The sequence below is a fragment of the Balaenoptera ricei genome, chromosome 18 (genome assembly GCF_028023285.1).
Source record: "Balaenoptera ricei isolate mBalRic1 chromosome 18, mBalRic1.hap2, whole genome shotgun sequence".
NCBI lineage: Eukaryota > Metazoa > Chordata > Mammalia > Artiodactyla > Balaenopteridae > Balaenoptera > Balaenoptera ricei.
In genome coordinates, this window is record NC_082656.1 from 71,180,508 (window position 1) to 71,252,596 (window position 72,089).

The window sequence follows — 72,089 nt, forward strand, 5'->3', positions numbered from 1 at the left end:
ATGAACAAATGGTAAGTTGAAGCAAAACACCTCCTCTATATGAATAGCTGCAGGAAATACTCAAATCTGCCTGGCCTATCCACGTTTGGAGAGCTGGCACCCCGCCTCTATGCCTGGGCCTGTGAGATAAGCTGCATCCCAGGCCTCAAGTTGCATGACCTGGCTATTGCCTGGAGCTTTTGTGTTGCACTTTGTTATTAATGCAAAAAATAGCATGCATGAGAGACAATATTTCCATTACAGAAAGGACATGCTATATTCTCCAGGGAATATAGCTGCAACTTCTAACTAACCAACAGGCAGCAGGTCCAAGAGTTGCTGTCACAAGCTATATGCAGTTAGGCTCTGAACAGCGCTTGGGCCATAACATATAATTAATGCTGACAAATTGACAGCAGAATGCTGTTCATTTCCAATGTAAACCTAATTGAGGCTTAAGGGAACACATCCAAATGGAATAATCTTGTCTTTGTCAGGAGTCTTCGGGTTATAAGCAATAGAAACCCACTGATATTAACTTAAGGAAAAGGAAAATTTAGTATAACGTTGGAGTGGGAGAGGCATTTCACATGGCAATGGCAGGAAATGCGACTGGATTTCCTCATAAGCAGGAAACCTCTCAGAAACTGAGTGAGCTGTCACCTCTGGAACTAAGCAGGCCATCACTGCTTTTTCTCTAGCTCTTTTTATGAATCTGCTTCATTCTTTGGCTTTTCTCTGTAGATTGGCATTCTCCGCTGATTTATTTGTATATAGAGCCCAAAAAAAGGCCTCTTCAGTGTAGCTTTCCATCACTTCTTAGTTCAAGTGCCCAGCTACAGATACCAATCCTAAAGTCCCAGGAGGAAACAAATCTGACTGCCTCTGAGCTAGACATGGTGTGCCAACGAGCTACGAGCAGAGAACTCATATGCTGTAAACATGGGTCCTCAGGAGCCTGACTTGAGTGAATATTCCCAAAGAAATATATAAGTGGATACAAAATGGTCACTTGCATTTTTACTATATCTCTCTAGTACCAAGGAATCCTGTTTTTGATTTTTCCCAAATACATTTGGAAATAAGCTGGGCTTGTGGGCGCACAGAAACATCCTGGGATGCCACTTTAGCACATTCAACTGTGCCTCTGAAAACTTCTGTGCAGAAGATCAGATTGTGTAATTCATGAGAGTTATGGGGCCAAGGGCCCCAACCAAGGAACCCACTGTGCACTCACAATGAGGAAACTGGCATTCATTTTTCTCTACCCTGTCTGCTGTCATCTGGCTACTCTATTTTTGGGGGATCTTAGTTCCCCGACCAGGGACTGAACCCTCGCCCTCGGCGGTGAAAGCACAGAGTCCTAACCACTGGACTGCCAGGGAACTCCCCATCTGGCTATTCTAGTCTGAGCCCCTGCGGCATTTCTGTGCCCACCACCACCTCTAAGCTTTCGTATCCTGTCTACGCCAGACCTCAGGCTGGAAAGAAAGAGGGGGTCTTTAATAAAGGGATTAAAATCATAATAAATATTTCCTTAGGCAGCTTGTCCGAGTCCTACTATTCAGACGTCCTTGATCTCTAAGCAACAATAAAAGATCCTGAAATTTTAAGGGACGCAGACAAAACTATATCAAAGGCTGTTCAAGTTTTTATAAATTGTCCTAATATTATTTTAACTTTGATGACTCACATCTTTAAAACTCATTTGCCTTGCTGATTTGTTTTATAATTGCTTGTTTATTTGTTTACCTAATTAGAATTTTCTTATTGGTTATTTTTTATTAAAAAAGAATTTGATGTGATTCCTTTTAAGAATGACTTTACATGCAATGAGATAGAAAATGGGAGCTTTTCTGTATTTTCCACTACTCTGTCAGATCCAGAGTTTGTTTGTGTTTCAGTACTAGGATTTGGTTAGAAAATTAGCAAGTGATTACCTAAAGGATGTGACTCAGTTATGAGTCTTGTGAATTAAGCCTATGTTACTGCTTTTTGAAGAATTATATTGTTTAAGAATCCTTCCTGTTATGATTTTAGCTGGTTCAGAGTTTAAGTTCAAAATTTTAAAACACAATTGATTTTAAGTGCTATGACGTCTTTTAATAGAGAGGATAATATAATAATTCAATAATTTTGAACTTGATCATAATTTTAATACCACTTAATATTTCATATTTAATCCAATCCAATCAACATTTATTGAATATATACTATTGACCAGCCAAAGCAATATAAAGATTAGAAAGATAAGGAAAATAATTATAGCTTCTCCACCTTTATCTCCCCTGCCGCAAACATGCATGAGTCCACATACTAACTGAGAGGACAGATGGAGATAAAATAAATATAATACAAGAAAAATTACAGTACGTATCAAAAGAAAAGTATGGAGTGTTTGGGGAATATAGAAAGAGAGATTAATTCTAGTTTGAGGGACACATGGGGACGTGGAATTTAAACTAGGCTCTGGATTTGGGGTAGGTAACCTACTTATTCAATATCCTCAGTAGCGATTTGCAGGATCACCTCTTAAAGTGTGATTTTTACTTTAGAAAATGCAGAACTAATATTGTTACACTGATTTTCACCGTGAGGGCATGACAGAATCATCTAGAGAATTTTGTTCAACGTATATAGTATTCCCGGTAAGCACATGCCCGCCCCTCTGTCCCCCAGATTCTTAGTTGGGGAGACCTGGGTGGGACCTGAGCACACCTCCCCAACAGACACTCACACAGGAAGCAAGACAAAGTATGACTGCCATGATGAAAGTTATTACATAGATGTATTCCAATGTGAAATACAGTTTCTATAAATACTTTTTTGGACAAATAAGGTTAAGGTTTCTCGGAAAGATCTCATTTGACTCTTGGAATTAGAAGATGTATCACTATAGTTAATTTTTGTTTAAGGTTATCTTATATGAATTTATGAAATGTACTTCAGTGTTTTCCGAAACCAAGTGAAGTGGAAAAACGAAATAGGTAGATGACCTGAATGACTTAGTGTTCTCTATTTCTACTTTTGGAGAGCCAGAGTTTGAGGAATATTACTATATAAAGACCAGCTCCCATACACACATGACTCACCAAGCCACGGTTAAATGTCTTACTGAGCTTCAGCCCCAACCCTAGCCCATCAGTCACAGATCCAGATAGAAAATCCCCAGGCTTAAAACAGTCTACAGTCCTGATATCCAGACAGCATTGAGCCCTTTGAAACTTTGCGCCTTTAGCATAAAAATCTTAGTAACACATGCTATTGATTGGTCTCCTTTCGCAATTATTTTACGTGGATTTCTTTCTTTTGAGCACCATAATCATAACCTGACAACACCATAAATTGCCCACTGTAGCTCCTTTCAGTTTGTCAATGTGTAGTGCAAAACTGACAATTTCATTCCTAGAGCTAATTGTTGTTCATATAATCTAAGTATGTCAACAGATTAATATTTCTTAGATAATTTACATATATAAATATTTTCACTGGAAACATTAGTTTGTATGAGAAATAGTCAAAATCTTTATTTAAAAAAAGAAAACAAAAAACCCTATAAATGCCAGAGACCGGTCCCCAACAGAATGGAATCAAAGCAACCTGCATTATAGGATGGCTTAACTTTGTTCAACTACCCAGTATGCCAAGGAAAATGAAAAGGTTTAATACCCCTGAAATGTCTTCCTGAGATTCTCTCACTCAAATGTAGACTGGAATCAATTTTGCCATCCGTGCCATTGCACAGAGGTAGCAAGATTTCTTTTTCAACTAGTGCAGCCAATTGATGTGGTTAATTTTCACTGAGTGCTAATATTTTGTGAAGCTGTGTGAGAAGCATTAATTAGGGTAATAATAAAAAGAGGATATACTGTTCTGCAAAAAGCAGGAAGCTGAGTTTTGAGGCGATAACCCTGGAAAGCAGGATGAATAACTCTCCTTGACAAGATAACTGGCTGACTGCTGAGAGGAACAATTGGATGGACCTTCCACTGTGACTCTGATCTGTCTGCCCCAAGGTGCCCCAAACCATTGTTGAACACAATAGAGTGAGAAGCAGAAGAGAAATCGATGGAATCAGATGAAAGATGCAGCTCCAAAGTTTGGAAAATTCTCACATCCACTTGAAAAGAAGAGAGCATTTGAAGGAAATTTAAGAATCTAGTAATTGTTAAGGCTGGCATTGTTCATGTCATACCATGTGAAGAGATTAATCTTCTCATTAAAAAAAAAATAGCATATGATGCAAAATATCAATACAATGGATTCCCATGGCCTGCTTATGCTCACTCTGGGCACACATTCATGCCATGACTTATGCTATGACTTAACTTATTTTCTTCTATTTTATTCTCCCTGTTTTCTCTTCCTGCCAGGCAAGCATAGCTGAATGTCCTAAAGTTTATAGGATAATGGTGCGATTTAACTGCGTATCTGCCACTTACATTATAATTGGGAAAAAAAAAAAAAAAAGCTTTTACATCAAAAGACCAAAACCCTAAGTGCAGAATTTCAGGCAGCAGTCAGCTGATACAAGAGGTGATTTTTCAAATTCTTCCTGGCACTTCTACATTCAAACCCACAGATCGATGCCTACCTTGCCTGTTGTGGACTTTCTCTTTTTGAGCTGGAAGTTTCTTTGGGGGATAAGGTGAGCTTTAGAGAAATATTTATATCTCCCTCTCCTTGATATTGAGAAAATCTCCATTTTTTCCCCCTGTTTTCATCTTCTCTGTATGTTAAATACAGGATTTTCAGAAGCAAAGTTAGAGTTCAATTGTGCAGTTACAGGTATTTGCAAATGTTGTATGAGTTCCCGAGATGTTTTATGCAATGTGCTGAACGCTACTAACATTCAAATGAACAAAACACTGTCCCTGTCTCAGTCAGCAGAGGAGACACTGCAATAATGTGCTACTGCTGTTAAGACAGAAGTCTGCTCAGGGTTACACTCGGGGTCACAAGCGGTGAGTGGGAAATTCTATCTCCAGTATCCACGTCTATATGAACTGACTAATCTCTGACAAAAGAATATTTCACCTACTGTGTAAAAAGATAGAATATTGTAACCCCCAGCAAGAAACTAGCAGTTGCCCTTACTTCAAATGGAAAAAGTTACTTTGGAAAATTATGTCCTAACTCAGAGCCATCAGGTTAACTACACATCTGTCACAAGTGTGACAAGAATTGTGAAACTCACAAACTAAACATAAATCAGAAAAAAAAAAAAGATGTCAGAGAATAGACCATACATGGAAATGTATCCTAAATAATCCTGTACCTACACTTTTATAAGTCCCTTTTCAAAGCAAAGCCTAATCTTTAACATTATGGCTAGTTTATATATACATATGACGAGGAAGAAGTCACCTTTAATTCCCAGCACAGCACCTTGCACACAGGAGGTGGTCTTGAATGCTAATCTTAGAAACCAAACAGCATAATGCAAGTCAAGTCGTAAGAATTTGCTTTTTCTATAACACAGATATCTTCTTAACTCTCCTTTGACTTTTGGAATTTTTTAAATTCTATTTTGATCTTTATAAGTTTGTGGTAAAAAAGTAAAATTTGTTTATCTAAATTTCTTTCAGTTATTCAAGAGATATGTATTAAGCTTTGTACTAGGCACTGATCTAGGTACCGAGGATTACAATGAACAAGAGAGAAGAGCTTAGAGTCTGGTGGAGTAAACAGACAATAAACAAATAATCAAAATGGCAGTTTCAGGTAGTAATGATGAGCGTACAAAAATGAAAACAGGAATCTAAAAGCATGTTCTAGGGTTGGAGGTAACTCTAGGTTGTGTGGTTAGGAAAGGTCTTTCTAAAGAAGTGACATATGAGAAGAAACCTGGGAAATGAGAAGGAATCAGCCAAGTAAAAATCTGAAGGATCCCAAGCAAAGTCATTCTGAAAATCTGACCCAACCATACAGACCAGTATGTTCAGGCCAAGAATCTGAAAGTTCTCCTGGATTTCTTCTTCTCTCTATCACCCCAACATCCAAACCATCATCTATGCTTGTCAGCATCACCCACAAAACAATGTCTCAAATCTCTCCATTGCTCCCTTGAACAGTCCACCATCGTCTATCACCTGGAACTGTTCTGTCCAATATGGTAGCCGCTAGCCACATATGGCTATTGATCATTTGAAATGTGTCTAGTCTGAATGCTCTAAGTGTAAAATACACACTGGATTTCAAAGGCTTTGTATGAAAAAAAAGTAAAACACCTTACTAATAATTTCTATCTTAATTATATATTTAAATTATAATATTTTAAATAGATTGGGTTAAGTAAAATACATTGTAAACATTAATTTTACCTGGTTATTTTGACTTATCTACTTCTTCATTGTCTTCCCCCATTGGACTGTTGCACTCCATGGGAGAAAGACATTGAATCAACTTGATTCACTGCTGTATCTCCAGCATTTAGAACAGTGCCTATTTTATAGCTTGCACTTGATAGAGATCTGTTGAATGAATACTGCCTTATGGAACTTCTTCACCCTGGCACTTGAGTGTGGTGCTGAAGATGTCAGTTCTAAAGCTCATTTTTAGGACCCTGTTTAATGTTCCTCTTTACATGTGATATTACGGAAAGTCTCCTGACACTATTGCCTAGAAATCACTAATTATGACACTTTGGAATGGAAATCATATGGTTCCTCATTTAGGCATGTATAGATTTGACAAACACTTCACTTTTTTTATGCCTAGGGATTACTGCATCACATGCCACACAAACTAATAAACACAATTCTTATAGTTTACAGATAAGTTGAGTCTCACAGAGGTTGAGTAACTCACCCTGTAAAGTGGAGGAGCTCAGCATGTGAAAGCGGGTCTGTATGAAGTCAAAGGCCAGGGTTTTTTTTTGCATTCCTCTAAGTTGCATTCCAAAGTATAAGAGTATGAAATGAAATGAACGTGTATGTGCTAGAAGGTAAGATGGCATGAGATAGGTCAAGAGTCAGAGTCAGAAGCTCCGAGAAGATAAGAAAGGAAGTCACTGGAGAGAGCAGTACATATAATACTTTGTTTTTAGAAAACTTACTAGTGGGCTTCCCTGGTGGCGCAGTGGTTGAGAATCTGCCTGCCAATGCAGGGGACACGGGTTCGAGCCCTGGTCTGGGAAGATCCCACATGCCGCGGAGCAACTAGGCCCGTGAGCCACAACTACTGAGCCTGCGCGTCTGGAGCCTGTGCTCCGCAACAAGAGAGGCCGCGATAGTGAGAGGCCCACGCACCGCGATGAAGAGTGGCCCCCGCTTGCCGCAACTAGAGAAAGCCCTCGCACAGAAACTAAGACCCAACATAGCCAAAAATAAAAATAAATTAATTAATAAAAAGGCAGTAACAATAATACTGGTTAAGAATTCATATTTAAAAAAAAAAACTTACTAGAGATATTTGGATAAATTATATATCATCTCCTCCTCCCGGCCCCTCTTCCTTTGCCCACTCCCTCCACTTTCATTCACATTGGAACAGACGCGTTGAGAATGCCAAGTTTGGGGAGCGGCAGGTTTAATAATCACAGTGAGAGAGAAAAAAGTGTACCTCACAAACCTCTCTTGCTCCTTAACCACTGTGCAGGGCGTGACCCTCCTTTATATTTCATGCTATAAGTCTTCTTTGGGACTACCCGTTTGATTTCCACAACTTGCATGTAAGTTCTTTAAAGGCAAGGATATTGTTCTACGTCTTTTATTGTTCTGCTCCCAATGCTCCAACATTAAAGTATTAGAATCTCTAGAATTTGAGTCATTATATACAGTTTGTTTTTAACTCTGGCGTATAATATGGATTAATAATCTTTGATCCATGACACATTCTTATTATTGACTCATGCATGATCTACTTTTATTATTTCTTTAGTCATTTTAAATAATGAATTAAGTACCTGTGAACTTACCCCCCAAAATAAAAGCCCTAAGTGTTCTAAAAACTACCAGATTTTCCCCATTATCTCAACCCCTTGCCTCTCTCTACTCAATACATTCACCATTTTGCATGTGTTCATCATTTCCCTTTTTCTTGTTTTTACATAGTCTAACTGCATTTCTAAAAAGTATATTTTTAAAAATCTTAGTTGTTTAACATTGTTAAAAGGGCATCATGCTATGGGCAACCTTTGGGGCTTACTTTATTTTTAGTAAATAGTACAATGTCATCTATATTGTTGCATATTACTATCATTCATGTTTTGACCATCATATAAAATTCTCTACTGTGAACATACCATGATACATCAATTTACTCTCCAATTGATTGGCATCTAAGTTGTTTCCAGGATTTTATTTTGTTTTTTGTTTTTGTTATTATGAACAAAGCTGCTGAAAATTCTTGTACATGGCTATGGTTAAACACACGCAAGAGTTAATTTGGATATATAACTCGAGTTAGAATTGCTAGGTTATAGGGGATATGACAGTGGATTTTTCCATTTTTCCCTATGGTTATATTAGTTTTTGCTTTATATAATTTGATGCTATTTTATTAGTAAAATAATGGTAAAAATTCTTGGTGTATTGAATCTATTATCATCATATAGTAATTCTTCCCATGCCTAAGAATACTTTTGACTTAAAATGAGTTTAAATCTGATACTAATATCACTATACTGGCTTTCCTTTGCCTGTTTTAATAATTTGCCTGATAGGACTTCTAACATACTTTTCCTTCAATTTTTGTATGTCCTTATCCTTTAGGTGTACCTTCTGTAAACCACATGTAAATGGACCTTTTTTTTCCTTTTAACTGGTGAGTTTGGCTTTTTAATAATTATTGATATCTCAGGATCTATTTTGAATGTCTTATTTTTTCAATATTTGAAAATTCTATTATTTTTAATACTTTTTAATATTATTCTTCCTTTTTTCTTCTTGTGAATACACACACACATATACATATTACACATTATATATGTATAATTACATTTATATATATATATGTATATATAAAACATCCCCCTTAATAAGACAGGAACACCTTTGGCATGTTCTCAAACTTCTTGGTGTACCCCCATCAGGCTGATATTATCTAGACTTTTAATTCTGAAAATTTATGGATGTATTTTCTCTTAGACATTTCTTTCATCTTAGATATTTTTAAAGACAACTGATTTTACTAAAATATTTGATCATCTTTTCTCGTGCAATATCATCTAGATTTTTACCACCTTTTCCTCAAGAACTCATGCACTGTTTTCAGTGTGGATCTCTGTGCTGCAACCGTTGTGAGGTTTTCTACACCTGAGATTATCTGTCTCCTATTCTCATACCTGAATGGCCCTTTGGCTGAATATAAAACTTCAGTTTCTAAGTCCTTTCCCTTCAATATTTTGAAAATCTTATGTTATTGTTCTTCTTGCTTCTTATGCTATTATTGAAACGTTTAATGTTAATTTGATATTAATTTTTCATACTGTAAACTTTTAGAATTTTCTGTCTTGGATATCCCAAATTTCCCTATAACCTGTTGGTGTGGGTTTTCTATATCATTCTCCTTTGATACTGCATGGGCCCTTCCATCTGAAGTCTTTTATTTGTTCATTCATCCATTCATTCATTTATTGGAAATTTAACACTTTCCTTTCTCTAAAAAGTCATCCATTTATTTTTCCTTCTCTTTCTTTTCGGGATTATCTGTATACTGCCACTTCTACGTCTGCGCTCCATTATCCCTTTTCTACTTCTCTGCACTTCCCTTCTTCCTTTTGGGAGATGAACTCTGGTCTTCCAATGTACTCACGTGCTCCTTACTGTAAGTGTCTCTTCTGCTATCTTATCCTATCTCTCTTGTTCTTTATTTCAACTACGATATATTTCATTTGTAATATGGCCATTTGGTTCCTTTTTGTTTGTTTCTTTGTTTTCATACAGCTCACATTATCCCTTATCTTTTTTTAGTATGTTTATCAGGCTAATTTACAAATTTTGGTCCATTCTAATGTTTATGCTTCTGATGGAAACCATAATCTACTATTTTTTTTTTTTGTCTTTTGAAATAACTGTACTTCTCAAAATAATCTAATTTGCACATGCATTCATTTTCCTCTGGAAATGTGTTGAGGATAGGCCGAGGATGACCCACTGGCACTTAGGGGTTTTCTGGGATGCTAGACTAAAAACCAGGGCAGTCTTAGGTAGACAAGGAGGGTTCATCATTTTACTAGACCCCAGTCTGAGACAGGCCAAGTTGCTCAGGGGTGAGAGTAAATGAGCTCTGCAGTGAAGAACCCTAAACCCAAGAAAATCACAGCCAATCACTTCTTAGATCAAGAATCCACCTTCTGTTTCCCCAGAGAGAAGCAACCTCAGGAGGAGCAGTCCTCAGGTTGTAATTCATCAGCTGCCAGGGAAGTTAGAGAAGGTGTTGGTGGGCAACTGCCCTAAGTTGGTTAGGAGCCAAGGAGTTTCTTGGCTCCTCACAAGCACAGGGCTTCTGTGCAGCCCTGATTTTCTTATTGAGTCTACATGGCCCAGAGCTCAGAGTCACAATGCATGCAGGGGCAGGCACTGATTTTCCCAAGGCAGTGGTGAAGGAGAAGCACGAGCAGATTTACAAGAGTTCTTTCCCTACTTTATTCTCCCACAGCGTGGCTGGCTGCTTATTGCCCCAGGCCCACATCCCCACTACCCTCTTCTAGCCCCAGACAATTTAAAAACGACAAAAAACCCTCATTCCTGGGTTTTCCCATAGTCTTCTTCATTGCAGGGTGTTTCACCCTCCATATTACTCCAGCGATCTAGGAGGAAGGAGCAGTAAGGCTAGTTCAGCATCTTCGTATCACATATTAGTATAGTTGCTCCTAATTATTTTTAAATTTTTTATTAAACACAAAAAGCTTCTTGGATATGTGGGAAAGTGATTTGGAAATGGCAAAACATTTTTATTATTCATAATAATGTAACTAATGTAAAAAATTAGTTATATTATTATGAATATCAAGATATTCATATGCCTACTGTAGCTTAATTTTAAAATATTCTTATATTTGTACAGAAAATAGCATTAGAAAAATTACTACAATTATATTTAACCAAAAACTACGTAATGTCTGACAAACTTCTGATTTTTATTACAGGTTATTTATTGTTGCTATACTATTACATTTGGTACATCTATGTGTTTTTTTATTTCCAAAATGCATCACTACGCTATAATTTATTATTCCTTGCAGCTTCTTTATTGAAAAGATTTTTCTATGGCAAGGTACAAAAAGGCATTCTACAAAAAACATTTTAAGTTACATTATTTACCAAAAGACTATCTTTATATATTACTGGTCTGTTGAAATTTTTCTTTTCAATCAAATTCCATTCATTTCTACATAATGCATGTCAATAACAGCTACCATGAAAAAAATAACTATAAGCAAAAATTGCTTTCCTGTTTATCTTCATTTTTTGCTACTCCTCATTTTTCTTCCTGCTTCTATTTGTGAAAGTGTGAATCCCTCCTTCATGATGTCCTCAAGTCCATAATTACCCCTTATGACAATTTTTTCACGACACCCACATTATAAATTATTCATTATTTTGAATAATGCCTTAATTTCAAATGTACCTTTGTACTCTTCTACTTTTTCTTCTGTATTGTTTTTTCCTATATTATTTTCATACTTTTTATAATCTTGCTTTGAGACTTCTGGCTTCTGATTTTTTTCCCTGATAGTTGTCCCTAGAATGGCGTTGCTATAGGGAATTAAGGAATCAAGTGATTCTGTATTCCCCTTATTTCACTCTACCTCATTCCTGCTTTCTTCTTTTGCTCTTTCATCTTCTGCCCCACCTAGTCTATTCTTCGGCCACTTCCTTCAAAACATGGCTCCATGTTAATTTTCTCAGACAGCTTTCCCTGACCAAACCCACTCCAGGTTATTATGTTTCTCTTGACCTCTAGGAATTCATGTATAAATGATACATAATATTACCGTGTACTTGGAAAAGTGTTTGTTTCTGTAATTTTATTCAGTTATTTAGTTATATATTTTGTAATATTCTATTTTTTATATTTTATTTTATTACACACCCTTGTAATCCCTGATTTTTTCCTCCTTATTAGCATTAGTTATAGCTGTTATTACATAATGGAAATGTGTAATCAGTTGCTTAATGCCTGCCTCTTCTGTTTATAACGTCTGTACCTCCTCCTAGAATTCAAGCTCTTTTGGCTAATTGTCTATTGTTGTATCCCCAGGGCCTAGAATAATATACATAGTAAGGGCTCAATAAATATTACAATGTCTTGGAAATACCATGCAGCTCATTAGTAGAATGATAGTGCTCATAAATGCTTGCTGATCTTTTTAAACACCATTTTGTCTCAAATCCCTAACACTTTGTGTAACAGTTGAGATGTATTTGCCTGCAAGATGCAGAAAACCTAGCAGACTTAAACTAACAAACATAAAACAAAGGACACTAGCTGTTTACTTAACCATGGTCCAAAGGTGGGCATTTCCAGTATAGGTTTGACATTCCAATGTTGTCAACCAGGACTAGGTTCTTCCCTTCCTTCTTAACCATCCAAAGCTTGTTGGTTTTCAAACTCAGCCATAAGGTATCACAGCCCAAAGATGGTGGCCACATACTCATATTTCAATGTGCAAAGCAGGAAGCAAATGATGTCAAAAATGGGGTTATTAACTCATTCTTGTCAGAATCCCAGAAATTCCCCTGCCTAGCAGCCTTCTTCCCAGACCAATGGCAAGAACTGAGTCATGTGCCTACTTCTGAACTATGTACAGAACGGAAAGCGCTACCATCAATGATCAATCCTGATTCATCCCTTTTTTTTTCCCAAAAGTAAAGGGAAACTGCAGGGTATGCAAGCAACATTGTACCTGGTCTTCTATAGTCAATAAATTACACTAGAGCTATTTTCCTCAGGACTTTCAAGCTCTTAAGATTCTTCAGGGTTTTTCTTTCCCTCCACCTCCATATTTTAATCATTAAGCCTTTCCTTCATGGATTTTTTTTTTTTTCTGCTGAAAATTGCCTATTGAAAAATTTCTGTTCTTGGGGCTTCCCTAGTGGCACAGTGGTTAAGAATCCACCTGCCAATGCAGGGGACACGGGTTCAAGCCCTGGTCCAGGGAGATCCCACATGCCGCAGAGCAATTAAGCCCGTGCGCCACAACTACTGAGCCTGCACTCTAGAGCCCGTGAGCCACAACTACTGAGCCCACGTGCTCCAGCTACTTAAGTCCATGCTCCTAGAGCCCATGCTCAACAACAAGAGAAGCCCCCACCATGAGAAGCCCGCGCACCAGAATGAAGTGTAGGCCCCGCTCGCCACAACTAGAGAAAGCCCGCATGCAGCAACGAAGACCCAATGCAGCCAAAAATAAATAAATTAATTTTTTAAAAAAAGAAAAATTTCTTTTCTCTATCAAAAGGTTTTTTTCATTGATTTGCTTACACACTCAATTTCTGCATTCTAATTCTTTTTCTTTTCTAAAGTGCTGAGACATATCACATTTTCAAAAGAGACACATTTATTTTGCCCCTTCCTTTCCACTCTTCATATATACTTCTGTTTCTCAACTGTATTAGGAGCCTGAGAGGCCCGGAAAATGTTTGCTGCTCTCTTTATAATTACCAGTAGCATTTCATAGGTGCTTAATGTATTTGACTTGTCCTTCCCCTTTATGCTTAATCAGAGATATGTAGGCTTTTATAGGAAGCAAAAGGAATCAGGGTCTTATAGCCAAGAAAAGCACTGGTCATATTATGAATGCCGTCTACTAACTTGTTTACATTAAATTCCTTGCACACTTGCTTCTTGCTATTGTCAGAAAGTCCCAGAATACAGTGTATTTCCCACTTCATCCCACCTTTTCCAACATCTTTCACTGAAGCAAAGAAAGGAGCTGGGTTTCCATGGTAACACAAGTGTGACAGTTGAGGATATATGGGCATAGGTGAGATAATTCTCAGATTCAGAGGGGAGAGGAAAAATGAAGTTTTTCTCTTTTCTTTTTTCTTTTTTCCTCCCAGCAATGTACTTCTGAAGCTAAAGAGACCCTGAAGTGTCAGTGTACACTGTTAAGCTTTCACTATCATACAGATTTACAGCTCTTGGGGAAAATTCAATTTTATTTTATCTCATTTTTATTTTGTCTTTCCCACAAACAAATGAATGGAGACATTTTATTTCTAAAATCACTCTCAGAATAGATAGTTCATGCTAGCATAGCAATGAACACAATTAAGAGATCAGGAGATACACACCCAATTACCACCCAAATCTTCAAAATTCTCTGCACATCCCAACATCCTTTCTTTTAGCAGCTAATTCTTCTCTTTCACATAGAGCCTCAAATCAGGTCAGTACCAAGACAGAATAGGTAGGAAAATATGCTCCTACTTAACATGTTTTTTTTTTGAGTCTTATTGATTAAAAATCTACCTTTATGGCAGCATTGAGAATGAAAATTGAGGCCTGTCATTATGAGAAATATAAATGAGCTACACTACTCCAAGAGCTGCAGTCTCTACACTTCTCCTTATCAAGAAAGTTGGCACTGATGAAAGGTCAGGGAAAATAAACTGAGAAATGTCTTTAAAAACCTCTCCTCTCTCTATTATGCTAAGTGGAGTAACTGGGCACCGACTCACTATTTTTTTGTGACAACTTCTATCAGACGCACTCCAATCCAGAGCTTCTCAACTTTTCGGGACCTAAGAAATGAAAGCAGTTGCTTAGAGATACATTCTGGACCCACAATCCCAATGCAAATTTCTTAAAAAAAAAAAAAAAAAAAAAGTCACTGGACCTTTACTCCTTGCAAAGTGAATGGTTTTTTCAGTTCCACTGTAATACAAGGTACTACACAGGTTGTAATGATCCATACAAAGAGAGAAAGTTTGATGCTTCTTGGCTCTATTCAACCCCTAACAAACCTAGGGAGTTCTTATGACTACAATACAAAAGTTGGATCTTAAAAGAGACAGTATGTCTTTTCCGTGAAAGTGTAGCTGTTACTAAAGAAACCACAAAAAGCATGTAAGTTTTACAGTATATGAGACTTCTAAAAAGCTAGTTCAACACTGCATTCACCAACAAAATCCTCTTGAAACATGCCTGCCAAAAAAGCTCAGATATGAAGCTTCACTTCAAATCCATGTGAGCTCTTAATTTTAATTCACTTATTCACATTACTAGTTTAAAATGAGGTATCAGATGCTCTTTGGTTTCAATTCTCTTAAAACCTTCCTCTTGATTCTTAGTTCTTTTGCAATCTGCCTTCACTGTTGATTCTGGTGGCTCAAATATAACCCTCATATTTTGATAAGTAATCAAGAAATAATGATTGAGTTATATTTTACCACATATTTTGACAGGACACTTGCCCGCAATTATTTTAAGCAAAAACTTGGTGTGTTATACTATAGCAAGGTAATGCAAGGGTAAGTTATTCATTTTAAGATAATGGAGCGATAGGGCTGTACGACACTGCTAAATCTGAGTACATCTTTGTAGTAGTTTGATAATTGACAAAAAAAAAATATGATAAAAGAACATCTGTTTTATTGATGAACTCAGACCAAAATCCTCTCTACATGATGACCTTGTGTGGAAGAGGAAGGCTGAAGAGGTATGCCATGATCAAACCTTAGAACTATAGAAACCTGTTATTCCGAAGAAATGTGAGATAGTAATAGATGGGTGTAGACTAGTTGGAGGACATAGTTTAAGGAAGGTAAATCCAGTTACCAGTTATTGCAAAATATAATCCAGGAATATTTAGGGACATAACTTCTCCTAAATTTGATGTTATGGGTGGGAGAGAGTGTGTAATTAAGATCTAATGCCACAGACAGAACTGTAAGTTTCAAAACTGAGTTGTTAAAAACGTTTTAGGAGGCACGCATGGAGGACCCATGCAACTGCTGCTGTATGTCTAAGGACCCGAAATTTTCTCATCCTAAAAGAGTCCCTGTTTTGTCAGTTCACCCCACTTTTCAGCCCACATCCCTCAGCACTATTTCCGTGTCTATCATTTAGGCAAAATGCCACGGAGACGACGTTAAAAGTGAAATCCATCACTCTCGCCCGCAACACATCTTGTTCCTTTGCCCGAATAGGGTGCCGCAACCCACCCCTCAATCACTGACCCCTCCCAGACCTCACCAGCTCTGCCCCTGCCTCCATACTACCGGCCCTTGGTGGCAAGGAAACCGCAAATTCTGGTTGGCTCAGCGCAAGTCTGCGTCTTTCTTCAGCTCACCTATGATTGGTTGGCAGAGCACGCGCAGGGCAAACGCCCAGCCTGGCCCACAGTGGCAGATGGGATGGCTGAGCCTGCGACTAGAGTTTTTCCCCCATTGGCTGATGGGTCAGTGTCACGTGGCATGAAGCGGCTCTCTATTGGTCGAGAATGATACCACGGGGTCCAAAAGCACGGGCTGGTTGGCTGGAATGAATCCCAGCTTCCTACTAGGTGCCTCGGCTGGCTGTTGCTATGAGGTGTCCCCGGGCCTTCTGGCTGCTGCTGGGGGATCCGCTCTCCCGGTTTTCCAAGCGCACGTAGCTAGCTGACAGGGCGTGGGAAGAGCTCGACTTTTATCAGGCACTGAAGAAGGGCGGGGCTGGGGAAGGTGGGCGGGACCCCCAGCGACGTCACAGAACGTGGGCCCGGCTTCCGCGGTCTCTGGCCTTCGCTGCCTCGGGCAGTGGGCTGGATGGGGGTCTGTCACTTCTCTCTCAGTGTCCTGACGCTTAAAACAAAGCTGCATTTCGTTGTATTTATGCTCCTCCCTTAAACAAAGCTTCTTCTCATGTTTATGCAAGATAAAACCAAAGCTCTCAGGAATGCTGACAGACTGGGTGGTGCCCAGCAAGGCCCTCATGCCAAGGCCTCCTTTTGGACCTTGTCAGTGTCTTCTCCCCGCCTCAGGTTAAAGCCCGGAGATTGCCCTGGCCCCTCCAACAGCTTGTCTCCACCAAATTCTGAACGTGGCGTTCTCAGGTAGAAGCGGCTCCCGTCGCAGGAGGAAGAACTGCGCATGCTCAGTACGCAGGCCCCGGGGTTCAACGGGGCAGACGGGGTGGGGTGTTGTTGGGTAACCCAGGTGGCTGTTTATCTAAAGAAGGGCCCGAGGCTTCCGCGCCGCGCCGAGCTTCCTGGCAGCGCGCGCGCGCGGCCGGTCGCCTAGGCGACGGGGGGAGCAGGGGCGGGGCTGCGCCGCTGGGCTCCGCCCCGGGCCGCCGGGCCCCGCCCCCAGCAGCGCTGCGGCTCGGGCTCGGGCGCGCGCTTCGGCGCCGGGAAGAGCGGCGGCGGCGGCGGCGGCGGGCGGGGAGCTGGGCGTGGAGGCGCGAGGGGCGGGGCCGCCGGCACTGCGGGCCCGCGGTTCGGGTGGCTCCGTCGGCTCCTTGGCTCACACTCCTTGCTCGCCCTCAGTGCCTGCCGGCGCCCGCGGTGCCGCATTGCCGCCCGGCTCGGCCCATGCCCAGGGCTGCTGCTCCCTCCGCCGGCGCCCGGGGGGCCGCGGCGGCCGTGAGGTGGGGGCGGCCGCGGGAGGCGGCGGGATCGGCCGCCGGCGCAGGGTCCGGGCGCGCAGCGCGGCGGGCGTAGGTCTATGTCGCGGGCAGCGGCGGCGGCGGCGGCCGCGGAGGGACGATGCGCGAGTACAAAGTGGTGGTGCTGGGCTCGGGCGGGGTCGGCAAATCCGCCCTGACCGTGCAGTTCGTGACCGGCACCTTCATCGAGAAATACGACCCCACCATCGAGGACTTCTACCGCAAGGAGATCGAGGTGGACTCGTCGCCGTCGGTGCTGGAGATCCTGGACACGGCGGGCACCGAGCAGTTCGCGTCCATGCGGGACCTGTACATCAAGAACGGCCAGGGCTTCATCCTCGTCTACAGCCTCGTCAACCAGCAGAGCTTCCAAGACATCAAGCCCATGCGGGACCAGATCATCCGAGTGAAGCGGTGAGAGGGCCGGGGCCGCGGGCAGGGGGCTTCGCGGTGCGGCCGGCAGCCCCTGTCCCGGGGCCAGAACTCCCTCCCGCGCGCTCTGGGGTGGCCGTGGGCAGGAGGAGCTGTCTAGGGAGATGGCTCTGCGATCTTACGCTTTATGATTTTTTTTTTTTTTTCTTACCAGCATCCTCCTCCTTCTCATCTTGAATCTCAAATTTGCGTGCTTTGTTTCACAACTCAAATTTGGCATCCCGTGAACGCACAGCACAGCTCTTTGTCTCTTGGATATTACTAGTAGCGCTTGTGCAGAACCCCAAAGGAAACAAAGTTTAAAACTTGCAGGGGGGTGGGGGAGAGGGGCGCGTAGGTTTCTGCTGGGAAGAGGGCAGCTGTGCAGGTATAGTGGAGACATTTTCAGATTGAACAACAACAAAAAACCTACCTTTGCAGTATTTGACAGCAGAAATTGCCCACACGTACATGGTTAAAAATGTCAAGTCCAAAGGAAAGAGACCTTTCTCGTTTCATAAAAGATTGAATGGTGCCAGGGCGTTTTACAAAAATGAACTCTCCAATTAAGATGAAACTTTAAAGACAGATTATCAAATTATTTGAAGACATGGCTCAGTGGGATTGAGATAGTGTATAGGAGCGCAAGTATACCATTCACATTAAAGAATGCGACTTCACTTTTTGTTTTCTTTTTAGTCTAGCTGCCTTACTCCCCTCAAAAACAAAAAAAATAAAGAAAAGGGAGGGAAAAAGGCATTCCTGGAAATAATACAAGTTTCTTCAAAGGTGTGGCTCAGATATTAGCTAATTTAAAGTTAATGCAAATAAGCTCTTTCCTGATATGAACTCTTTTTTCTAAAGTGTGCATTTAGGAAATATGGCTGGTAGCATAAATGGCTTATGATGTTTGTTTTCTCTTAAGTTGACTGAGTATATTTTTTCCTATAATTTCAAGCATCAGAAGTGTAATATCTCAGTTCAGAGTTTTAGCAAATTTTTCTAATTACTGTTTACGTGTTACTGCTTTGTCTGATTCTTATTATTAGTTAATAATTGCTAATAATTTTGATTCAGTGTAATTTTGTTTTTCTTACCCAATTCTACCTATAACCCTAAATTTGTAGACATTTGCTGAAAACTAGTTGTAAGTGTACTGTAGACGTAGTCTCACTTTTAGTCAGTTTGAGTCTACTCACTTTGAGCAAATACCAAGTCACATATACTCAGGGATTGCTCAAAAATTCATTAGAAGAAGCATATTTTTAATGCCACATATGAGATCAAAGGGGAGGCCCTCTCCTGAAGCTCTCCCCACTTAATTCACTGAATATGCACTTTAATAGCTAAACTAAAATTTGGTATGTTACTTCTTCCATTAAATTTCAAACTAGAATAAAGTGGATATTTTTATAGCTTCTCATGGTGTTCTGAGATCTGTGAATCTGATAGCTTCTTACTTCTTCAGTCTCATTTTCTTGAAAGTTAATTGTTATAGTTAACATAGGAACACTTTTGGTGTTAAATTTACTAAGTATCTGATATTTAAGAGGCTACATTCAGGTGACTCAAATCTTTAATTCCCCCTTCATACTACTTAAAAAAAAACATACAAAACAGGGCAATCTAACACATTGTCACATGTCAATCTTAGGCCATATACATACATCAAATAATAAAGTAAATGCCCCAACTCCTCCACCCTTTATATTTAAACATATGCAGATAATACGTGCATTGACATGCCCAGGGTGAACTTCTTGACACAAGCCTAGGGGACAGAATATGGTAAAATGTCATTGGATAGTGTAGTCCATATGATTTTGTAGTTTCTTATGATTTAGTAGAGATTACTAATAATGAGTTAGTCTGAACGTAGTGTATTGGAACAATTTATTTGTTTGCACTGTGACCCAGGAAGAAAATAAAAGAGTAAAATTCTATTTGGCCAGATGTCATTTACTCACTAGTCTCAGTTCCTGATGTAAAAGTTGAAAAGACCAGCTGAAGTGTAGTTCATAAACTCTTTCACTGGAATTCATCCATTGTGTCCTTAAGAACCACTTGGGCCCTTCTGTGTCCTGATATTTTTTACTTCACCTTAATCTCATCATCTGGCCTCCCAGCCTATAGCATATTATAAACAACGTTGAAAGAAAGAAGGAATCTGTGTATACTAAGTATTTTACAATACAGTATATATTATGCACATATTATGCTAAAGCAGGCATTCAGTGTGTTGGTTCTTTAACTTTCCCACTTAAAGAGAATAAAATGTGATTTTCAAATAAGTGAATTTTCTACTCTTTGGGAATCAGTTTTTAAATTAATCAGTTGCTGTAGGAGGTATTCGTAGTTGTTCCCTCCCCTCTGCCAGTTACTGCTTTACATATTATATACAACAGTTGTTTAGGGATATTTAATATCACCATAATGCAGATGACATAAGTGAAGTGCAGAGAGGGTTGATATTTTGCCCAAAACTAGTCCTTGGTGGAGAGGAGATTTAAACCAAGATCTGCATGAATCCACGTACTCTTCTTTTCTTCTATACCACGCTGCCTTTGACCTTGATGTTTATTGGCAAATTCAGCAATCCAGCCTTTGGTCTAGGGTAGCGCTCTTCAATTCAAATATAGTTGCGAGCCATGTGTGTAATTTTGAAATGTCTACTAGCTGATTTCTTTTAAAAACTGTGAAACAGGTAAAATTAATTTTAATAATATATTTTATTTAACCTACTCTATCTAAAATAGTCATTTCAATGTGTAATCAGTATTCAAAAATTGAGATATTTTAATAGTTTTTCATACTAAATTTTCAAAATCTGGTGTTCAGTTTACACTTACTGCACATCTCAGTTCAGACTAGCTGTATTTCAGTTGCTCGACAGCCGCATGTGGCTCCAGGCTACCATATTGGACAGTGTAGGTCTAAGGTATATATATTTTTGGAAAATGCTTGCTTCTCTGAGCTCCATCTTCCTTGTCTGTGAATTAGAGTATAGCATGCACCTCTCAAGAGTCTTTATTAGGATAAAATGAGATAATATATTTTAAGGTGTCCAACACAATACCTTGAACACAAAAATTGCTTCAAAATCCCAGCTGTTCTTTAACTTTGTCACCCTGTCTGCTTAAAATTTTATCCTTGATATAAATGTAATTTGAGAGGAAATAAATTTGATTGCATTTTGAAAGTCATTACCTAGTATAGACAAGATGATACTAAAAAAGCAGTGGTGACTAAAACAATCCTTGGAAAAATTTTGTTGGTATTCTCTTAAAATATTTTCTCTTATTAAAGATCTTATGGGAAAGGGCAAGAGAATGAACATTTAACTTTAACTGTAGCACCAGTGCACGGCTGACAGTGAAATGGAGCTTTTCTCTGGATTGTTCCTGTATGGAATGTTTTGCTTATAAAAGGTATAAAACAGGTCCCTACTCCCTTAAGTGTCTGTAGGTTCACGGACATCCATATACAGGTTCCCCCCTGCTATCTGAGAGTAGAGAGTTCCTATGAAACCTTTCCTAAGCCAAAATGGCATAAAGTGAGGAAGCAATTACCTTAGGACGTATCTTGCTTACAGATGCGCAAAAAAAAAAAAAATCTAGGTAAAGCGCAGATGCTCACAGACACAGTTCAAAGCTATGGCAGCTTAATGCTGAGGTGCTGAGTGTGGGTCCTGGGGAAGGAACTTGGAGGTGCCTCTCTCCCTGATGGGGTACGTGCCGCCTCTCAACTGCTCACAGCAAACCAAGAGCTGGATGCTATTTTCACTTTTTGCCTTTTTTCATAAAAGCGAAAATCATCTTCTGATTTCTTTTGGTTATCAAAAACAGGTACTAACGTAGGTCTTTCCTAAAAGTGAAGTGTCACGAAGCAACTTTTGAAAAGCACAGGATACCTGTACATACACAAGCTCCTGTCCAAGCCAAGCAGGCTAGCTGAAATGGTGGTTTTTATAAATTCATATGCTTTCTTTTTTTAAATTGAGTTTGGATGAGATCAGACACATAGGGAAGAGAGACAAGGATACAGAAAATGTTTCAATTGAAATAAAACTCAAATTCTTTCTAATTTCATAGTTGCTTCTCCCATTCCTCCCAGGGTAAGCCGTGGTCCTGACTTGAAGTACCTTGGAACATGCAACCCAATGCCTATTCTTAGGATAAAGCCCAGAAATCTTCAACATGACCTTCCCAGGCCCAGCAATGCTCTTATCCCTCCCTGCCTTTCCACCTTCACCTCTGGCAACCTTCCTCGCCCCTTGGATTCAGCACCCAGACCTTCTTTTAGTTCCATGAAAGTGCCTGTCTCTGGGCTTTCCTTCTACTTGCAGAAATCACCCACCTTTTGCAGAGTTAATTCCTACTTTTTGGCCCCTGCTTAGAAGATTTCCTCCTCAGGGAAGCCTTCCCCATCTTCCCACACTGACTTTACTCCATCCTGTCTTCCCACACTGTATTAACCTCATGCCTCACCCCTTCCCTCAGCCACTCATGTTTCAGACCTCAGTGGCACCCTGTGCTTCCCCTCCTCTGGTACTGCTCATCAGAGTGTAATTATTTGGGTGATAATTTAAGTACAATCCGTCTTTCTTACTAAACTGTAATCCCATGTGGCTAGAATGGCTCCTGGCACATAGGAATCAATCAAGAAAAATGTGTTGAAAAAAATTAGTGTTCAAAGAGAAAATTATTTTAGTGGCCTCAGTTTCCCCAAGCACTTGAATTTTACAGATGGAGGAGGTTACTCTTTAAAGCCCATTCTGCAGCTGGAGTAGACGATCTCCCTTCCACTCTGACATTCTGTGAGAGTACTTCTATCTACTAGGGGCGACCAGGGAAGAGGTAAAGTTTAATAGCAAACTTTAAGAATCAGAAGCATGGTGTCTTCCAGATGGAGGACATGGCATGGGAAATGCATAGGGTAGGTTCATTGGCTGTTAAATAGACCAGGTTGGCCAAACCAGGAATTTATATAGAAGTATGAGAAGAGGTAAAATACATAAAGCTAAATTACGGAAGGTTAAAGACTTTGGACTTGCTCTTGCAGTCAAGGACCACGATCAGAATTGTTATAAAAATAGTAATACGGTGGTGATATGATAGATGGCTTAGATAGATGGTAATAGACCAGAGTCAGAAGAAAGAGTTGTATTGTCATAATCTCATTTCTACACGAAGTATAAAGATTCTGAATTAGCATGGAAAGAATGGATGCAAATGTTGTAAAGAATGAATTAATCAAACTTAGTGGAAGAAGGAGAGGGAAAGGTCAAAAGTAACCTCGACATTTTGAACATGCGTGAATAGGATTAGAGAGGAATAGCTGGGGGAGATTATTTTGGCTTTGGAGATGGTAATCATCCAGGTAGATGCACCTAATAAGCAATTAGAATACTGGACTAAAGCCTGAAAGTTCAGTTTATGTATGAGTGTAAAGACTCGAAATCATCTATATAATTCACATTTGGAGAGTAGATGAACCCTGCTGGGTAGTGTATAGAGTGGTAGAAGTGAATGGCCAGGAATAGAAATCAGAAATGAATATGGCCAAGGATAGAACTTGAGATGTGTAAGGTACCTAGAGGAGACTTTATACATTGCATTAGGCTAGAAGGCATGGTGCATTTTATTTTTTTTTTAATTTTTTTATTTTTTCATTATTTCAAAGCCACCTTTTATTATTAATCACAGAGCAACAAAAGGCAAACAAGCAACAACAGCAGAAAAAACTATTTACAAAACTACTTCTAAAATACTCTTAAACACTTGTGACTTACTAATTATCTATGAAGAAGTTCTACATCAGATAAAGCATTGAAAACTTTAATACCTTAATCATTTAAAAACACCTTCGTTATCCAGGCTTTAGGAGCCAATGTCCTTTAATGGACAACAGACTCTTGAATAGTCCTTTATTGGACATTTTAAGAGTTATACAACAATAAATATTTTGGCTTCACAGAACCTGCACCATATCCACCTCATTAGCCTACCTTTGGGTCCTTTCTGATCTGGCATTTCTTTTCCCTCAACGTTCAGAAATACTGCACTAGATGCCCTTTTCATTTCGGGATAGCCATTTCATTACTTATTTTTATGTGGCATGGTGCATTTTAAGACTGAGAAGAAAAATGGGGAAAGGGTGGTTATTTGTACTACCCGAAGTGAATAAGTTATTATTATTATTTTTTTACTATTATTATTTCATATTTCTGTATCATTTAAGTGATCACTTTCAAGAGACCCAGCTGATCGTTTGCACATCTTCTCCTCACAGTAAGTTGCCCTAAAAGCCCAATCTAAGGTAGAGGTAGATTGCCAATTGCTAACACATAGATCATGACCCACAACAGATTGGCACTGTGGAGCTGAAACCAGGAAATACATCCAATGATGTTTGTCCCAATAAGTGATTTCTGGAGTCTGCCACCAATTCCTTCTTCCCCAAACACCTCCTTCCCCAGTTTGATACCTTCAGAGACCATAATTGTAATTGAAAGCTCCTCCAAGGTACAGAGCCTAATAGCTGTGAGTCACTTTTTATAGCCCAGAGTTTTTTCCTGAAAAGGAAACTTGGTTTTGCTGCATTGTAAAATTAGAATATTACAGTAGAGTCATTTCCTTTTTACCATCCCAGGATTAGAATTTTTTAAGTTCACTTTGTAGATGGAGTAGATGATCTCCCACCAGCCCTACATTCTGAGAATACTTCTATCTCATTGGCACAATAAGGGAAAAAGTAGTTTAGTATGAACCTTAATCAGCAGCCTGTGACCTGCCAATCTTATCTATTTAGGGGTTTGTGATAATAGTATCAATAAAATCTCTAATCAGAGGAATCATTACAATGTTGTTTTTTTTAAAAAGGCAGAGGGGCAGAGAGGATTTAAATAGCCAGCCAACAATTCCACTGCACACAGACAAAAGATACCAGCTATCCCTGAATATTGATAAATCATCTGACAAATGGAACAGATGGATGATTTGAAAGGTGATTTTACTGGCCACTGAATGAGAAGTATTCAGGCCCCAGGCAGGTGGATGACATTGACTTTCTAACTCTCCTTCAGGAAAAAGTCAGATAATTAACAGATAAACACTAAGAAGGAGGAACTAATAAAATATGTCTGGATGACACAACCAACAGGAAGAGCCAACAAAGTTGGAATCTTTTTATTTGTTAAAATTTTCCAGTAACAGTACACTTGAGTGATTTAATTCTGTATGCCATCTTTTCAGAAATTACATATGGCACATTTAAATGCATAGATTATATATTTACACGTTTCTAAGCAGTGATCTTTACATAAAACTGTACACCATACACAATCTGTGATTTTAGACATCTGCATTTCAGTAAAGTATATAAGTAAAATATAAGTATATTGATAAAGTTTAAGTTTATCAAAATATATTAAAAGAGCATATTTCTAGTTGCTAAGATTTTGACATGGTATATACTAAATACTGTTTATGTACTTCTAAAAGATTGGAACCTCTTTGGAAATGTCGGACCTAATATTTCAACTATTCACCTTTTATTCTTGTAGGAAAATTCTACTAAAAAACACATCATATTAGCCTGATTTTTAATAAATTTCAGTTTAAATTAAAGGTCACTGCTATGAAATAAGATTTTTTTCCAGCATGTGAGTCAGAATAAGGTTATTGGGTATCCGAATCAAATGTCAGCAGCATATTATATCGAAGGCATGGTTTGGGAAATCCAATAATAAAGCAGCATTGGAATTCTTTGGAGTTTGATGCATTTTGTTACTTAATGTTGGAAATGTACTTATCACACGCTAAAAGCTCTATCTGAATAAGCTATTTAAAATAGAGTACAGCATGTGAATAAAGTATACTTGTAAATTATACATTCTTTTTAATCAAACTACTGAAATATATTCACTGGTGGAATTGGATAGATTGTTGGTTTTCTTTTGTTCTTTTGTTTTGAAAACAAACCAAATTGATATTTTATGGAGAAATGTGGTGATTAATTATTTTGTGGGTTTTTAAAGTTCATTTTTATTGAGATGTAAGTGACATATAACATTGTAATAGTTTTACGGTTTTTTCACTCAGTAAAATTACACAAGACAAACATTGTAAACCTTTACTTAAAACATTTAGGAGTTATTTCCCATAAAACATAATGATTTGATATATGCATATATTGCAAAATGGTCACCAGAGTAAGTTTGGTTAACGTCTGTCACCACACACATTTACAGTTGTGTGTGTGTGTGTGTGTGTATGTGTGATGTCAGCGTTTATGATTTACTCCCTTGGCAGGTTTCAGACATCCAATACTGTATTGTTACCTGTAGGCGCCGTGCTGTACACCAGCCCCAGGACTTACTTATCATTTATCTTATAACTGGCAGTTTGTACCTTTTTACTGCCTTCACCCATTTCACCCCCCGCCCCATCTGTTCTCTGTATCTGTGAGTTCAGTTTTGTGGTTTGTTTGTTTTAAGATTCCGTATATAAGTGAAATTATACAGTATTTGTCTTTTTTCTGTCTGACTTATTTCACTTAGCATAATGCCCTTAAGGTCCATCCAAATTGTCTCAAATGACAGGATTTCCTTTTTTTTTTTTATGGTTTAATAATATTCTGATCTATATATATATAATATTTTCTTTATCAGTTCATCCATCAGCAGACACTTAGGTTGTTTCCATGTCCTGACTATTGCAAATAATGCCACAGTGAACTTGAGGGTGCAGATGTCTCTTCGAGATAGTGATTTTGTTTTCTTTGGGTAAATACAGAAGTGGCATTGCTAGATGTTCTATTTTTAATATTTTGAGGAACCTCCGTACTGTTTTCCATGGTGGCTGCACCAATTTACATCCCTACCCACTGTGCACAGGGGTTTTCTTTTCTCCACATTCTCACCAACACTTGTTTATTTTTTGTCTTTTTGGTGATAGTCATTCTAACAGGTGATATCTCATTATGATTTTGATGTGCATTTCCGTGATTATCAGTGTTGAGCACCTTTTCATGTACTTTTTGGCCACCTGTATGTCTCCTTTGGAAAAATGTCTGTTCAGATCCTCTGCCCATTTTTTAATTGGATTTTTTTTCTATTGAGTTGTATGAGTCCTTTTTATATTTCAGGTATTAATCCCTTATAAGATATATGATTTGCAAATATTTTCTTCCATTCTGTAGATTGCCTTTTCATTTGGTTGATGGTTTCCTTTGTTGTACAGGAGCTTTTTAGTTTGATGTAGTCCCATTTGTTTTTATTGGCTTTTGTTGCCTTTGCTCTTTGTGTCAAATCCAAAAAATTATTACCAAGACCAGTGTCAAGGAACTTACTCCCTATGTTTTCTTCTAGGAGTTTTATGGTTTCAGGTCTTATGTTCAAAGCTTTAGATCCATTTTGAGTTGATTTTTGTGTGTGGTATGAGGTAATATTCCAGTTCCATTCTTCTACATATGGCTGTTCAGTTTTCCCAGCACCAGTTACTGAAGAAACTATCCTTTCCCCATTGCATATGCTTGGCTCCTTTGTTGTAAATTAGTTGACCATATATGTATGGGCTTATTTCTGAGTTCTCTAGTCTGTTCCATTGATCTATGTGTCTGTTTTTATGTTAATACCATACTGTTTTGATTGGTATAGATTTGTAATATAGTTTGAAATCAGGAAGTGTGATGCCTCCAGCTTGGTTCTTCTTTCTTAAGATTCCTTTGGCTATTTGAGGTCTTTTGTGATTCCATACAATATTAGGATTGTTTGTTATATTTATGTGAAAAATGCCATTGGAATTTTGATGGAGATTGCATTGAATCTGTAGATTGCTATGGGTAGTATGGACATTTTAACAATATTCTTCTAGCCCATGAGTACGGAAGAGCCTTAGATTAATTTGTGTCTTCTTCAGTTTTTTTCATCAATGTCTTATCATTTTTTAAAATTGTTATTATCTGTCAAAAAACAAAATATTAAAAACAATAACTCTACTTCTTTGTATTCACTCAGCAGTGGCTTTTACATTTTCTTAATCATGGCTCTCAGGAATACATTTTGCAGTGTACATACAGGCATAAATATGTATAACTGAAACCAAAATTTTGTGAAACAACAGTTACACTTGGTATGTTGCTGGTATTATCTTTTCTGTTTTATTCTTTTCTGTTTTATTTCATTGTTTTTAAGTGTTCCTCTTGATCCACTAAATTGATCTCATCACACACAATCTGAAAACTGCTATCCTGGAACATTTTACTCTAAGAAAAATAAATGGAACTATCTCTTTCATAGTTTGAAACAACTTTTATCTTCTCTTCCTGCTTTTCCGTTTTCCAGCAATGCTATATAAATGTTCAGAAAGTGAAATGAATTTCCCAACATGAGTTAGTAAATGTTACTTCTGTCACAGAGAACGATAACATTTAGTCAAGGAACAAAAAGATACATAAAGTGTATCTTTTGAGGAAGCATTTATTACTGTTTGGTGGGCATATTACAAATATGAGGACATATTTCTCTTGTAATTTTGTTTGTTCTGGTAAGGCAGGATAGCTCCTGCCTTGTGAAATTTAGAACAGAGAAAGGGATGTTGCAGTAGGATCCCAACCAGAATGTGTTCATTACTACAGCAGGTTGCTGTGGGGACTTGGGAGAGTGATCTTTATGAGAGGTTTGCTGCATCTGTCTAGGATGATGTTGATTCAGCTCTGCCTTTAAGACAGTAAAAATAGATGAAGACGACCATAATTACAGCTATCTTAAAATTACTTAGTAAAATTACCCCAGAGAAACATCATAAACCTTTACTTAAAACATTTAGGAGTGTTGTTTTTCATGCTTTTCTAGGAGCAGCCCTTAAAAATTAGTAATTCGAATGTGGAAGTCCTACACCATATTAATAATTCAGTACATCTTAATGTTTTCATCTTACCAGATGTCTTTACATCTTTCTGCAAATGAAATCTTAGAGGGTTTTTCTCTGGTTTTGGATGGAAATTTTTGTTTTGTTCTTAATTCTAAGTACATGCATCCTTAGGTTTACAATGAACATAACAAATACTGTATATATTATAATTGCTCTCAGTCAGTATTTAATTTTATTGGGCATACTGATCTTATCTATGAAGACCATTAATTGTTAATCTGGTTAAAGCTGAGCTTCAGTACTTACTAGTCATATGATTTAGGAGCAAGTTAGCATTCTCTGCATCTCACCTTCTTCATCTGGAATATGGGTATAATATAATAACTAATGAGGTAATGAATGTAAAGTTTCTTTACATAGTAACTCTAAAATATCAACAATAAAGTTTCACCAAAACTCACAGAAATAGAAAGGAGACCCAAGCATTTTCTGACTGTATAAATCAGTATACTGCCACATGATTTCTTAGGCATTAGACTCACTTGCCTTCCCATATCTAGAAGAATTATATATTAGCTAATCTAGTATTGCATTTCCATTTTTCCATTGCTTTCTTGCCCGTGCCTGAAGTGCTCGTACAGTGTGTGTATTACAGAACTTACAGAATAGACCCTGAGCACTTTGTGTCTTTGCCTTCCACAGGAGACTCTCTTGCCTATAAATGGTGACGATATGATTTTGTGACTCAGAAAGAATTGTGATTTTTTTTTTTAGTACATGTATTTAAAATATAAAAAATATAGAAAGTGATCAGGCATATAGTAAGTATTTGTTAAGTAACACTTTTCTTTTTTAAAAAGTTTATAATGGGGCTTCCCTGGTGGCGCAGTGGTTGAGAGTCTGCCTGCTAATGCAGGGGACACGGGTTCGAGCCCTGGTCTGGGAAGATCCCACATGCCGCGGAGCAACTAGGCCCGTGAGCCACAACTACTGAGCCTGCGCATCTGGAGCCTGTGCTCCGCAACGAGAGAGGCCGCGATAGTGAGAGGCCCGCGCACCGCGATGAAGAGTGGCCCCCGCTTGCCGCAACTAGAGAAAGCCCTAGCACAGAAACGAAGACCCAACATAGCAATCAATCAATAAATCTTAAAAAAAAAAAGTTTATAATGATAATAGACCTTTTATGAATACCAAAACTATACATGGGGTGAAGAAAATTTTAATAGTGTTTATGGCTAATTACATATATATGTGTATATATGTATATGGGGGGGCAATGGAGGGAAATGTGTTGACAGAGCTTTTTAATAAATTGATTCTAGAAGTTTTGTCTTTGTATAAAAGTCATCACTGTCAACATCAAATACTATGATTTAAACCACTTTATTTGCATAACACTGCCCTGAGCATTATGCAGAATAACTACAAGATATACTATCTTTGTCCATCTGGCATGCCAAAATGTACTACAAATGAATATATATTTGACAGTGTTTGAGTTTATTATATATGGAGAGAGAGACAGAATACATTTTTTGAAACAATTTGATTTCTAAGTTTTAAAGTAGTATTCCACCAAAAACATTGCTTTTGCTAGGCCACTTGTTTTAAGGAATTTTTTTTTTTTTGGCACAACTTTTTTTTTCTCTTCCTATTTTATTGAGATATAATTCACCTACAGCACTACATAGGTTTAAGGTATACAGCATAATGATTTGACTTACATACATCATGAAATGATGACCACAGGAAGTTTAGTGACCATCCATCATCTCATACAGATAGAACATTAAAGAATATGACTCTTAGGATTTACTCTCTTAACTTTCACGTATAACATACAGCAGTGTTCATTGTATTTATCATGTACTTATAACTGGCAGTTTGTACGTTTTGACTACCTTCATCCAATTCCTCCCCCAACCCCCAGACACCCCTGCCTTTGGTAGCCACAAATCGTTCTGTTTTGCTGTGAGTTACTTTGTTTTTGAAGCATAATTGGCCTACGACACTATGTGAGTTCCTGGTGCACAACATAGTGATTCGGTATTTCTGTATTGGGTTGGCCAAAGATGCCTTCAGTTTTTAAGTAAAAATAAAAGACACATTTTTCATTTTCACCAAGAACTTTATTGAACAACATATTCACCCTTTTGTTCCACTACCTTCTGCCATTTCTCAGGCAACTCCATAATTCCATCTTCCCAAAACTTTTTATCTTTTTGAGCAAAGAACTGTTCCAGGTGCCTTTTACAGTCTACCAGGGAACTGAAATTTTTTCCATTAAGAGAATTTTGTAAAGACCGAAATAAATGGAAATCTGAAGGTGCAATGTCTCCTGAGTACGGTGGATGAATCAGAACTTCCCAGCCAAGCTGTAACAGGTTTTGCCTGGTCATCAAAGAAACATGCGGTTTTGCGTTATCCTGACGGAAGATTATGTGTTTTCTGTTGACTAATTCTGGATGCTTTTCATCGAGTGCTGCCTTCAGTTGGTCTAACTGGGAGCAGTACTTGTTGGAATTAGTCATTTGGTTTTCCAGAAGGAGCTCATAATAGAGGACTCCCTTCCAATCCCACCTTATACACAACATCACCTTCTTTGGATGAAGACCGGCCTTTGGTGTGGTTGGTGGTGGTTCATTTCGCTTGCCCCATGATCTCTTCCGTTCCACGTTGTTGTACAGTATCCACTTTTCATCGCCTGTCACAATTTGTTTTAAAAACAACGTTTTCATTACATTTAAGTAGAGAATCGCATGTGAAAATGTGGTCAAGAAGGTTTTTTTCACTTAACTTCTGTGGAACCCAAACATAAAAGCGATAAACATAACCAAGCTGGTGCAAATGATTTTCAATGCTTGATTTGGATATTTTGAGTATGTCAGCTATCTCCTGCTGACATACTCAAAATATCCTGATTGTTCTCAATTAATGTCTCAATTTGATCGCTATCAACTTCAGCTGGTCTACCCAACCGTGGAGCATCGTCCAGAGAAATTTCCAGCACAAAACTTCTCAAACCACTTTTGACACATTTGATCAGTCACAGCACCTTCTCCATATACTGCACAAATCTTTTTTTGCATTTCGGTTGCGTTTTTACCTTTCTTGAAATAATAAAGCATAATATGCCAAAAATGTTGCTTTTTTTCCTCCATCTTCAACGTTGAAATGGCTACACAAAAATTCACCAATTTTGATGTCTTTTTTAAAATGCACGCTGATATGATAGCTGTCACATACAGTCTAACAAAGCTGTTTCGAATGAAGTTAAAGACAACTAAGTGCTCCTGGGCCCATCTTACGGAAAAATCTGAACGAATCTTTTGGCCAACCCAATACGTTACAGAATGATCACCATGATAAGTCTAGTTACCATCTGTCATCATACAAAGATATTGCATTATTATTGCCTATATTCCCCTGTATAAATGTATACGGTATATTTCATACCTCTGAATCATTTATTTTGGAACTGGAAGTTTGTACTTCTTAATCCCCCTCACCTGTTTCTCTCACCTTTTCTAAAGGTTTTTTGATGCATTCTAACTCATAGAAGGTCAAAATTTGTCTGTAAGACTAATGCCAACAATTGTATATTTGCTTTGTTATATTTAGTACATTTAGATCCTCCCTGGAAATGAAATCTTACTTTGTATTTGGTTGTTGAATGGTTTGAGCAGAATTGTTATCTTAGAAAGCATTAAAAAAGTAAAATGATTTATGGATAATTGAGAGAAAACACCGTAGATTAGCTAGTACCCAGGGAAGATAGCTGGGAGATTATCTAAAGATAAAAGTTCGTTATCAGGGATAGTTTAATATAGATTAAGAAACAAAGAATAAGCTTTATCTTAATATCAGTTTTTTTGTCTTTGCATTTAGTGAAGCTGAAATATCCAAATATGGTACATATAAAACTATACTATCCAGGACTTCCCTGGTGGCGCAGCGGTTAAGAATCCGCCTGCCAATGCAGGGGACACGGGTTCGAGCCCTGGTCTGGGAAGATCCCACATGCCGCGGAGCAACTAAGCCCGTGCACCACAACTACTGAGCCCGCGTGCCACAACTACTGAAGCCCACGCACCTAGAGCCCGTGCTCCGCAACAAGAGAAGCCACTGCAATGAGAAGCCTGCGCACCACAACAAAGAGTAGCCCCCGCTCGCCACAACTAGAGAAAGCCTACGCACAGCAACGAAGACCCAATGCGGCCAAAAATAAATTAATTAATTAATTTTTTAAAAAAAACTGTGCTATCCAAAATATAATCCCCCCCAACCCCACCCAGATGACCCACATACACTCGGACTGTTTTCTGCTTCGTGAACCAACACTCCAAACAAACTTTGTCCATCAGTCATAGTCATGTTGGCATAGTGAGGAGGTGGGTGCTCATTGTAAGACAAGTGCGTTATATATATGAATACTAACTAGAAAGTTAAGACAATTTTTAAGTTTATTTTAGAAGAGCTGGAGATGAGAAAATAACTTTTCAATGATTAATCAGTTTACACATAATACTGATGGCATGAAACTTTTTTCAGTGGTCTTGCATTAAAGAGCTTAATGTTTGCATAAACTCTACTTGTTCTTGCTCTCAAATAGCCATCAACCAGTGTCGGCGTACTGCCCCCTTCAGGGAGGAAGGATATAAACAGAGTGTTGGGTGGTTGGAGGCCTCCCAGAGGTACAGCCACTTGAAAAGGCCACTCTTGATGACATTGTTCATTCCTCAGGCTACCCTGAGCACATCATCTGGTTTTACTGAAAGAAATACTTGGACATTTATGGAGGAAGGGACTATTTGGGGGAAGAAGATTTGTTCTGTTGCTCTCATCAGCATATCCTGTTCAAATCATAAGTACTGAAGCTTTTCTAGATCGTACTGACTAGCTTCTAACAATCCCATAAATATTTCCTTTGAATAAGTACCACTGCTTTGATCTGTTCCCTTTTCTCCAAAGATGGCTGTACGTCTCTTTACCTGGGACAGTTCAGGTTTACACCTTTTGCCTTGGTACATTTATTTACAGTGCCCCTTTCCATCTCAAAAGTGTCTCTTGGCAAAAATTACATGGTCCCTCTAGGCGCTTACCTTAAGTTCCCTGTTTTTAGAATTATGTCAATTTCAATCCCATTTTTACTTGTATTTTTGTGATATCCAGTCTGTATAAACTGTCTCTTTGACTTGGCCAACATCCTTCTGTATTACATTTCTGAATTTGGGGCAGCAGATCCTCATGAACTGGAAATTTTATTCAGTTTAAAAGATGACATCTTTTGGACTTCCCTGGTGGCACAGTGGTTAAGAATCTGCCTGCCATTGCAGGGGACACGGGTTCGATCCCTGGCCCAGGAAGATGCCACATGCCACGGAGCAACTAAGCCCGTGCGCCACAACTACTGAGCCTGCGCCACAGCTACTGAACCCTGCGTGCCTAGAGCCCGTGCTCTGCAACAAGAGAAGCCACCACAATGAGAAGCCCATGCACCACAACTAGAGAAAGCCTGTGCACCGCAAGGAAGACCCAACGCAGCCAAAAATTAATTAATTATTTTTTTTAAAAAAAAGTTGACATCTTTTTTACTAAACATGCTAGACTAAAGATGGCTGTGGGTTGTTTGACATGACTCCCAGAGAGAGGTGGGATCTATTTCCCCTCCCCTTGAATGTGGGCCGACCTGTAACTACTTTGACCAGGAGAGTATGGTGGAAGTGATGCTAAGCAAGTTTTGGGCCTAGTCTCTAAGAGGACAAAGCACCTTCCACCGTGGTCTTTTGGAGCCCTGAGCTGCCATGTGAGAAGTCCAGCTACCCTCCTGGAGAACACATGAAAAGGCCCTGAGACTGTGTGGAGAGAGAGACAGAGGTACCCTTCCAGCTGTGGCCACCAGCGGGCCAGGCGTGAGGTGAAGCCGGCGAGACTCCTCCCAGGCCAGCCCTATCTGAACACCACTGAGTGAGCCCAGCCGGTGCCACGTGCAGCAGAAGGATCGGCCGCCTGAGCTCTGCCCAGGTTCCCGACGCACACCACCACGAAACAGAATCAAATGGTTATGTTAAGACATTAGTTTGGGGGTCGTTTTTCGTGCAGTAATAGTTATCTGGAACAATAAAACATTTTTAGGTGAACATGTTGATATTTTAGAAATTATTTTGATAAGAGTACTATTGATCCTTTGAATTTCTCTGTTAAGATCTTTAAAGAATGTGTAATGAGGATGAGTTACAAGTGAGTGAAAGGATGTATTTTAGCTCTTAAAAGGTGGCAGATTGACACAGGCATCTACCAACTGCCTTCACACTGTATCTGTCCCGTGTCATTTTACGGTTCACACCCACATGTGATTAACTGCACTTTGAAGATCATATTTAATTTTATTAGAATATAACATATTAAAGTTTAGTTTCAGCAGAAAAATCTGCGTATGTGTATACACTTTGCAACTGCTTGTAATAGTAGTCTGTACTGCCCATCCCCATTCGCTCTACCCACAGTGTATATTCTTTCTAAAAGTAGTTGACATGTACCATCTAATTTATGTTAACAAAGAAAGCTTCTTCCGTGTATGTATTTGGTGGTAGTCTGCTTCAGTTTTGATATCCAGCACCTGGCACAAAGAAAGCATCCAGTAAATGTTTGTTGAATTAGGAATAAAGGTCCCTTCAGTTCATTACCTTATGGATTTTGACCATTTTCTTTCCGAATATCTGGAGACCCCTTATATTGCAAATCAATTTAAGCATTTCGGCATCTAATGGAAAGCATGATAAAGAATAAAAAATAAAGCATTCTAGATGGTGTACATCCAAAATGCTTTTTTAGCCTGGTGACCATGGATATGTTTGCATTGTTCCTGTGACATTTTCACTATGGGCTACATACAAAATCTGTCATATTTGAAGGTAATCACTTCATTGACTCATTCTATTTTGTATGGCTGTAAGCGTCAAGAATTGATTCCAGCACCAGAGATACAGCTACGTAAAAAAACATTCATGGCCCTTGCCTTCCTGAGGTCCCAGATCTAACTTTAAAGGTGGCACAGCTGTTTTAAAGCAGAAGCAAGACTTTATCTCAGAACACCTAATTCTCTTCAGTTTTGTTTCCATTTTCTTTTTTATTATCCCACATTGTTTTATAGGACGTCAGAGCCATGGTTCATATCTAGTAACTTGACTTAGCAGTGCTTGGAGCAAGAAGATGAATAGAGTAAGGAAAGATACTTCTGTTCAGAGAAGATGGTAAATTGTCAGCTTCTGATACCAGAGGCAATAGTATCTATCCTGTTTTTCTTACATTGTTCCCATAAGAACTAATGGTCTTTAGAGTAGAAAGCTAGGTTTGGCCATCCAGCCAGGGAATGGAAGCTGGAGATAGGAAATAAGATAACTATATAACAGTTTTTGTTACCATGTAACAATAGTATTTTACAGTATCCATAATACTTCAATGGATAATTCATGTAAACTGCTTACTGCAGTGTCTGGCACCTCCTAAGCCCTCTATAGATGCTAGCTATTATTAGTAAAGTCATCACCGTCATCTTCCATAACATAATACCTAAGGATCAGTAATGTTTGTTTCACAGATAAGGAACATGAGGCTCAGAGAGGTCACATGACATATCTGAGGGAGCACAGCCAGACTTTTTCCAGGTCCACTAAATCGACATCCAGTTCTCTCCCCCCTTGCGGTGCAGTCCGTCATGATTTTAGCCAGTGACCACATTGTGGTTGACCTTGACTGTTAACGTAGAGATAGCCTTTATCAAGTGGTTGTAGAGCCATCACATATTTTTCTTAGATAGTGGTTTGGGGGGATGGGGAGACAACCGTGTGCAGGGCTTTAAGGTAACTACTGTGGAAGTGGCATATAGGACAGAATAGAGGGGTGAGAACTTGGAGGTGGGGCCAGTTAGGAGGCTGTTGCATAGCTCAGGTATGACTTGTTTTGGAAATGAAAGGGGTTTTGTAGCGGGAATGAAAATGAAGCGACAGATTTTCTCACATCCAATAATTCTCACCCTGCTTGTCCCCTGTAATCACTACTGTTCCAGACCTATTGTTACAGTCTCTCATCCCAAACCTGATTACTTTAGAGCCTAGTGAAGACTTTTGCTTACCACCCTTTCTCCCTCACTCTCACAGTGACTTCTTATAACTGTTTCTAACTTCTTTTAATTCGCTGTTGACTTGAATCCTGTCAAAATATCGGTAGCTCATTGTTCTCCATTGGCTGCTGTTGGGCACCATAATCTCTGCCAATAATGATAGTTTCCAGCTCCTTTCTTCATTGTTTTGTTTTGCCTTTGCCATCTGTCACCTGTTACTTCTCCCACTTCAAATGAAAAAAACCTTTTTATTAGACATCCCCAGTCAAACTTATGCCAGTTGAACCAACCAGTTACAACCTGTCATGCATAATTGATACGCTCGTCCCCTGAGCTGCTTGTTGCTGGAGAGAAGAAAAGCTAATTCTGCTGGTCTGATAACCTGCATTTTCTAGAGATTCAGTGTGTTTTTGTGTTTTTAGTTTTGTTTGGTGCTGTTTGTATTTAGTGATTTGGAAATAAACATTTTAAGATCTTACTACAACAGTAGGAAAATACCCCCAGGAAAAATACTCTTCTGTTCATAATTTAAAAGTTTCTAAAAAGTCTTAGCTCTTTCTAGCTTTGATGCATCTTTAAATCTTCTTCAGTCAGAGGTAACTTTTAAGAAGTACTTGTAACTGAACTTTAACTGTGTATCAGATACATATGAATTTTCATTCATCAACATTTTTGCCAAGAATTTGAAATGAGGGGATGCTGAGAAGATATATCCTATAATTTGATATAAATTTAGATAACAGTTCAAATAACTTGCATTTTCCTGAGCAATTGACTCAATTTAGTCTTTTCAAGTACAATAGTTGGACCTGTTTTTTAATGCAGAGGTTTTTAGATTTTGACTCTCACTAAAGATAAAAAGCATGTTTTATGTCTGAAGACCTTTGTTCCTTAGATAGATGAAAGCTATGTGTTTTTCGAATAGGTGTCCAAACTTGAATTTTCCCTGCTATTTAAATTATGTAAGAAGATGCATACTTTGTTGACAGATTATTTGATGACTGAATATACATTAAAATGCAGATTGAAATTTAACTACACGTTAAAAGTATCAAATGTGGACCAACAACTGCTTTCCTCTGCCTTATTTTGGATATCTTGGATATTGTGCTTTAAAAAAAAAAAAAGGGAATCAACTGGTTTATTCAGATATTTTTGCAGTTAGTTTCTAAATAACAAGGTTTAAGGCTTCCAGTTGCAAACACTTCCTCACATATGACACATTACTGGGGCAGATTATCTTCATTTCTAATAAATAAAAAGCCAGATTGAATGTGGTCATGATAATATTTTCTGTTTCTAACATGGATATTTGAAGTTCTCTGGCATACTGTGGCATCTTGATACGCCTGAAAAGAATTGTGGTCAGATGGATGCAATTTATAGATCTGATGGTGAAGAAAATGTTCAGAGTTATTATCGTTTTTGTTTCCAAAAACATATACTTTAGTATAGTACTCCTTATGCTTTCAGTCTTTAGCCAGTTTTGAATATAAAATAAACAGCGTAGGACGTGGACAGAAATTTAAAATGGATTAGCAGTATTCAGCTGAATAATATACTAACTGATCGACTTTACAGTGCACTTTGTGTGACTTGCACCCCATAACCAACATGCATGCTCACTCAGTTTGTCTTGAAGGTTATTTTACCATTCCTATTTCAATGAGGAAATCATTTAGATAATTATCTCATTTATTGATTTTTTTTCTGTTTCAATTTATTTTTTTATTGATGTATCACTTTTATGTAGTGAAATACACAAACTAAGATTAGACAGCTAGATGCGTACTCCAAGTAGCCAAGTCCCGGATGAAGATGTGGGACAAACATTTCAAGCAACGCAGCAGGTTCCCTCATGTTTCATCCCTGTCGCTTCCATGCTCAAAGACCAGCACAGATTAGTTTTGTCTGTTATTAAGCTTCTGGCCTTTATCGTTCAACATCCTCTTTGCCAGATTCATCCATGTTGCTTGTAGGAGTAGCTGATTCTTCACTGAGGTACAGTAGTCCCCTTGTATGCAGTCCTCTTGTATGATTTCATTATTTATTCTGTTGATAAGTATTTGGGTAGTTTCTAGATCAGGGCTATCATGAGTAACACTACTGTGAACATTCTAGTACATATCTTTTGGTGCATATATGTACACTGTCCCTTGGTGTATACCTCGGAGTAGAATTATTGGGTCATAAATGCATAGACTCAGCATTAGTAAATACAGTTGACCCTTGAACAACATGGATTTGAACTGTGCAGGTTCACTTATATGCAGGTATTTTTCAAAAGTAAATACTGCAGTGCTACACAGTCCATGGTTTGCTGAAGCCCTAGTTAGTTGTGGAGGAACCATGGATACGGAGGGCCAACTATAAGCTATATGCAGATTAACCCCCAAGTTGTTAAAGGGTCAACTGTACTGCCAAATGATTTTCCAAAGTAGTTGTACTGATTTACTCCTCCCCCAATAAGAGTTTCAGTTGTTCCACATCCTGGTCAACATTTGATATAGTCAGTCTTTTAAAATTTTAGCTTATCTGATAAGATTTTAGTGGTACCTCATTTTGATTTTAGTTTTTATTTCCCTGGTGTATAATGATGAACACCTCTTTGTATGCTTAATGACTATTTGCATATCTTCTTTTAAAAAATACCTGCTCAAGTGTTTTGTCCACTTAAAAATTGTATTGTCTTCTTACATTTTGGATAGAAGTCCTTTGTCAGATATATGTATTGCAGATACCTCTTCCCAATCTTGCCTTACCTTTTGACTTGCTTAATAGTTTCTTTTAATGAGCATAAATTCTTAATTTTAATGAAGTCTACTTTATTAATCTTTTATGGTTCTTTTTTGTGTCCTAATTAATATATCTTTGTCCACTCTAAGGTTATGAAGATTCATCCTCCGTATTTCTTTCTAGAAGGTATATTGACTTTCATTCTATGATTCATCTGTAATTTGTGTTAGTGGTGTGAGATGGGGGGGGTGGTTCAAGGTTTTTTCGGTTTTTGGTTTTTGGTTTTTATCCACATATGGCTATCCAGTTGACCTAGTGCTATTTATTTAAAAGACCGTTTCCCCAATGAATTGTAGATGCACCTTTGTCATAAATCAGGCAAATCTATATGTGTAGGTCTGTTTCTAGACCCTCTATTCTGTTCCATTTTTCTATTTCTTCTTATGTGTAAACCACACTGTCTTAATTATTATAGCTTTATAAGTCTTGATATCTGGTATCTAATACTCAAGCTTTGTTTTAATTCTACAGATTTGCTTTGGCTATTCTAGTTATTTTGCTTTTCCATAGAATTCTTTGCATTTCCAAAAATCATCTGTCAGTTACCCCACATGCACAAAATTATCAAAAACCTGCTGTCATTTTGATTGGGTTTACATGGAATCCATAAATCAATTTGTGGAGAATTGATGTGTTAATGTTGAGTCTTCCAATCAGTGAATAGTACATTCCTCCATTTATTTAGGTCTTCTTTAATTTCTCTAAGCACTGTTTTGTAATTTTTATTGTAAAAGTCTTTTAAATCTTTGATTAGATTTATTTCTGGTATTTGATAATTTTTCAACAAAAAGCTGGAGCAGTTAGGCATGTATAACCTAAACCTCACATCTTAACAAAAACTAACTTAAAATTGATCTGGCTTAAACGTAAAATGCAAAACTATAAAGCTTTTAGAGAAAATCTTCATGATCTAGGGCGAGACAAAGAGTTCTTCACTTGACACTAAAACCATATTGCATAGGATAATAATTGATAAATTGGTATTTAAATGATCTATTTCATATGAGATGAGTTGTGATAGTTTGTACTTTTCAAGGAATTGGTTGAGTCATCTTCAATTGCCTTTGGACAAATTGGGTACCATTCACCTTTTCCCTAGTTGAGGCCAGAACAATGACTGCTTTTACCAGTTCGCCCTCCTCTTCCCTTTTGCCCCACCCCGTGAAACAGTAGAAATTTCCAGACTTAATTTTTTTAATGGTCTGAGGAGAGCATAATGCTGAAAAGGCCATATGGAGAAGTTTAACTTTTTCTTTCTTAGGAGGGCCTAAGAAGAGGGGACAGTGTTGGAGTTTTTATTTATTTATACTGTCCCTCCAATCAAAAAAGTATGTGAAGCTTCTTGTTGATTGACGTAATATTTTTCTAAGATTTTTAAAGACTTGATTAATAATTCAGAAAGAGCTAAAAATACATCTGTAGTGTTGGGTAATTATCATTCACAAACTTTTAGAAATAATCAGAATATCCAAGTGTATGGTAGAAGTAGAAGGCAGAAATCTTACTCTTTTTCTATTGGTAGTAATTTGAGAGTATGTAGAAAGACCTTCAACAAGGTGAAATTTGAGTGGCAAATGATTTTTATCTTACATAGTAAAAGAAAAGTTCGTATCTGGAAACAACATACATCTTTAAAAAGACTCCCAGGTAATCAGTAAAGGATAGGTAGAAATCCTGGAATAATATTAAGGTAAACATGAAGTGAGTAGGATATTTAGAAAATTAAACTTATATAGGAAAAGGAAGTAGCCACTTCTACAGGAAAATCATCATCGAATTTAAAGCTAAGAGGGGATTGTTTTTAATGTTTATTAAGAACTCCATGGTATACTAAAAGTTTCTTTGTAAGAAGTAGTGATTTGATAACCAAGATAATTTTAAACATGATCACAGTACAAGTGTATTAGAAACAGGGTGATAGGAGGCATATGGTAGTTCCCCTTGGGGTCTTAGGTTCTTAGTCATGAGATAAAACTGTACTTGTAAAAGCAATAGTTTACCTATGAATCTTACTGATTTCTTTTTTTTGTCAGACCACTACCTGCCTGTCTTCTTCAACCAGTCCATTATCATGTCTTTGTTGGTGCTGCCTCCGAAATATATTTTAAGTTTTATTTCTTAATACTGTCATTGCCATCATCCCAATTCAAGTCATTGTTGACTTTTGCCTGGAACAGTACAGTCATCTCCTGTCTTCCTGCTACTATCGTGCCCCTAAAGAACATTTTCTGTACATTAACCACACTGATCTCTTAACACATAGACCACCTAATTTTTTTTGTTAAAAGACCTTCAGTGACTTTCTCTTATTCTTACAATAGTGGCCATAGGTCCTTCTTCAGTCATCCCTCATGCTTTTCTTCCCCCTTGCTCTTTACGCTGTAATCGTTCCAGTCTCCTTTTTGTTCCCTGAATAAGCCTAGCGCTCTTCTACAACCTATCCTTTATATTTTCTTCTGGCTAAAATGTTTGATTCCTGGTTTTCTCCCATGGCTGACTCAACTCTCAGTCTTCAAGTTTCTGCTTAGAATTCATCTCCCAGAGATGCCTTCTTTGATCACCTCATGTAATATTGGCCTGCCCAAGTTACTGTACATTAATCAATATTGATTTTCTTTGAAACAGTTATCACAGTCTTTAGTTACATTGGTTGTTTGTTTATAGTGTTACCTTCAACTTGAGCATAAACTCCAAGGATTTTATTTGTCTTATATCTCCAGTCCTTCACACAATGCCTAGTAGATACTCAAGAAATAAATTAATGAAAACCTATGAACCCCAAATTCTTAATGATATAAAATATAAATAAGAGTTCAGACAAATGAGCTATTTATAAAAGGAAGATTTTAAAAGAGATGAAATTTGACCTAAATTTCGAATGGTAGTTAGAATTGTGATTGGTAGGGACTTCTATCATTAGAGGACCATCATGAACAAGGAAACAGAATTTAGAACACAAGATTCTCTTTGGAAAGTTGTAGGAGATGAAGTTGAATTAGATATGAAGGGCTAGAGTTTGGAAACCTGAAGCTAAACAGAGGGGTTTAGGTATAATATGATCAGTAGTGGAGAGCTGTTGTCACCCCCTGAGAAGAGGAGCATGAATGACATCATATAAGTAAATTTTTTCAAGGAATTGGTGCATTCCATCTAAGTTTTTATTTCAGGAGCATATTCTCTTTCATGTCTGTAGGGTGTGTAGTAAGTTTCCCCTTTCTGGTATTGTTAATTTGTGTCATCTTTTTTTCTTGATCAATCTGGCTAGAAGTTTATCAGTTTTATTGGTCTTTTCAGAGAACTAGATTTTTAATTTTTGTTGATTTTCTATATTGTTTTTCTGTTTTAAATTTCTTTTATTTTTTTTCTTTATTATTTCATCCTTCTGCTTAATTTGGATTTATTTTGTGCTTTATCTAGTTTCTTAAGGTGGTAGCACAGATCATTGATTTAAGACCTTTCTTCTTTTCAAATATAAACATTTAATGCTATAATTTCTCTCTGTGCTGTGCTTTAACTACATCCCACATATTTTGATATGTTCTATTTTCATTTTTATTCAAATAAGTGTTTTCTTATTTTTTAATGATGTCTTCTTTGACCCATGGATTATTTTGAAGTATATGGTTCAGTTTCTAAATATCTGGAGATTTTTCTTGATATCTTTTTGTTACTGATTTCTAGTTTAATTCCACTATGGTCCGAGAATATATTTTGTATCATTTCAGCTCTTTTACATTTGTTACAGTTTTTATAGCCAAAAATATGGTCTGTCTTAGTGAATATTGCAGGCGCACTTGACAAGAATACATATTCTGCTTTTATGGTATAGAGTGTTCTATAAATATTAATTAGATAAAGTTGGTTGATATCCTTCTGCATTGCTACACAGTTCTCACAGTTGAGGTCATCTTCCTAGCATAGTGGGCAGAGAAAAAAGAAGGAAAAAAACTAAAGATTTTTCTCATTCTCTTTGGACCTTAAGGAGCCCTTTTTTCACTTGCTCTAACCAGAAATTTTTAATGAAGTCTTAGCTGTTGGCATTGCCCACTACCCCAGCTCTGCTAGGGGCCCACTGTAGGTGAGTTGTGAAAGGAAAAACAAGAAAAAAGGGAGGTTTCGGCTTCCCTGGTGGCTCAGTGGTTAAGAATCCGCCTGCCAATGCAGGGGACACAGGTTTGAGCCCTGGTCCAGGAAGATCCCACATGCCGCAGAGCAACTAAGCCCGAGCACCACTACTGAGCCTGCGCTCTAGAGCCCGCGAGCCACAACTACTGAGCCCGTGTGCCACAGTGACTGAAGCCCGCACGCCTAGAGCCCATGCTCTGCAACAAAGAGAAGCCACCGCAATGAGAAGCATGCACACTGCAATGAAGAGTAGCCCCTACTCGCCACAGCTAGAGAAAGCCCGCGTGCAACAATGAAGACCCAACGCAACCAAAAATAAAATAAATAAATTTATTAAAAAAAAAAAAACCCTTAAAAAAAAAAAGAAAAGAAAAAAGGGAGGTTTCCCCACCCACACGCATACTCCAGCTCACAGAGATCCCTTTACCCTGATCTTCTGGGTAGAAAGACAGAATTTCTCCCAGAGTTCTGGCTGTGTGCATGCCACTGAGTGCCCACCCTCAGCTCAAGGCCACAAAAGAAAAGAGGAAAAACTAGGAAATTCAACCTCCGTAAGGGTCTTCTCTCTAAGAATTGGCCCTCCTCCCCAATCTGCCTGCTTTTCTTTACTTTTCAGAGTTGTTTGGTAGTTGCTGTTTGTATTTTGTCCTGAGTTTTTACCTGTGATTAGTGGGATATAAAGACTTCAGTGGACTTAAGCCAACTTGGCTACCCTAGTCCTCAAGTAGCTCTTTTTAAAAGACTTTATTTCTTGGACTTCCCTGGTAATGCAGTGGTTAAGAATCCGCCTGCCAATGCAGGCGACACGGGTTCGATCCCTGCTCCGGGAAGATCCCACATGCCGTGGAGCAACTAAGCCCGTGCGCCACAACTACTGAGCCTACGCTCTAGAGCCCACGTGCCACAACTACTGAGCCCGCGTGCTGCAACTACTGAAGCCCGCAAGCCTAGAGCCCACACTCCGCAACAAGAGAAGCCACTGCAGTGAGAAGCCCACGCACTGCAACAAAGAGTAGCCCCCACTCGCCGCAACCAGAGAAAAGCCCACGTGCCGCAACAAAGACCCAACGCAGCCAAAAAAATAAATAAATAAAAAATAAAATAACAGAATAAAAAAAGAAGACTATTTCTTCAGAGTAGTTTAAGGTTCACAGCAAAATCGAGGTGATGCGGAGATTTCCTTTATAGCCCCTGAGCCTACCCGTGCATAGCCTTTCCTATAAGCAATATCCCCCACCAGACTGGTACATTGGTTAAACTGATGAACCTACGTCGACACATCATAATCATCCAAAGTCAGTAGTTCACCTTAGTACACTCTTGGTGTTGTACGTTGTGTGGATTTGGGCAAATGTTTAATAGCATGTATTCATCATGGTGGTATCATAAAGAGTATTTTCACTGCCCTGAAGATCCTCTGTGCTCCACCTCTTCACCCCTTCCTCCCCACCCCCACCAACTCCTGGCAACCACTGATCTTTTAACTGTCTCCATAGTTTTGCCGTTTCCAAAATGTCATATAATTGAAACCATACAATATGTAGCCATTTCAGATTGCTTTCCTTCACTTAATGTGCCTTTAAGTTTCCTACCTGTCTTTTCATGGCTTGATAGGTCATTTCTTGTTAACACTGAATGATATTTCATTGTCTGGATACCACAGTTTATCCATTCACCTACTGAAGGATATCTTGGTTGCTTCCAAGTTTTGGCAATTATGAATAAAGCTGCTAGGTACATCCATATGCAGGTTTTATATATTCATAATTATTCACTTTTGGGGGTAAATACCAAGGATTGCTGGATTGTATGATAAGAGTATGTGTAGTTTTCTAAGAAACCACTAAACTGTCCTCCAAGTGGCTACACCATTTTGCATTCCCACCAGGAATGAATGAGAGTTCCTGTTGCTCCTATCTGTCATTTGGTGTTGTCAGTGTTCTAGATTTTGTCCATTCTAGTAGGTGTATAGTGGTATCTCTGTTTTAATTTGAATTTCTCTGACAAAATATGATGTGCAGCATCTTTTCACATGCTTATTTGCCATCTGTATATCTTCTTCATTGAGATGTCTATTAAGGTCTTTTGCCCATTTTTTAAATTGGGTTGTTTGTTTCTTGTTGAGTTTTAAGACTTCTTTGTATATTTTGGATAACAATCCTTTATCAGATGTCTTTTGCAAATATTTTCTCCCTCAAATGGTTTTTTAATACAACATTCAAAATGCCTGAGTTGCATTGTCATGATCAATTGGTCCCTCACCATCAAACTGTTCTTCTGATACAGTGTCAGCTCTTAATTTCTATTAAAACAGATTATTTTTATCTACATCGGTTTGGAGTATCCGTGATAGCTTTGAGTATCTTTTTAGTGTTATTACGCTCCTAACTTAATTTTTACATTACATTTACAAATTTCTCTCTGTTCTTCAGTATGCAGTCTGAAACCAAGAGAAAGTTGCAGCATAGAATTGTGGTTTCCTTTCATTACTCGAGCTAAATTACCAGAAGTGCTCTTTTAAGATGAAATATTTAGTCACCTCAAAACAAATCGGTTTAGAGGAAGACGGAAGCCTTATTTAGCTTATGTTTTCCATCCTTACGAGAAGTATTGATGTTTTATGCTGGCAGGCTGTGGTAGGAGCCTTCAACTCCTAGCCAAAAACCATTCTCTTTCTCCAGAACTGCCATAATACTTTACTGAAAGATTAAAAATATCAATCCCAAGGGTGGGGAAACAGGCACTCTTAAGCACTGTTGGCTGTAGTATATAAATTTCTGGATGTCAGTTGAGATTGCATGTATGTGTACATGGCAATCTGGTTATCTAATCTAGAAATGTGATTTTTCTGGTTTAAATGGTATGCCATACACACACACACACACACACACATTATGCATACCTTTGAGAAAGAAGTTATACCTCTAGGTGTAGTTCATCAGATTGCTGTTTGTTAGTGAAAAAAATGAGTAGAGGGGAACTCTCCATGCACAAATGGAGAAGGAGTCATTAAATTACGGTATGTTTATTGTAGAGACTCTATAAAATGGAATACTGTTTAGCCATTAATATGATGTATATCACTTATTGATATACAAAGTCCATGATAAGTGAAAATCGCAGCTGGTATAATCTCCTTTCATAAAAATTTACATTTATATAGATATGTATAGGAAAATAGTGAAACGATATACACCAAAATAGTTATAGCAATTATTCTTATGGAGGTGAGATTAAGAATGTTTTTCAATTTCATCTTTACCTATTTAAATATTGCCATGGGTTTTTTTAAATCATTATGTGTTACTTATTTGACCAGGGAGATGGAGAAGAAAAGCTATTTTCATTTTGGAGAAAAGATTTCTATGTTCTCAGGCGTAAAAGGAGGGACAAGGTGTTACAGATCACAGCTCATTAGATAGGGATAAACTTTTTAGCACTGTCTTTTTAACACTAACATTTAACAGAACTGACAGGAAGGACAAAATGGGTTGCCTGAGATATGATTTCCACATCACTAAAGATGTTGAAATATAACCATTTGGTAAGATTGTCATGGAAATGATTAAAGCATCAGGTGTTCTGACATTTTGCCTTGAGACCCTCTTGGTAAGTGAGATTTTTAACAACGGGTGGAAGGTTGAACAAGGGGACCTTGTAAGTAAAAATCTTACCGATTCTCATTTCTGAAAAAGTGACTGAGAAGACAGCAGCCTGGTAAAATTCATGTGAAGCATAGCCTTCTTTTAATATGCTACAATGCAACACCCTCAAAAGGAAGTTAAAGGAACTGAGTGTAGTGGTATCTGTCTACAACTTATCATTGGTGAATAAATGCAGGGAAGAAGGAATTGATCCTGGACTTGCCACAGTATAAAACCATGAACTATACACATACAGTATTGTTTGGGGTCACAACGTAGTAGATCAGGTCTGTGATTCCTAAACCCTGCTGAACCTCACAATTAGTCTTCAGAACTTATAGATAGATATTTTTTAATAGGGTCTTGAGTCCTGATCACACAAATTCAGATTCAGTAGCTCTGGAGTTGGGCCTGGGAATCAGTATTTTTAATTCTCAAGCTATTTTGGTGATCAGCCGAGTTTAGACACAACCAGAATAAAATATACATACACATATACCCATATCAAGACAGTTACATAAAGACTGTTGACAAACATCAAATGCTTTGAACTATTCATATCTACAAAGCTGCTTTCACTGAGAAGCCATCAACATTCTACAGCTAAGTGATACTCAAGCTAGTATTTCTGATGTTTCATTCAATGCATTAAGCAGAGCTGCTCAAAAGAACTAATTTTATTTATGAATATATTATGTAATCATGCTCATGATACAGTAAACAACACGAACATTCATGTTAATAAAACAAGAGTTCTGGGCTTCCGTGGTGGTGTAGTGGTTGAGAATCTGCCTGCCAATGCAGGGGACACGGGTTCGAGCCCTGGTCTGGGAAGATCCCACATGCTGCGGAGCAACTGGGCCCATGAACCACAACTACTGAGCCTGCGCATCTGGAGCCTGTGCTCCGCAACAAGAGAGGCCGCGACAGTGAGAGGCCCATGCACCGTGATGAAGAGTGACCCCCCACTTGCCACAACTAGAGGAAGCCCTCGCACAGAAACGAAGACCCAACACAGCCAAAAAAAAATAATAATATTAATAATAATAATAAATAAATAAATAAATAAAATTTATTTAAAAAAAACAACAACAAGAGTTCTCAGAATATAAACAAAAATAACAGTGAGATGCAGAAGCCACTGTATGATCCTGCTGTCAAAGGAAACATCAAGGAAGTTATGCTGAAGTTGATGAGAAACAAGCTGATGTTGAAGATGTGAACAGGGTGGTACTCTGCTCTTAATAATGTTAACAACAATACATAAATATTTTCGGAATTTTGCATCTTCACCTTTGTTCCCAAGTGATGTGTTTAGAAAAGGGAAAAAATGAAGACAACTCACGAAACTGTTAATAAATATAGAGCATGAAATGAAAGTACTGCCGTCACCTGTCAACCAAGTACGTAGTCTTCCTAGATAATCTAGTTGGCCCTGTCATAGATGTCACGTGTTTGTCTTCTGAGGCCACTTTTGCCACCCAGGTTCCAAAGTTCTCTTTAGCCTGAAATGAACAGGTTTCCTATGCTGCAGGGTTTGTGGCTGCAGGAGTGGCAGGAGGCTATACAGATGGGCCACCAGCCATCACACACACTCCCACCAGCTTTCACACTGGCTGGCCTGTGTCTTACCTGGCATGCTCTTCCCCAGATACCTGCTTGGCAAACTCCCTTACACCTTTGCCACCATCCCAACAAGGCCTACCCTGCTCATCTGGTTTAAAGTAGCACCTGTGCTCCCAGCCCCCACCCTGTTCTGCAGTTTTTTTCCATTGCACTTAACACCATTTAGTAAACCAATAATTTACGTATTTACTTAGGTGTATTATCGATGACCGTCTCCTCTGCTAGACTCTAGGGCAGAGCTCTTTGTTTTATTCACTGATGTATCATAAGTGCCTAGAATAGTATCTAGCGCATAGTAGGCCCTTATCAAATAAACGTGTTAAATGGATGAATAAATATACAACACATTGATTGTTTATCACTAGTTATTTATGCAGCGGCAGGCAGTTTTCCGCAGAGCCTTCAGCACTTGCATAGCTAAAAGCATCCCACGTTTCTGTGTTGGAACAGTGTTGTCAGTGAGATGGCGCTGCCGGGGCCCCGAGTGCATCTCCAGCTTCCTGGCAGGTGGAGTGCGCTGAGCACCCGCTCCACTCGCCAAGTCGGAGAGCTCTGCTGCCTGGGGACTTTGCCCCACTGAACCTGACGAGGTTGCCCCTGCATGCGGGGCTTACCCCTGAGGCGTCCGTCCGCGTCTCCTGTGAAGCTCAGCCTGCTGGCTGCTGTTCTTAGAGCAGTGCTGGGCTCTCAGCAGTCACTCAGGAAGTGATACGTGTTGTCTTGGGAGTGACCTGCTGTGTCTATGCTGACTTCCAACTTCAGGGCTTAAGAACCCCTTAGAAATTAGCTAGTCCAGCTCATTTTATAGTCCAAGAAACCACGGAACATAGAGATGAAGTTAATTTTCTAAATTCACAGCACTGGCGAGGGGCAGTTCTGGAACTGGAGTCCTGGTCTGGGTGTTTTGGGTTTGTTTGTTTCTTAATATACCGTGTAGCCACAGTGGAGAGCAGGACCAGTTTCCTCACACCCTCACTGTATTCTGTCAGCCTCATCCTTTGCTGCTTTCCCTTTTCTTTCTCACTCATCTTCCTGAAAGAGGATCCAGGTTTCTCCAGATCTTCCCTCCACACAGAGAACCAATTCTGTCATCCCAAGCCAGCGCCGTTTCAGATTCCCTTCCCCGCAGGTACCCACATTTGGAGAAGGCTCTTCCGCTTGTCCTGTTGCCTGTTGTTATGATGCTCAGCCTAGGGAGGGCGCGGGGTAGAACAGAAAAGGCCGCTGTCAGGGGGCTGCTTTATCCCTGTGACTCCAGGCCTTCCTCTGCCCCTCGTCCTCACCTTCCAGATTGGTGCGCCCTCCCTCCCACTCCTCGCCCCTCCCACTCCTCGCCCCTCCCACTCCTCGCCCCTCCCACTCCTCGCCCCTCCCACTCCTCGCCCCTCCCACTCCTCGCCCCTCCCACTCCTCGCCCCTCCCACTCCTCGCCCCTCCCACTCCTCGCCCCCCTCCATCAGTTCCCCCTCCTTCTTCACACTTCCTGAGGCCGTGGTCTCATATCAGCGGGCAGGAGGGGAAAGAACACCACCCTTCATTTATCCGGCGCTTGGGTTTTTTTTTTTTAATATTTATTTATTTATGGCTGTGTTGGGTCTTCGTTTCTGTGCGAGGGCTTTCTCTAGTTGTAGCAAGCGGGGGCCACTCTTCATCGCGGTGCGCGGGCCCCTCACTATCGCGGCCTCTCTTGTTGCGGAGCACAGGCTCCAGACGCGCAGGCTCAGTAGTTGTGGCTCACGGGCCTAGTTGCTCCGCAGCATGTGGGATCTTCCCAGACCAGGGCTCGAACGCGTGTCCCCTGCATTGGCAGGCAGATTCTCAACCACTGCGCCACCAGGGAAGCGCCGGCACTTGGTTTTTTCTAGATTCTCTCATGTGACCGTTACAGCAACCTTGTGTGTTAAGTGGGAACAGATATTGTTACTCCTGCTTTACTGATGAGTAAATGAAATATAGGCGAGTAGAGTAACTGATTTGCTCAGTCTTGCAGCCTCTCAGTGGCCCGACTGGAAGCTGAGCCTCCAAATCCTGTCTCTCATATTCATGTTAACTGAAAGAGCCGCAAAATTGATCACCGTCTGGTGTTCTGAAATGTACATAATACCTTTTTTTCTTAAACATCTTATTCAGTCTTTTAAACTCTTCTGAGAATATTAAGCTGGATTTCTCTAGCATCTTTAGCATCTTGGTTTTAGGAAAGACCACTGAATTCAATGTGTGATATAATGGACAAGGTCTCTGATACTAAGTGCACATTTTGGTTTAACAATCATTAAATACTGTTGCATGTGGACCTGTGTTTGCAGTGTTCTAGTTATTACCCTTTTGAGAACCTGTTAGATTTATTCAGATTCTTGATTCAGTGTATCATACAATGGTTAATGATTTGGTTTTTTTACACGTTTTGAAAATCCACATATTTGTAGTTTTTAATTAAAAGTGTAAGAAATATTTCTTTATGTATAAAGCATGATATTATGCTGTGTATTTAAACTAAAAAGTATTCCTTAAAATAGTTATCACTTGATTAATAATAGAAAGGGATGCCTTATCACTTTCCTTTTTATTAAGTATTGTAAACAGAGATTGAAATTAATTTTAACTTTAATCAATAAATTTTACTTAATTTTATTAATGTTTATGTTACTTCACTTCTAGACAGAGTGTTTTAAACACACAGTGATGTATAGCCTCTTATAAGAAAAACAAAATGCAGTTATACCTTTGCAAGTAAAACAGATTAGGAACTGACCTTGTCCTGACAGGACTGGCCATGTCAGCTCCTTGCCAAGCTTCTCTGTACAGCAGGCCAAGAGGGCTTGTACGCAAAGCAGCTGATTTATAGTGTTTGTAATGCAGCTTCATTCTCACTGCCATTGTCCTCCCAGAGGCCAAGGGGTACACGTAATTGTTTGTATGTGAGGGTCCTAGAAGATGTGAAAAACTCCTGTGTCATATGTTCAAAGCTCTCAGTATGATCTGAGATCAGAAAGCCTAGGCACCGCTGAAATACAGTAAATGCATGGAAATTCCTTTGATAAAAATTGGAATTGTCCAGATCCATTTCCTGCAAAATGATAATATCCAAATCTTAGATTTACCTTTGATATTGTTATCCCCACTATCCCCACTCATTTTTAAGTTGCTTGTGTGTTTCAGATTTCTAAGGGGCACACTGCCTGGAGTGTGACCTCTTGTTGAGACCATTCTCAGTTTGATCTTGTGCCAAAGAAAAAAAGAGAGACTCTGTTGGGAATATAGTTTGCTTTATAAATTAGGGTGAGTAGAGATGAACCATGTTGCCAGGATGATGAAATTGTGGAAGTACTGTCACTAACATTAGCTGCCAGCCTGTTACTCAGTTTCCTGAATGATAAAAATGCTGTACAAATCCTGCCTTAGTAAATCCTGACTATGTGTAGCTTTCTCTTCTAACTGATTAGCTGTATCTAGTCACATTTGTTATCACTTGTGTGCAGGTTTGCAGTTTGCTTCCTTGATAAATTAGAGATGCATTCTGCTTGGGGGTAAGTACAAACACACAGACACAGGTATTGATTTATCCTAAAATCACAAAAAGCTTTTAAAATGATGTATAAAGTACAAATGTATTAGCAACATTGCTTAGAACAAACATAAACACAAATAGTAAATAAATATACACAGTAGCACCATGTATTTTTACACCATGAGTAACCATTGTAGAGAGAATCATCTTTAGTACCAAAACGATTTAGAACCTCTTTGTTCTTTTCATATTATCTGTTGTCTATTAGTTTAGCTTTTTCCAAACATCTTTACTTATAGACGCCTTACCTGAGTTCATCTGACTCCTGTAACAAAAATACAATAGACTGCATGGCTTAAACAACAGAAATTTATTCCTCCCAGTTCTGGAGGCTGGGGAGTCCAAGATCAAGGCTCTGGAAGATTCAGTGTCTGGTGTGGGCCCACTTCCCTAGTTCATACACTGTCATCTTTTCACTATGTCTTTACTTGGCTGTAGGGGCAAAGGAGCTCTCTGGGGTCTCTTTTATAAGGGCACAAATTCCATTCATGATCTAATCACTTCCCAAAGGCCCGACCTAAATACCATCACCATCACTTTGGGGATTAGGTTTCAACATATGAATTTTGGTGGGACACACATTTAGTCTGTAGCACACTGATTCTAGTTAGGAAGGAAAAGAAGTGGTAACATCAAATAAAGCTAATGATTGGAATGTTTAAGTCCTTGTCAGGCCGAAAAGAACCGTGATTGTCTTTCAACAGGCTAATCTATAACAGTTTGTGTAAAGGGATAGAGTGTAGTTGTGTTTGGTGGGTTTCATCCTAATGAGTTCTACTAGTTTTTTCTTATTTAGGAACTATTAGAACATGATCAGTTTTGTATACTTCTAGAACATAGTAAAATGCTGAAATTATATAAAATTATAAATTATTCGTTTAGTCACAAGAGCTATTACCTCATTGCCTGAATTTTTGTAAGCATCTCTTATAATGAAAAAAGTTTAAATTAATCTTTTAAAGGGATTTATTCTGAGATTCTGAGAATAATTTTCCAAGTATATCTGGAAAGGTACATTGATTTTAGAAGATGTATAATTGATTAATTTAAAACATCATTTTGAAAAACCCATTTATGACCTACTATGAGAGCTGCTTCTAAATGCCTTCTGGCAAATGTCAGACCAACTGGAGCAAATAATTTTTCATGTAACTAAAAAGAATATTTGTAGCAGAATATAGTGAAAAAAGAGAAAATACACTTTACCTGTTTAACTTCGTGCTAACTTCTCCAACATCTGTGTGTTTTGTTTATTCTCTCGTAGGTATGAGAAAGTGCCAGTCATCTTGGTCGGGAACAAAGTAGACCTGGAAAGTGAGAGAGAAGTGTCCTCCAATGAAGGCAGAGCCCTTGCAGAAGAGTGGGCCTGCCCCTTCATGGAGACGTCTGCCAAGAGTAAAACAATGGTGGACGAACTCTTTGCAGAAATTGTGAGGCAAATGAACTATGCCGCTCAGCCCGACAAGGATGACCCGTGCTGTTCCGCGTGTAACATCCAGTAGCGCTCGCACGTGGCTGCCCTGAATCGTAGGCGATACCAGCCTCGTCTGCTCGACCGTGGAGCTGGCAGGATGTGTGGTGTGACTCTCCAGTGAAATGGCAGTCCTTGTTCAGAGTGGAGCAGTGATGGTCAGTTGATGTCTCTGAGTAACATGTGGGTTCAGTAACTCCAGTCTTCACCGTTGTCCTCAGTCTTCTCTAGGCACCTGCAGCTTCAGGCATAGCCAAGTCGATCTACAGGGTGTTCTCCTTTGAAAGCTGTCATGGCATTGTCACTGAGTTGACAGAAGCAACTATGGTGTATGTTAAAAATAATCATGGGCAAGAAACCAGAAGAATTCCTGTGACCACTTACAATTAAAATATTTTGTCTTCTGTTAAAAAAAAAAAAATTAAGTAAAGGAGAAATATTTTCCTACAAGAGTACTGAATTTCAGGAACTGCTATAGTGCTTCTAACCAATGTATCACGTCAAGTAAGATAACAACAGCTGACCTGCCAACAGCATTACAGGGAGAGATTCTTTGCTCAGCTGACATATTTGTTTTTCAATATCGATGCTTAATTGTAGATGTTATCCTAATTTGTGACACGGAACTAACTCACACATCAGTCCTTGATAGAGCAAAAGTCACAACAGGTTGTGTAAAAATACAGCCTAGTGTTAGGATGGGTCATCACCTGCTTTGCCCAGAAAGTGGAGACTCTTACAAGGGTTTGAGCCGAATTAAAACCCCAAACCCACCCTCTGTTAACTAAGCAGGGATGGTCTTTATTACTTTACTGAACAAGAAGGAAGCAACTGTGACGGAAAGAGATTGTGTAGCCTTACTAACGAGAAGTGTTCTAGTAGATTAACTAGTACCATCATGTAAGGAAAACGAAGCCATGTTGCATCCACACGTTCCCGTTTGCAGAAACCTCACAGGACAGTACAGATATCTTGCATTTTTACGTTCGTTAAAGCAGCAAATTCCTTCTTGCCTTTAAGGGCTATGGTTGTGGTGTGATTCTTGGCTAACCTGCTTTCGAAATCAAGTTTTCTATAGCAGAGCTTTATCGCAGGCATTTAAAACATTGAATAAACATGTGAAATAATTTGGGCTTAAAAGTAGAACATAAATTATAGAGTGGAAGGTAAGAGACAAAAAAAAAAAAAAAAAAAAAAAACCCTTTAATTTTCCTGGAGAATTATATAAAGATTTTCTTATAACAATTTTGCCCTGATTACTGAAGTGGCAAATAAAGCTAGAGTGAATATTTTGTTTTGAAAAGGTGCTCAAGTTCTGACATTTTTGGTTTTCATAGCCGTAAAGTATTTATCATTTGCATGACTAAAGGCACATGAAAAACCTATTCATAAGTTTTACAATCAAGTGCAGAAGGGTTTTCAACTAACTTCAGAGTTATAAATGCTGAAGACAGTATCTTGAGCTGATCCTCTGGAGATAAATTTGGCCTTCAGAACTGCAGTATCACTGAGCCTGTGATCTACATACCGCCCGACATTTTGTTGGTTTCACACTCTTGTGCAAGTAAGCTTGGGTCTTATGCGTGTAACTGAGCGAAGAGTGTATGTTTGCGTGTGCATGTGTGTTTATTGTTCCTACGAATTTGGCACAAGTCAGAGATAATTGCCTATAATGAGAATCTGTACTGCAGAATATAGTGTATCAAAACCATTTTTTTCTTTTAAATTATTTGTTTTTATACATTATTGAAATCATAGGTAGCCCCCCAAGTGTTTAGTAACCTGACATTAAGGTTAGAGGAGAGAAAAAAGGTGGATAGTCCTTTTCATAGATGAGAAAACAGAGATCTGTGGGTAAAACCAGGCCGTGGTTGTCAGAAGTCTTTGAATTGTGAATATTTGCATTCTTCAATATAGTTTTTTTTTATGATCCCCAATTATGAAGCACCTTGTTGATAGGACAGAAAGTTCTAACCAGTTTTATTGAAATAAATTTCATCACGTAAAAGGTGATTTGACTCAATCACGTAGAGAAATCAAAGATTAAAGAAATATGATTTTATCAACTGAATTAGAAATATTTGTTAGTGCACTGTTTGAGTTTTGAAGCCTGTAACTTCTAAGAATGATTCTGTTTTTTAGAATTCCATATTTGGTAGCAATTTATGGCAACAGATTACATATTAAAAACATCTATAAAGATTCTACAGTTTTACATTGTGGATTGTTATGCAGACAAGAAAAATAAGTTAAATAATATGAAAGGTATGGCAAGATATAAGGTGGAAAAGGTTATCTAAAAATTGGGGTTTTAGTTAGACGTGTTTTTCAGACAATAAGGTGGTTTTTTACTGTAAAGTTGTTAATAACTGATTTGGCTGCCTGATCAGTGTTTCCACACAGCCCTGAATATTTAGTGACAAAGCATCAAAGACATGCAGAAATGTGGAAACGCTTGTGTGCTCTTACTGTTGGTATTTCATCTGGTATGGATATAGCTCAGCTTGAATGAATGTGTTTGTTGAGATGTTAATACAAAGCTTAAGAACAGGAAGATGAAATTTGTTGGCACATGAAATAATAGTGGCTAAAAGTTGGTGACCTTGGGTCACTATTTATTTTATGCCCTGATCAGACTAGCAACTAGATAAGTGAAAGTTTTTCTAACATGCCTTAAAAATGTTATGGTTTGATCCAAAGACCCACTTTTTCTTTAGCTACTATGGTAAGGTTTTCTTTTTTTTTCTGTTTCATCTCGTTTTACTTTTATACAAAGGCAGCATTTTTTAAGTTTTTTCGTTCTATATTGCAACTTTTTTTTTTTGGTTCTTTTAAGCTGTGATAGTGATGGTAACTGATGCCTTTCATTTTGTTCAAGTTATACAAAACAAGCCAGCATCTGATCAAAAGTATTACATAAAATCTTCCTTAAACTATTGAAAGGTGCTTTGATGATTTTCTCCTTTGGTTTGTAGAATTAGGACTGAAATTTTGACTCTGATTGCTACAGTTGCCCAGTTGCCATCACTTTTCTGTGGTAAAACTACTGATATTTACTCTTCTGTATAAAGAAATGTTGCCTAAGGGTGTCTGCTGTTTGTTTTCAGGAGTTGCCCACTGGGGGTATTGTCTATATGTATGAATATGAAAGTGCTTATTTTGCTTGTTGCCATTGGTTTTTTGTTTGTTTTGTAGTTTTTTGTTCTCAGTAGCCTTGTGTTAGCGCTTGGGTAAGCTTTAATTGTCTCCTTAGCCGATCAAATGTTAAAGACTATGGGGGTCTTTTTTTTTTTTTTTTTTTTTAACATGTCATTGTGCATCTCTTAAATCTTGATCAGGGTTTCAAGAATGACTGCAGTGGGTTTTGGAAACAGACTTATCCTTATTGATTTGGGATTTCCCAGAGATAAATATAGTTCACAGTTAACTGTTGAGCTCTAATACAACTGACCATTTAAAATTGAACCACAGTTTATTGTTTTGTAACAATGTCAGTTGTTAAACCTTGACATTTCAATTAAAACATGAATTGTAGTTATAACTCAATGCAAATTCAACAGTTGTATTTGGAGTTAAATTATTTTAACAAATAAATTTATTTAATGAAATTTCCTCTGGGTTTGGGTTTTTTTTGGTTCTTGTTGTTTTGTACATGTTCATGAGTGAAACGTATTTAATGTAGTTTTTTCAAAAAAAACCCTAAAAATTGCCATAGAATGAATTTAATACTCTTCTTACAGAAATAGTCAAGCTGAATTAAATTGAATTAAATTCATCATGTTAAAAAGGGACTTAGTAGATCATTTTCACACCATTTAAAAATTAAAATAACATGAGAAAGATTTTTAAATCAGTAATTTCAAATATAAAGTTATCTTCCTAAATGGTATTTTATATTTTTTGATGATAGCTGGCTAATTTGAAATCTCAATGCTCTTGGTTCACAGAATTGTTCTAGATAATTAACATTAATTAGCTGTTGCTTTGTAGCCCTGCTAGTATCACTAAAATGTATCAGTGTCCTTCTAGTCATGGCTTGGGGCTGTCTTTTTGTTTAGGTCTTGTGGATTTTAAGGTACCAGAAGCTGGAGGTTGCTGTTTAGTAGGGCTGTAGGGCCTGCTTATTCTATATACGGCCCTGTTAATGTTGACAGATGCTGTTAATTATATACAGCCTTCAGCTGCTCTGATAAGGAGCCCATTCATTCCCTAAGCCAATTTAAACTGTGCCTTTTGGTCATGTTGCCTTCAAACTCTGTTGAAATTTCCTGGCAACATTCCACCAGTTTAGAAGCCTCATTGTTTTGGAATATAAGAATAATTTGAATGAATATAACAGAGGCACTGTAGACAGAATCTCAAATATTTAAAGGAAAACATGCCTATATTTTAGTAAAATAAATAAATATCTACTGGTTGGCTTCATAATCTCATTTGAAGCATTTGTAAAGTATTTAAGCCTATCAAATTCTAATTTCAATTGGGAGAATTTCTTTGCAGCTGGAAAATAGTATTTTGAAATTCTCACAAGTTGTACCATTTATTGATTGTTAGAGGTTCATGAATAAAAATATAAATAGCTGAAGGAATAAACTGCCACCAGTTGGGAACCCATCTGACCTCTGGGACCTGTGAAGCAGAGAAAATTGTCACAAACTCCCTTAAAAAGCTGCTAACCTCTTATTTGTTTTTTAATTCAAAATATCTATGTTTCCATGTAACTAGGAATAAAACATAGTGGCACTTCATTTGTTAAATGGATAATTTAAACTGGTTTTACATTTTTCCATATTAACTTTCTTCCCCTGCTTTTTGTTTTTGTTTTTCCCTTTGAAGTATTAGGCTTTAAAAGATCTGCTGCTCTTCCAGGTAAGGTGGTTTGTTATTTCTTTCAATATTTTCTTAAAACAGTAGTCTTCATATTACCTTCTAAAGATTCCTCCAAGATTAATGGAGAAGAAGGTAGAAGACTGTCTGCTGGAAAGATTAAATATGAAGACCTATTTATACACACAAGTTAGGAAAAAAGAAACTGAAGGAATGATACTTGGTTGGATTTATGGGAATTTTTATAAGACTCTCCCATTTCAAAAACTCAAAAATATGAAAGATTTCATTTTATCATATGATTACAATTTTATATTGACAGTATTTGGGGTATGCTTTACACTTTTACCTTAAAAAAGATAAAATATTAGTGAAAAGCACAAAATATAAAGGGAAAAGCCACCCAATTTCCAAATTCCCTAAACAACCATGTTAACATTTGATGTAAACCATTCTAGACATATTTCTCTGCATATACAGATACACATACACAGGTGGTGAGAAGGATAAATAATTCTATGTTGCTTATAAGAAAACTGGCTCTAAGTACTAAAAATTATTCACCCATGGTCACTCAACTAATAAAAGTGGCAGAGTTGAGATGCAGACTCTTCTAACTTTAAATCACCTTTTCCCCACCGTTATGTCTTTTTATAAATGGTATCCACTCGTTCCAGGCTCATTCACCTGTTACTCCTTGAGGATTACTCACATCTGGCATGGTGCAGCCATACAGATAGGCACATACACATAATCCCTGATAAAAAAGACAATTTAATTATCTTGCTTCCTTTACTCTGCTATGACAAAATACCATCGACTGGGTGGCTTATACAACAAACAACTATTTCTCACACTTCTGGAGACCTCAGAGTCCAAGACCAAGGCTCTGGCAGATTTGATGTCTGGAGCGGGCCCTCTTCCAGGTTGCAGACGGCTGACTTCTCCGTGTCCTCACTTGGCAAAAGGGAGAAGGCATCCCTCTGAGGTCTCATTCATCAGGGCACTAACCCTGTTCATGAGCAGCCCACCCTCATGACCTAATCACCTCCCAAAGACCTCCCCACCTAATACCATCACATTAAGGATTAGGTTTCAACATAATGAACTTTGAGGGGACATAAACATTCAGCCTCTAGCAATAGTCCTCTCCTTGCCTTTCCGTTTACCTCAAGGCAGATAAGAATTAGCCTACTGGCAAGAATTAAGTAATCTATACCTTTCCTACTCTTACATGCCCGTGCTCAGTAAGTCAAGAGGAGCCAAAGTCCTGGGCACACAGCCCACAGAGACTGCAGCTGGCGCCGTTCTTTGTTTCTAAAGCCAGTGCAACAGACCTTAGCTGTTTCATCCTGGGAATTTGAGGAGTCTCTGTGGTGGGTGGGGATGGATGGCAGTACAGCAGGGCTCTGGGACTCTGCTATTAGAGCAAGTGTCTACTTCCCAAGGAAGCGTTCAGGCTAACTACAGGGTCTGCAAGAGCCATGCCCCTGGAGGGTGGGAAGTGGGGGCACTGAGCTAATTCAGGGCCATCGCAAAACTAAGGGGGGCAGAAGGATGTATAGATCAGACACTACACAGAAGAGTCAATGCTAGGTCTATGGCTACAGTTAAATATTAGACACTTTTAGGTTTTAGTGACATTTATGATTAAAAACATCAGGATTAGAAAGTTATTTTCTAAGACGCTTCAACAAAATGAGTGATTCACATATACTTAGAGCGATTGAAAGAAATCATTGTTTAGTGGGAAACTACTAACACCAAGAAATGCTCTACTATTAGTGAAAAGGCAATAGTATTTCTGTGAAGATAGTCACAAAATCTGAGTTAGGAAATAAAAAAGTGTGAAAGCAACCAGGGGCTTCATTTATTTAGTCCTTCTTCACATCTGTGTGGTAAGAAAGTGAGAAAGTCATAGCCTAGACTCTGAGTCCAGGTTCCAGGGGGAGATCTGCCAATGAGATGTTATGGCACAATGGGCATCACATTTCTTTGGGTACTTTTTACCCAAGAGCTCTGAGGCAGTCTTATACCATGAGATATTTTGTAGGAAATGATTCTAGAGTCAAGTAAGTTTGGAAAACTCTGCATAATAGATCTCACTTCTTGGAAAAGGCTCAGAAAAATTCTGCTGGTGTTTCTAAATCTAACCTGACTGCAGGATACTTTCTTCATATAATATCTGGAGCAAAATTTGGGAAATACTACTATTAGATATTTACCTTATAAACCCTGCTGTGGGGACTCCGTCCAGGTGAGAGGCCTGGATCAATTGTGAAGCTGGCAAGTCTAGTCTTGAGAGAGAGAAGAGGCACTGTGGTCTCTGTGTATTTTGCTTAGACCCATAGTTAACCTTGGCCCTCAGAGCTTACCTTTTTGAGAGAGCTAAGAAGGCAGAAAGATAAAACCAAAGAAAAATGTCTAAACTAGTGACAGTTTTCTCCTTAAAGCCTCTGCTGGCCAGTGTATATGTCTACTCCTAGGCTGACTCACAACAGCCTGGACCCTGCTCCCCACATCATAATACCCACCCCATTGCATTGTGACGCACAGTCTGCTTGACTTGGGTCCATATCCGAAAATGATGAGTTGGGGTACCATTAAGAAAGCATTGGCCAAAACATCCAGGAATCCCTGAATCCATGTCATCCCTGAGGGAGGTATAAGCTCATGTGTACCCACCCTCACACAATCTCTCTCTCTCACACACACACACACACACACAGACACACACACACCCTAAAATACCAGAGCGAGAGAATGGCAATTACTTGCCGGAGCTTTCATTTTAAAGCTGCAGTGCAAAACACTAGTGTACTGACTGGACCCCCCCAGACTCAGGTTGCCAGAGGAGCCTAGAATGAGAAGCAATCCAAAGACCTCTGTCTACTTCTGTCTTGGAGCCTGAATCCAGGTCCTGAGTCTTGCCTCTGCAATGCAAAGAAAGACCAGAGCGCCTCAGCTGGTGTGAAGAACCAAAAGAGAAGAAGCAAGTTTGATCTGGAGTCTGGCAAGGTGCTCCCCTAGGCCATCTCCCCAGTCCTGGTAGCAGAATGGGGGAAGGCTCACCGGCAGAGGACCCTCCTGGGGGAGCTGCCTCCAGTCTCATCTCATTTCACAAGGGAGAAGAAAGAAGGGCAGGGAGACCCTGGCCTTTCTCCTGCAGGGGGCCATCTGGGAAGCCAGCTATTGTGGCCAAAGTGAGCTTAATCCGCCCATCCTCCAGCAGCTGGCCTCGTCCTGGGAGAGGAATGGAGATGGAAGCGAGTACAAATACAGGTGGGAGGACAGCCTTTCCTCCACCAGAGTCCACAGCACCTTTCTTTCTTTTTTTTTTTTTTTTAATTTATTTATTTGGTTGCACTGGGTCTTAGTTGCGGCAGGTGGGCTCCTTAGTTGCGGCTCACGTGCCCGTTTGTTGTGGCTCGCTGGCTCCTTAGTTGTGGCACATGTGCTCCTTAGTTGCAGCCAGCAGTCTCCTTTGTTGCAACTTGCTGCCTCCTTAGTTGCGGTATGTGTGCTCCTTAGTTGCAGCCAGCGGGCTCCCTAGTTGCAGCACATGAATTCTTAGTTGCTTCACGCATGTGGGATCTAGTTCCCTGACCAGGGATCGAACCCGGGCCCCCTGCATTGGGAGTGTGGAGTCTTAACCACTGTGCCACCAGGGAAGTCCCCCAACACCTTTCTGTAAGTAGAGTTTGAATACCTTTTCCCTCAGTTTATTTTGTTTGCATCATCACTCACTACCTTTCAGTTCATTTACACACTCTGTATTAGTTATCTATTGCTTGTAACAAATGACCCCAAAAGTTAGAGGCTTAAAGCAGCAAATATTTATTATCTCACAGTTTCTGTGGGTCAAGAATCCAAGCATGACTCTGGTCACTCACTAGGCTGCAATCAAGCTGTGGGGCTGGGCTTTCAGTCATCTTAAGGGTGGACTCGAGGTAGACTCACTCCCAAGCTCCCTCAGTAGTTGTTGGCAGGATTCAGTTTCTCTAGGGCTATCAGACTGAGGACCTCGCTTCTTTGCTGGCTGGGCCGAAGGCTGCACACATGGGCCTTGGCATAGAGCAGCTCACAACGTGGCAACTGACTTCATCCTAGCAGGCAAGTGAGAAAGCAAGAGTGGAGTGTAAGCAAGACGGAAGTTACGGTCCTGTATTTTAATCCCAGAAGTGATACATCTCCACTTTTGCCTTGTTCTTAGTTAAAAGCAAATCACTAGGTTCAGCCTACGCTCAAGAGGAGGAAATTTACCAAGAGTTTTGTGTCGACTTGACTGGGCCATGGGTGCCCAGATATTTGGCCAAACATTATTCTGGGTGTTTCTGTGAGTGTATTTTTGGATGAGATCAACATTTACACGGAAAGATTGAATAAAGCAAGATTGCCCTCCCTAATGTGGGTGGGCCTCCTCTAATCCATTGAAGACCTGAATAGTACAAAAAAGCTGGCCTTTCTCCAAGTAAGAGTGAATTCTCACCTAACAGCCCTTGAACTAGAACATTAGCCTTTTCCGGCATTCAGACTCAGACTGAGACATTGGCTCTTCCTGGACCTGGAGTCTGCCAGCCTTCAGACTGGAACTCTATCACTGGCACGCCTGGTTCTCGAGCCTCAGACTGGCCCTACATTATTGGCTCTTCTGGGTCTCCAGATTGCTGACTCACCCTGCAGGTCTTGGGACTTGCCAGCCTCCATAATCTCATGAGCCAATTCCATATAATAAATCTCCCTCCATATATAAATAGGTGACAGAAAGAGAGATAGGTGGATAGGTAGGTAGGTAGGTAGATAGATAGAGAGATAGATAGATAGATAGATAGATAGATAGATAGATAGATCGATCGATCCCATTGGTCTGTTTCTCTGGAGAACCCTGACTAATACAGGGTTGAATACCAGCAAGCAGGGATCATTGGGTGCCATCTTAGAAGTCTGCCTACCACACAATATTGTGGACTTTATTACATACTATCTCCCTATTTAGAGAATTATAATTTACAGTCTAAGGATTTCACTATATACCCTTTTTCCCCCATTTATCTTGACTTTAATCCCTCCCTTACAATCATGTATACCACTGTATCTAGAAAAAAATGTCCAGTGTGCCACAGACATGTAGGAAGTCCTTATTAACTACAGTGTTAACTAAAAAGGCAAGGGCTAATTATGTTTAAGTATTAAACATTAAATAGGCATAAGTTAAATTCAGTTTTCCTGATCAAAACAAATATCCATCTAGCACCAGTACAGTATTCAAAGAAAATTGATTGACCTTCATTAGATGATAAACTAGCATTTCAACAGAATATGCTTCCATTGGTGGATCCTGGAAGTTACTCTGCTGTTCGCAGTGAGAGGTGGGAAGGTTACATCTTTAAGTTGCCTCTTTTTTAAAAAAATAAATTTATTTATTTATTTATTTATTTTTGGCTGCGTTGGGTCTTCGTTGCTGTGCGCGGGCTTTCTCTAGTTGTGCGCGGGCTTTCTCTAGTTGTGGCGAGCGGGGGCTACTCTTCGTTGCGGTGCTCGGGCTTCTCATTGTGGTGGCTTCTCTTGTTACTGAGCACGGGCTCTAGGCGTGCGGGCTTCAGTAGTTGTGGCTCACGGGCTCTAGAGCACAGGCTCGGTAGTTGTGGCGCACAGGCTTAGTTGCTCCACAGCGTGTGGGATCTTCCCGGACCAGGGCTCGAACCTGTGTCCCCTGCATGGGCAGGCGGACTGTTAACCACTGCGCCATCAGGGAAGTCCTTTAAGTTACCTCTTTAACCTCTCTTGGTCAAGGCTAATGAAGACATATTAATGAAATTAATTTAAAAATAGCAAATATCTGATTCCTTTTTTCTTCTTTGTAAAATTGGTTCAATAACAAAGCAGTTTAAATGTCCAGTGATGGTTGATTTATTGTCAATTACTGGATTTACCTGGCTGCAGGTTAACTGGTTTGGTTTGCAGACTATCCTAACAGCCCATGAAAAGAGATTATTTTCCTCCCTAGAGAGATTTTCTCCCAGAGAGCCTTGGTGATTAAGAGACAGCTGATAAGATCTGGTGGTAGATATCTGAGTGGGAGGAGCTGTCGATTAAATCAGGAGCATGAAACCTGGAGCGTTCCTCTCCTCCCCCATCAGATCACCAAGGCCTAAAGCTTGGCTCTTCCTGCTGCAGAAGAGTCAATGCACTAATCAGGACGACCTTATTACTAAACCCACTCCAGCCAACCTTCCCTAGAAAGTGACACTATCACAGGTGACGGTAGCACCTTAACCAGATTTAGTCTACAAACCAGTTAATCTACATTGGATTAATAAGGAATTTACTACAGTTTGAGGTTGCTTTTTTTTTTTTTTTAACTGACTTATAACACACATATAGTAAAATGCCCAAAACTAAGTGTTTTATACCTCAGGGAACTTTTACATATGTAGCCACCAACCACATCAAGATATAGACCTTTTCTGTCGCTCCAGAGGGCTGCTCCATGCTCCTTCTCAATACCCACATCCCACAAGGAACCCCACAAGGAACCACCATTCTCACATCCGTCACCATGGGTTAGTTTCGTCAGTTCCTGAGCTTCATATAAATTAAACCATACAGTATGCGCTCTCTTGTGTCTAGATGCTTTTGCTCAGCACTATGTCTGTGAGGTTCAGCCATGCTGTTACGTATAACAGTAGCTTGTTCTTTCTTATCACTATACAGCATTCCTGTGCATGAACATACTTCAGTTATTTACACAATCTACAGTTGATGGACATTTGCATGGTTCCCACTTTGAATCTATTATGAAAAAAAGCTGCTATGGACATTCCCGTCAATGGCTTTTGGTGGTGGACAGACACAGGGCTCATTTCTCCCAGGTAAATACCTAGAAGTAGGATTGCGAGGTCACAGGAGACAGTTTTCTCAAGTGGTTGTACCAGTTCACACCAGGACAAGCAAGTTGCACACGTCACAGGATGGGCTACTTGGTCAGCAGACTCTGCAACAGAGCTTAGTGTGCAGGATGTTTATTACAGACTGCCCTTGGGACCAACTCCTGTGGAAGGGAGCGGTAGGAAGTAAGATTGGACAAAGGGAGAGTGAAATTGAGCTGCAGTGCAGGGCCAATAACAACCTGGGGTCGGGGGTGTTAGAAATGGCCCTTCAGAATGATCCTGAGTTGGGCAAGTGGGCTAGCCCTTTGTGCCCTCCATCAGTCATGGTGACTTTGGATGAGATGCAGTTGAGGCAATCGCAGAAGGATTGGAGATGGAGGCTGTCAGCACTCTTAAGCATCCGGGGCGAGAATCATCTCATTGAAAGGAGATCCGGGCAGTGCCTCACAGTGTCTACCTACTCCACACACCCACATGCATACCTAGTGCCGTCAGCGTTTTTCATTTTAGTCATTCTGGTGGGTGTGTAGTGGTATGCCGTTGTGGATTTTACTTTGCGTTTCTCTAAGGTCAATAACATTCATATGCTTATTGGCCATTGGTTATCCTCTTCTGTGATGTACCTGTTCATGTCTTTTGCCCATTGTTTAAACGGGTTGTTTGTCTTTGTCTTGTATATAAATATTAGTGCTTTATATTTTCTGGATGTATATTTGTAAATATACTATCCCAGTACAAAGTTGGCCTTCTCACACTCGTTGGAGTCTTTCGATAAACAGAACGCTTTAATTTTAATGAAGTCAATGTACCAATCTTCTCTTTTATGATTAATTTTTTTGTATTCTTTTAAAGAAAACTTTCCTTACTTCAGGGTTGTTCTTGACCGCCAGGCCCTCAATGGTAGGCTGATTTGACCTTAACGTAGAATAGTTACTTTAAGCATACAGAAATGGTTGAGCCAAGAGAAATACAGCTACTGTTATTAGTTAGTCTTTGTTTCACATTATTATTGAAACATTTAATTGACAAGTTTGGCTCTTGGCCAGTGTTTCCCTAAATGTATGTCACCAAGCACTATGTCTGTGTTGAAAAAATAAAAAGGGATTCCGTGATCAAATAAGTTTGAGAAACGCCTGGTTAAACAAAGTTAAGCAGGTTCTTTACTGTAGAACTCCTTGTGTTCTTCAATATCCTAATATACATTAGATAACTTCAAGAGAGATGGTGGATACTTTCTATACCCAAATTATTTGACCATAGAATGCTTTATCCCCAGAGCATTTCACAGGACTGGTGTTCCACAGGTGACTGGTTTAGTAAATATCTCTCAAGACAAAAGGTATGACGTCCAACAAAAAAGAAGTCAAAAAAATCTGAATCCAGGAGTCCATAGTGATATTTTAAAATACCTCTAAAAATCAGGGGGGAAGGGGACTAGCCATTTTTTATAGAAGGATACTAGTTAATGAATGTAGAAAGACAGAGAATCAGGAAATCATCATTTTGCAATCCCCCGCGTAAAAGTAGATTCAGGCAAAGATCATCAATCAATGCTAAGACCATTGGGTAAAAAGGTTATGGGGAAATGAAATTTTCTCATGGTCTCAATACAGCATTCCACAAATTACTTCTTAATTGCTAAGTGGAAGACGTAGCTTTTCAGTGGAAAGATCTGGCTGACACCAACTGAACCAGGTGATCAAACTTAGTACCACCCACAATGAGACTCAAGTCCATAATGGTTCTCTGCTGTGACACAGGAGAAGCACCCCATGTGCTTCACCTCTGTGGTATCCTTGCCAAAAACATCTACCCTGCCTCTAATCATGGGGAAGAAATCAGACAAATCCACATCACAGGCATTCCACAAAAATAACTTTGAATGCTGCAAAAAGGTTTGTCTCAAAAGACAGAAATGGGGAGAGGGGGATTTTCTAGATTTAAGGAAACTAAAGAGACATTTTTAAGAGTGGAAACATTTTTTCCACTCTTTGCACGTGGGAAAGCCTCCTCCTCTTTCCCATGTGCAATGTGGTTCCACAGACAAAATTGTATTGCCTATGGAATGCCTCAGAAGAAGGAAAATGGGGTCCCACCCGTAAGGGAGTACATCAAAATCGATGTTTTGGGCTCTGTAGAAAAAGCCAGTCTTTCCCCTGATCTGGAAGTTCAGGAACCTCCTTCCACTGTGGATTGTACCCCACTCCTTTCCTGCTGAGAATCAGTGAATTAGTTAAGGTTTTTCCATTAACATAAGTGATACTCTTAAGACTTGCTGCCCAAAGAGCTGGACTTCTGGGGGGGGGTTTGGGTTTTTTTCCCCACCTTTATGGCTGAACAATACAAACTAAAGAAAACCCAGGGTACTGTTGCCCTGTGGCCAAACGAGAGCATGTAAGTAATTTTGGAGTTTACCTGGGAAACCAGAGTGGAAGATTTAGGATAGACATCAGTTGTCCCCTTTAAACCAGCTCAGAACTTCATCACATGCTTCCTTCCTTCCTTCATTCTTTCCTTCGGCCTCATTTGTCACCATATCTTCCATGCCCTGTGTGGCTGGATTTTCTCCACATCCTAAACACAGTTGCTATTTAAAGCATTCACATTATTTCCTTTTGAGAATGATTTTGGTCTGGTGGTTGCTCTTGTTGTTTTTTCTAGCAATAAATTATCTCACTTCAGCAATTTCCGGTGTTTTCATTCCCCAATCAGGGACCTGTGATTTGTAACTAAAACAAAACAAAGATACAAGAAGCTCTTCTCATTCACTCATACCTCTAGTATTCATTGTGTAATTTTTTTTTTAATTACAAACTTTTTTTTCCCCTCAATCATACATAACAAAACTGATTTCTCAACATTTACTTTAAAGCAGGACAATAGTGATTGTGACCTCTAGGACCTCCCAAAGCCACCCATGGCCATGGCCTGGGGCCAGGTGGGAAGGACAGGAAAGAAGCCCCGGGGCCAGGGGCAGGATTGGCTAGGATACTGGAACGAGCAGGGGATCAAGGACAGGTGCTTCTTGAGGCTCAAGGGAGAGTCTTTTCAAGGGTAAGTCCTGGCAGGAGTCCGAGATGGAGAAATATGATAGTAAGAAGTGGAAAACCCTAAAATAATGGCTGGCCCTCTCATTCTTACTTGAAGGAATTCCGAAGAGGAGCAAAAGAACACATCTTTTCTTTTTGTTTTATTCTATCTGCAGAGTTCCTTCAGGATGACTGTGTCCTCTTTTTTTCTTCCTACAAAGCTTTGTCAGCCTCAGTCCTGAACAAATATCGTCTGACATATTAGCACGTCAGTAGCTTAGAAAAGTGTAATTAAAGGTAAAATGTACTAGAACTGAATGATACAGATACCCTAGTCATTCACTTTTAATTACATTTGGATAGATTTTTCGTTGCCATGGAAACTCTCTATCCTTAGGAAATTTGAGAGGCAGGGATCTCCTCCAAATTTCACAGTTCTGTATCTTAAAGAAATTTCTTGTTCTATTTATGAGTTTAGAAGATATTCTGCAACTTTCCATTAGGATAACAGGCAAACTTATCTGTTGTCAGTGGCTCAGAGCAGTTAACATAAAAGGCATTGTTTGCTTTTCATTGTTACAAATTGTTACAAATTTCATTGCTACAAAAATTGCTATGAGATCTATATGGAGCTATTTTCTTTATTGTCTGTAGGTTGGTTTATTCATTAAACTTGTATGTCCAAAATGACAGCCACTAGCCACATTCACATGTAGCTATTTAAATTTATGTTAGATAAAATTAAATATTCAATAAAATTGAAATATAATTCTTCAGTGATATTACTAGAATTTCAAGTCCCACTAGCCACATTTTAAGTGCTCAATAGCCTTAGGTAGTTAGTGGCTATGTATTAGCATAGATATAGACCATTTCAATTATCACAGAAATTTCTATTCAATAGCACTACATTAGAATAAAAATTGCTTGCATTAGATCTATTCAATTTTCTTTGCTCAGAAACAACAAGAGACTTAAAACATATGCAAAGCTAGTTTATGGGTGTGCAAACTGTGTCGTCATAAACAGCCTTGCACTTAAGGAGGACCCCATGTATGGCTTAATGCTCTGTTCTCACAATCTTGAAGTTAATAATTTTAATAACTTTGACTGAGGGACTTCACGTTTAGGCACTGGACTCCTCTCAAATTATATAGCCAGTCCTGCACATAAGAGATGGCGCTTGGATTTTGAGTTCTTGGTTTCCCTTCCCTTGTAACAGGTTTTTCTCAACCTCCTTTCCTATAATCTTTAGAGACTGAGGAAAAACATTTGGCACATGGGATAAAATTTAGGTGCCTGGAATCCTTTAGGCCATCTCATCAGAGACCCTCATCAGGGATTCAGTTTAAATAATGTCTGTTCCCAGGAATTCCAGAAGCCTACAGCTGTGTCCTGGCACCTTCACTATTAAGGGAAAATTGAGTTCTCTTTTGAACAAGTGTTTTCTAACAAGGATTCTGAGTTGCCCACAGTGGAATTCCTTTCCATTCAACAGCCTTGCCAGGGCTCATGTTTAAGCTTTAGCCTGATTGGTTTTATTCACCATTCTTTCATTCCTTTTTTCTCACTGTCATTCATTCAGCAAACACGAAGCATCTATTATATACAGGACACCATTACAGGTCTGAATAAAAAAATTATATGGCACAAACCTACTGTTACCATCTGGTAAATTAAGTGCTGCAATTAACCCAACATTAACCATAGATTCAGGAGGACAGTAAAATCAAAAGCAGCCTGAGTATCATCAAGGGTTTATTAGCTACTATCCATGTTTCCATGGTCACATTAAAACAAGAACAATAAAAAGAGAGTAATGTAGCAACAATTCTGACTGATTCGTGTATTGTGTTATGAAGGGGAAAGTTTTCTTCCAAACCAAATTTTGGTTAAATTTTTTTTCAAAATAGGTACAGTGTACCTGCCAAAAAAAGAAAAAAATAGCACAGATAAAAGCAGTGTTAGTAATAACAATACAGTAAATACTGTAAAGTCATTTTCACTTACTTTGGGAATTCATTGCATGAGGTGCTTTTCTGAAAATTTTGATTGCTTATGTTTGAATTAAGCTAACATTCACATTGATGTTGCATTCTGTGAGCTTATGTGATTCAAGTGTGTACCAAATGGCAGAGAGAAGGCAGTTATGTGATTAAACTGGCCAACAAAAATTTGCAAAGCCAGAAACACTCATACTGAGAATTGAACTGTCATTAAAAGTATTTTTCTCTCCTTTCTATACCTTGGAAAATCATACCTCAAAATTGACTGGGAAATAAGGGAAAACAGAATTCAAAGTAGAAAAATTAGAAAAAAGAGGGGGGGGGGTGAAGTTATTATTCACAATGTATGCCAGATGGTCCTGTACTTCTGAAAGCTGAGCTCTTCCTACCTGATTCTGAGTTCAGGATATGAGAACAGCCAGAACCAAGTGCTTTTGGTCCTCAGCAGAAATCACTGGGTTCTAGGGCACTGAAGTGGGATGGATGGTAGACTTTCGTCTCAAGGGATTTTTTCCTTATTGACTCCAAGTTTGACTTTCTCTAGTCCTAGTCTGGAAAACTATACATTCTAGTGGGAGGTGAAAAGAACATGTGTAATGGAAAATAATGGCGTGTGGGATAAATCTTATTAGGAAAAGCTGATTATAATCTTACCTCAGAAGACTGAGATGCTTAAGGAAATGAATCAAATTTTAAAGTTAACTAGGGGGGCTTCCCGGTGGCGCAGTTGTTAAGAATCCACCTGCCAATACAGGGGACGCGGGTTCAAGCCCTGGTGGTCCGGGAAGATTCCACATGCCGCAGAGCAACTAAGCCCATGCGCCACAACTACTGAGCCCGCTCTCTAGGGCCCGCAAGCCACAACTACTGAAGCCCACGTGCCTAGAGCCCGTGTTCTGCAACAAGAGAAGCCACCACAATGAGAAGCCTGCGCACCACAACGAGGAGTAGCCCCCGCTCGCCACAATTAGAGAAAGCCCACACTCAGCAACGAAGACCCAACGCAGCCAAATATATAAATAAATAAATTTATTTATTAAAAAAAATAAAGTTAATTATTCATTAATATATTGCATCATTTGTTGAAAATCCTCCTAAAAAGTATGTGTTCAATTTCAGAGTTAAAGTAGCAGCAAGTTTTGGAGTCCACGTACCTGTTTCCAAGTCCCCATTAAATAGCCCATAA

General features: G+C 39.0%; 1 protein-coding gene across 2 annotated transcripts; it reads left to right on the forward strand.

Annotated features, from left to right (window-relative positions):
* Nucleotides 1-17,527: 17,527 nt before the first annotated feature.
* RAP2A (RAP2A, member of RAS oncogene family) lies at nt 17,528-57,692 on the forward strand. 2 transcript variants are annotated; one of them, XM_059903146.1, is made up of 2 exons: nt 17,528-17,928; nt 53,945-57,692. In XM_059903146.1, exons 1-2 carry the CDS (start codon nt 17,615-17,617, stop codon nt 54,180-54,182), a joined length of 552 nt encoding a protein of 183 aa, XP_059759129.1. In that variant the 5' UTR covers nt 17,528-17,614; the 3' UTR covers nt 54,183-57,692. The 2 variants fall into 2 exon arrangements, with proteins under 2 accessions (XP_059759129.1, XP_059759130.1); XM_059903147.1 differs by lacking the exon at nt 53,945-57,692 and adding an exon at nt 32,688-35,464.
* Nucleotides 57,693-72,089: the final 14,397 nt, after the last annotated feature.

What these genes read in the sequence shown, in the direction of transcription:
- RAP2A (XM_059903146.1), top strand. Translation starts at nt 17,615, where the DNA reads ATGCGCGAGTACAAAGTGGTGGTGCTGGGCTCGGGCGGGGTCGGCAAA. An exon ending in CAGATCATCCGAGTGAAGCG is followed by an intron (nt 17,929 to 53,944) that starts GTGAGAGGGCCG and finishes ATTCTCTCGTAG; the next exon opens with GTATGAGAAAGTGCCAGTCA.